This window comes from Alligator mississippiensis, chromosome 3, assembly GCF_030867095.1.
Source record: "Alligator mississippiensis isolate rAllMis1 chromosome 3, rAllMis1, whole genome shotgun sequence".
NCBI classification, from domain to species: domain Eukaryota; kingdom Metazoa; phylum Chordata; order Crocodylia; family Alligatoridae; genus Alligator; species Alligator mississippiensis.
The window spans coordinates 249,174,214-249,246,302 of record NC_081826.1 but is presented as its reverse complement, the minus strand read 5'-3'; the positions used below and the strand labels follow the sequence as shown (position 1 = coordinate 249,246,302).

Below are 72,089 nucleotides of genomic sequence, written 5' to 3'. Positions count from 1 at the left end.
AATAGTTGGAAAAAATTATTAAAGTTGGTCTAATAAAAGATATTAGATTCACTCAAAGAACCTTGTCCACCATTGCCTATAGAATTCTCATTGACACCATTACCTTCTCTTATCAATTCTCCACATTTCCTAACTTCCTATACTAAGTTTATTCACTGTACATTCATTTGTTATATTTATTTTCACTTCCCCACTTAATCTTGTTGGTTTTTAATTGCAGAGACCTTTTCTCAAGATTGTGGAATTCTTTAAAAAAAATCCTGATTATTGTTTACACTCTGGTGTTTCATTTCCCCACCATCCTATTCAGAGATTCGATGATTTGGCCATAGACACAGCTTTATATGGTTTTTTTCGTACGTACCTCAAGGTACCAGGTGCACCTCATGAACACTGAGATGGTGGGGTGGATGGGGATTGGGCTGAATTCGAATCCAAATCAAATACTGCCTGCTTCTCACACCCCTAATAATGATAGTATTTATTTAGTCCCACATAAGGACTTTTCATGCCATATCCTCTCTGAAGGTAGGAATCACTGGGAATTTTGCTGTTTTTTCCCTGCAATATGGGGAAGATCAAGTATTTGTTGGTTCATCTTTATGCTACTCTTGCTAACATAGGCAATTTTCAGGATTTATGATGATGATGATGAACCAATATAACAGAATTTTAAAGGATGGACTTTCTGCTTTTAATAGAGGACATCCTGTCCTTTACCCAATCAGATGAGTAACTATAAAAATGCTTTTTTTTTTTAACAAATGAATTTCATAGAATCATAGAAAATTAGGGTTGGAAAGGACCTCAGGAGGTCATCTAGTCCAACCCCCTGCTCAAAGCAGGACCTTCCCCAGCTAGATCAACTCAGCCAAGGATTTGTCTATCTGGGTCTTAAAAAATCTCCGAGGATGGAGACTTCACAACTCTGGGAAATCTGTTCCAGTGTTTTACTAATTTTCTTTCTTTTTTTGGTGATTCATATGGGTAAAAATCTTGGGTGCTGTGAGCCACTCTATTTTCTGTGTATTGTGTGTATTTCAACCTTACCTTTCTGAAAGGTTTCCACTATTGTGGCAGGTTTTTCTTTTTAAGTTCCATAAAAAAATAATTTGTCTTAGTGGAGCATATTACTGTACATATTTTAGTGATATTATTTTCTTTGTTCATCATCCAGCCCTTTACAATAATTTTCCAGCCTAGTCACAGCTGGATGATCTAAGACATTAGGAGCTGCATTTAGAACAACTTGGACCCACAAAAGAAACACCCTGGTGATAGCATAAAGTCCTGTATAGTTATCAGAGGTGCAATTGATTTGAAAACTTAGCAATCCAGTAAAGATCTTCATCATGTGTATATTTTTTTTTCTGTGTTGATTAGTCAAGATACTATAGCTAATTGCTGTATGACAGATTCTAGGCAACTGGTAGCAATACATAGGACCAGCTGCTGTGAAATCTTGTACTCTGTGTGAAAGCTGTTCATGATATTTTTTCAAACTTGAAAACCCTTTTATCAAAAACCCTGAGCTGTGTAAGGTTTTTCACATGGATATATAATGTGTAGCATGCTGGAACAGAGTGTCTTCGAGATGAGAGAAAGCTGTTCTTTTTCAAAATAGTCCAAGAAGGAAATGACAGATTTATCCACATTTTTTCACCACTAGCCATCTCTTCCAGTGGACCTATATTCCATCAATGGATACAATTACTTAGCTTTGATTAGTGATATAGCCCCAATCATATACATACTTTTGGGTAACATTCATACATTTCTTCCTGCTTTATGGCATGACCATCTAAATTTGAGAAAGGAGGAAGAACTAGGGCTTTGAAAAATGAAATGCAGAAAAATTATGTACTAAAAATATTGCTGATGAAATCTGGTTTCCTTTTCAACCCTGCTGTCAGACAAGAAACTTCAGTGTAGGATCTGTTAGTGGTCAAATTGATTAGATCTGAAAATCTGCAGCTTCATCAATACAGCTTGTTATTCCTTACTCCCATTTGAGAGTCTGGCAGGGCTCAAAAGGCTGTAGGAACATATACTTCCATGTCCCATACTCACAAAGCATATAGCTTTGACCTAGAGAGCAGTGTGTCACATGTTATACATTATAAGGAAAACAGCAATTAAATTTAAGTGAAGTTTCTGAACTCATGGACTGTAATCAAGTCCTTAAAATAAAAAAAAAGTAACTGAATTAAAATCATACATATTTTTGGTGTCTAGGATAAAAAATATTCTAGAAAAAATAATCTTTTTTTAGAACATCATCCTCACCTATTTGTGATTAGTATAATGAAGTGACATATTTGGATATATTAGGTTGATTTAAAGAAAAAGACTCTGTGCACATACTGTAGAGATAATAACATTAGTTTTCCCCTGTAATGTACCAAAATTGTTCTGTCATTGAAACAAACCTGAATGTTCTATTCAGTACTGATGTTAGCTGATCCATCCAGTTTATCTGCCATGCACTTTGAATAAGCCACTTCTTTTGCGTAATTTAAAGAGAAAGACAGCATCATAAAAATCGTGAAGATTTCTGAGTGACATTAGTGTCAGACTGTGTGAAACTCTAGCTTCATAAAGGTGGTGAGCATTGGTTTGAAAAGCTTCAGAAGTCAGAGAAATTAAGACCCCATGTTACAACACAGAAAAGAAAAGACCTGTTCAATCATAAACAAAGGAGGATTTAAAAAAGGGCTATGTACCTCTTCTAAAGTACCTCTCTTACCGTCACTCAGGAAAATCATAATGGCACCAGAAGTAACTGCATTTCTAATGTGCTTTTATTTAAAAGTTTTTAAACAATGCACAGAAAAAAATGCTACTTAGCTTGACCTTAACTCAATGGGTTAGCAGTACACATGGTAGGAGGCCTTTTTGGTAATGAGTACCAGCTGTTGCTGCCCTCAGCATATATTCTACAAAGCTTTTCAGTGGAAATGAATAATTATCTATCCCTTTTCTTACAAAACTTTTAGAACTAAACGGTGGGTTTTTAAGCATGCCAGAAGTAGCACCTCGTTTTCCATTGGATAAGGTCACAACTAAGCTATTGAAACCTGATCATCATTTTCTTTAGGAAACAAGAACCTCATGAAATATTTGGTGAAAGCAACCACACATAGATATTACCTATCTATCTGAAAAATACTCCATGTTTCAGAAGGAATAGCAATTTATACTTAATCTTTACCTGCCTCTCTGATCTCTTTTAAATAGTAGCAATCAATTTGCCACTCACGTAAGAATCTATGAAAGCACATCTGAATACTTGAGGAACTTTTCAAAACAAAATAAGAAATAGAGGAACAATACAAAATCATTTGCAAATTATGCTGCAGACTCCTTTTTTAGTGATAAGAGGATTTAGACGAAAAAAATCTGGTGTATTTTGGCCTTCGTGACTTCAAAGCTGTTGACATGTTCTTTCCTTTGACTTACATAGATCTTGGTGACAGAAGGATTATCAGAGCCACACATCTGACTGACATAACTGGTTTTGAACCTATACTCTCATGGGATCTGATTTTTTGCTGAAGCAAAATTGTAACAACCATTTACCTTGTTTTGACTAAACGATCTAGAGCAGGCTTGCTAAACACAAATGTATCCAAAATAATATAAACCAGCATAACAACCATGAATATCATTATGCGAAGACTAAACTATTTGTAGCTAAAACTACTGGCTCTAAATAATGCAACTCAATGGTCACTTCCATACGAGTGCAGATGTGTTTCCCCAGGGACAAGTAGCAGCGACACACCTCATGCTACTGCGAGTTGTCCACAGGGAACACCCATGCCAGCTGGGGCCAGGGGCTGGGGCCTGGAGGCTGGAGCCGAGAGGCTGGGGCCCGGGGGCCGGAGGCTGGGGGCTGGGGCCGGAGGCTGGAGCTGTGTAGCAGAAAGCCCCCTTTTCCTCTAATGTAGCAGAAAGGCCCCTTTTCCTCTTGCCTGCATTTGCTCTCCCCTCTTTGGATATGTTTCTCTTTTTCTACCTTTTCTTCCTTCCTCTCTCTTTCGCTTTAAGATAAGGAATTGTATTTTAAAAACTGTATGTGTGCATTTTGTATCTTCCCTTGTAGTTTGGTATTTTTATCTATTTGTGTGCCATGGCATTTGTAGCTTATACTTTATACTCCTCACCTTTCAACTTTCAACTAAATGTGTTTTAGTAAGTTATACATTGTAACATTGTTAACAAAGGCAGGAATCAAACTGTCCTTCCCTGTATCAGGCTGGCCTCTGAAAGAGTGAGTGAATCAGTGATTGAATGTGTAACATGGAAGCAGGCAGCAATTATCACCTGGAAGCTGAACTCAATAGAAGACAGTGTAACAACCGGGAAATCTCTATACCTCACTGATCAAGGGCTAGAAGCCCTGGCCTGACTTAATCAACACCAGAGACCAACTTTTAGGCTGAATATCTCCAGATCGACCACTCCCAGAGCCCTATTCTAAATTAATCAACGGACTCCCAAACCTGCACGTACATGCAGACGACCCCTGGGGCTGACAGATGCTGTCCAGTAGCCACCAAGGGGGGGGGGGAAGTCCCACGAGGGTCAATGACCCCTGGATTGGGCAAACCAGAAAACTGGGGAGTCACCAAAGTCTGCCAAGGACAGATAAAAGGCAGTGAAAAGTAACCCTCAGTGGCGCCCTCTTGATCTCCAACTCGACCAGACCTGTCCAGCCAGAAGGACCAGCCAGCGACCCCCTTCTGGAAGATAACACCACACTGAAAGAAGCCTCAACAACAGACTCCAGCGCTTGTAGGATAGGTATACCTGACTCTGTAGCCTGCTACTGTGTGTGTGTGTGTGTGTGTGTGTGTGTGGACCAGCCCCAAGGTTTATGATTACAGTGTTTCAATCTGCCTAATAAACTAGAATTTTAAGGATCCCGAGTTGGAAATTTGTAGCCAACATTATTTGGTGGAGAATGCGGGCATTATTCTAGGATTATTAGCGGATTGGTAATTGGGGAGACTGTGTCTCCAGATAGAACCCACGTCCATGGAGGTGGGTGGGCAATAGTTACCCAAGGGGGTGGATTAGGATTTAGACTCAGCCAAGGGGGTGGGCAGACTCAAGGAGGGTCTGGATTTAGTTGTCACCCAAAGGGGTGGATTAGGATTTAGACTCACCCAAGGGGGTGGGCAGACTCAAGGAGGGGTCTGGATTTAGTTGTCACCCAAGGGGGTGAGCATATCTCAAGGAAGGGATTTGGTTATAGAACTGTAGGGGCAGAGTCGGCTCTGGGGAAGTGCTCCACTCTCCTGCATCAGTGCCGGGGAGTGGAGCACTTCCCCAGAGCCAGCAGAGCCTGTGCCAGCCTCCATCTGTGCCTTGCCTCACCTCGGGGAGGAGCCACTACATGCCCCAGTGAGGATCCACCAGTTCTGGACACTGCTCCACTCCCCAGCCCTGATGCCATGTGCCTTCTCACTCCCCAAGCCCATGCAGGGGGACAGAGCAGTGTCCCAAAACTGGTGGAGCCTCACTCAGGTCAGGCAGCAGCTCCTCTCCGAGGTGAGCCAGGGCAGGGATGAAGGCTGGCGTGGGCTCTGCCAGCTCCAGGGAAGTACTCCACTCCCTGGCCCTTATGTGAGGGAGCAGAGCACTTCCCCGGAGCCAGCAGAGCTCACACCAGGCTCTCACCCCAACCTTGCCTAGGAGCTGACCTTCAGCTCCTTTCCTGGTGTGCAGCCTTGAAAAGGCTGTGCGCGACCACACTTTAAGTTGTGCGCAGCTGCGCATGTGCACACCTTAGAGGGAACCTTGGTTCTGGGGCCTTGAGGAGCTGTAGCCATGGCACTCCTTTAGCTGGGAGCCTGGTTGGCAGCCAGAGTGTGGCTCTGGCCAGCCAGGTTCTGGTTTTTGGCAGCGTGCACTGCTCCCACATGCCCTGCTTTTTTTGGTGTGGATTTTTTTGAACCTGGGATCTTCTGAGCTCAAAAAAATTCTCCCGTGCTGCAAGGTAGCAGCATGGGGAACTCCTGTATGTGTGGCATGTGGTGCTGCAGATAGGTCTATGGTGCCACATGCTGTATATCTGCGCTTATCTAGATGCAGCCAATATGACTACAAAACCGAATTGATGCTGAAATTTTGAACTTGTACACAAAAATGAAGGCCACAGCATGTCAATTCAGCATCTTTATATGATAAGTGGTTCTTTCCTACAAAAGTGATCCCTTTAGCATGAAGAGAGCAAGTGTAGCTGTGTCTGTTTCATTATTTGCATCTGGTGCATTGTTATTGCACCAGAACCATGTATAAAAAGGGTGTTTGTATGTACAAATGACTAATTAGAAATGTAAATGGTACATCAGCATAAATATAAATTGTGTAAATGAAGTGTGTAAACAAATGTGTAGATCTATTTCTCCAAATTCCTTCCTTCCTTCCTTCCTTCCTTCCTTCCGCTTTGGACGCTTCGGACCAGGCTCGCTTGGAGCTGCGTGGGGCGATCCCGAGCGTAAGACTCCCCGGCTTCCTATCTCTTTTCTTCCTTCACTCCCACCTCTCTAAAGGTCTCTAGCCTCTGTTTATTTCGCTTTCTGACTCTTTTCTTGCTTTTTTGCAGCTTTTACCCCCACTTTTCTCTCCTCTCTCTTCCCTCCCCCTCTGCTTCCGGTTTCTTTGTCTGTGAGACGCTTCTCGCAGCCTTCTCTTTTACTGTCTCTTTCCCTCTCTTTCTCTTTTTTCTGTCTGCTCGTTACGGGGAGTTACCTTTTCCATTAGCCTGCCTTCCAGAGGTGCTCTTAATTAACCCTCCATCCCCCCCTCACCCTTTAGTTTTCCTTTTCTTTTTTCTTTTTGCTGTTTTAACCCCCCCCCTCCTTCCCCTGCCGCTTTTTCCCCCCCCCACCCTCCTCCCCCTTTGTGGGGAGGTCTCTATTATCATTTGCCGCTTGAGGGGTGCTTTTTTCTCCTTCCCCCCCTCTTTTTTTGTTCTATCCACGCTTTTTTTTCTTCACCCCCCAAATCCCTCCCTCCCTTTCAGTGGCTTATCTTCACTTTCTGTTTTGGCCGCATTCCCGGGAGCTTGGCCTTGAGCTCCTGTGTTTAAGTTTTCTTTTCATTCCCTTAGTTTTTTTTTTGCTTTGCAGTTTAACCCTGTCCTAGTGAGGATGGCTGCTCCTACACCTGGCAGTTGGCATGAGGATGTCTCTCGGGACCTCCCGCTGACGCATGGCCTGAGGGTTCATGCCCCTCTCCATGTGGGGCTTGAGGTTTGCATGGAGGCTCTGGCTGCGCTCCTGGGATGGCGTACGATCCGCTATGCGGGTCGTGTGAACACGGTCCCGATGATTTATTTGAGCACGCCTGCCTTGGTTGACAGGGTGTGTGCTGAGGGCCTAGACATTGCGGGCATCCACTACCCTGTCACGCCCCTAGAGACTCAGGCAGTGAGGGTGGTGATCTCTAACATCCCACCACATGTTTCTGATCGGGAGCTGGCCAGGGGACTCGAGGCCTATGGAGTTCTTACGAGTCCTTTTCGCCGGCTGCCGATGGGAAGCAAGGACCCTCAGCGGAAGCACGTCCTGTCTTTTCGGAGGCAGGTCTTTATGCTCCTCAAGGAGGGCCCCCAGTCTCTACCTCGCTCCCTGAGCTTCACGCTCGAGGGTCGGAGGTATATTATCTATTTGTCTGTGGGAGAGACTACGTGTTTTAAGTGCGGCGGCTCCTCCCACCTGGCTGCTCAGTGCCCTCAGGGCAAGGCGGCCGGACCATCGCCACCTGCGGCAGAGCCGAGAGACGGCGTGTCGACTTCTGGGACACGCGGCAGGCCCAGGGAAGCAGGGAGCTCTTCCTCCCAGCCTCCTTCCACCCCTACTCCATCTCAGGGGACGGGGGGCTCTGGTGTGAAACCATCGTCCAGTGGAGAGGCTGGTGCTACTACCCAGGCCCCGCCGCCGCCTCCCCCGTCTGTGGCGCCCCCTGCCCTCAGTGCGGAGGCCCCGCCGGCTGGGGGGGCAGGGCAGTCTGGCCCGTCCCCAGCACAGGGGCAGCTGCCCACTACCACCAAGAAGAAGAAGAAGGAGGACAAAGAGAGGAAGATGAAGGGGGCCTCTCAGGATGCCCTGCCCTCCTCGGCCAGTGCCGAGGGACCCCCCACTAGAGAGCCTGGCCCCGCTCTGGCTGCCATACCACCCACCCCGTTGGATGTAGCTGTCGGCGGGGCAGACTTAGCGGAGGGGGAGGGGGCTTCAGGGGTCCCTCTCCCCTCGCCTGTCCCCCAGTCTCCGGAGTCGGGCGGCGGCGGGGATGGTGGCGAATGCCTCTCTTCTGGTGGCCTGGCCTCGGGGGTGGCGGGAGAGTCTGCTACCCCCTTGGTCATGCCCCAGCCTGGTGGATTAGATGGAGAAGTTGACGAAATGGAGGTCCAGCTCACTGAGTCTCGCAAGAGGCGTCGTGAGCGGGATGGCCTCTCCCCCCCCAGGAAGACAGGGAATGCCCTCGTGGAGCCGGTCCTTGACTCGGACGATGAGAGGCGGCTGATGTGTCTAGACATCGAGGGTGTCGATGCTGCGGTTGCAGACGAGCTCCCGCCGGGGGTGCGGACTCGCCGCTCTTCCTTAGGCAACATCCACCCCAAGCTGGCGGAGCCCCCCTGGGTCCCTCCAGACTATGGGGGACTCCTGTCCTTCTTGAAGTTAACTAAGGGGCAGAGGAACGTAGCAGGACGCATCACTCAGTGGTGCGCAGACCCCAAAGTGTTCGTAAAGGGTGCCAGGGCAGCTGCCAAACTCATGCAGCAGGATCTGGGCACACGCCAGATGGCTTACCGTTTGGAGAAGCTTGCCCAGAGGGTGAGAGTTGAGTGGGACTTGGGCGGGTCCCTCGACTAGAGTAGGGCACAGTAGGCCTTCCTTGACCTGTCTGTACTGCCTTGCTCTGCTCTTGGGTGCTCGTTCTTCCACCCGTACCTTGCTTTGCTCTTCCTCTCCCACACCCACATCCATGGCAGCCACAATCATTGGCACCTTCAACATCAACGGCTGTCGAGACTCGGTGAAGCGCGAAGCCGTCCTGGAGCTCCTGCGACAGAAGAGGCTGGCCGTCGCCTTCCTTCAAGAGACACACTCTGACAGATTCAACCAGGCGGCCTGGCGGGCTGCCTGGCGAGGACAGGTGTTCCTGAGCCATGGCACCAACCTTAGCGCTGGGGTCGCGACTCTCTTATCACCACAGCTGCAGCTTGACGCGGCGGTGCCGCGGGAGGTCATCCCCGGCCGCCTGCTGACCGTCCGCGTCACCCTCGCACAACACCGCCTGCTGCTCATCAACGTCTACGCGCCTTCCGATGGTCAGGAGAGGGTCGTTTTCTTCGAGACCTTGGCTGCCCTCCTGCGCGACGCTAGCGAGGATGATGACCTGCTCCTCCTCGGTGGGGATTTCAACTGCACCACTGCCCCGCGCCTCGACCGCACAGGGCCTGAACCCCACCTGCCCTCCGCTCGCAAGCTGCAATCTGCCTTGGAGGGGGCAGACCTCGTGGACATCTGGCGAGCCCTGCATCCTGATGCGCGCCAGTACACCTGGGCCAGGATGGGTGCCGGCGGTGTCACCATGGCTCGCCTCGACCGCCTTTATGTCACCAGGCACCACCTGCCACTCCTGCGCAGCAGCTGCATCGCTCCCTCGGGTCTGTCAGATCATGACCTAGCCTTCAGTGAACTGAGCCTGCCGGGGAGAGCCTGTGCACGGGCACCTTATTGGTGTCTCAACGTCAGCCTGCTTCAGGACTCCTATTTCCGGGACTGCTTTGCCCACTTCTGGAGGAGCTGGGAAGCTGCGAGATCGAGCCACTCCTCCTGGAAGCTGTGGTGGGACGTGGGCAAGGTACAGATCCGAGCCTTTTGCCAGCAGTACACCCAGCTGGCCGTGAACGAGACGCGCCGACGTATCCGGGAGTTGGAGGAGGACGTGGCGGAGCTCGAGGCTGCTCTGCTGGCTGCTGGCAGCGACGCGGCACTGAGCGAGAGCCTCCGGTTCCGCAGGAGATGTCTGCGCGACCTGGCGGAGAGCGCGGCCCGCGGCGCGAGGATCCGCGCCCGTTGCCAGGAACTGGCGGAAACTGACGCCCCGACCCGCTTCTTTTTCAACCTGGAGCGGCGGAGGGCAGCGAGCAAAGTCTTGGACCATCTCAAGACTCCTGAGGGCCGGGTCATTACAGAGCCCGGCGAAATACGCAAACATGCCGTCGCCTTCTATCGTGACCTGTTTGCGGCCGAGCCATCGTGCCCCGAGGCCACGCGGGAACTCCACGAGGGCCTACCACGTCTCGATGCCCTGGAGGCCGGAGAGCTTGAGCGGGACTTGTCCCTGGAAGAGCTGGCGGCCGCCACGGCCGGCCTCGCCTCCGGCAAAGCCCCGGGCCTCGATGGGTTGCCTGCTGAGTTTTACAAGACCTTCTGGCCTCTCCTCGGCCCCAGCCTCCTGCGCGTTTTCCAGGAGAGCCTCGCCGACAAGGTCTTGCCGATCAGCTGCCGCCGAGCGGTGCTGACCCTGCTGCCCAAGAAGGGAGACCTGGGCTACATGAAGAACTGGCGGCCGGTCTCCCTGCTGTGCGCGGACTATAAGATCCTGGCCAAAGCGTTGGCCACCCGCCTCCGCGCGGTCATGGCCTCTCTCACCGGGCCCGAGCAGAGCTACTGCGTGCCGGGCAGGACCATTCAAGACAACCTGTTCCTGCTGCGGGACCTACTCACGGCTAGCGAGCTCTTTGGCCTCGACATCGGCCTCATCTCTCTAGACCAGGAGAAGGCCTTTGACCGGGTGGGCCACGCCTATCTCTTCCGGACTCTGGAGGCCTTTGGTTTTGGGCCCCTCTTCACCGGGGCCCTCCGGGTCTTGTACCGAGACATTTCCAGCCTGCTCAAGGTGAACGGTGTGCTGTGTGCTCCGTTCCCCGCACGCAGGGGCATTCGTCAGGGGTGTCCGCTGTCGGGCATGCTCTACTCCCTGGCCATCGAGCCGCTGCTGCACACGCTGCGACGCCGCCTGAGTGGTGTGGCCCTGCCAGTGGCCACCGGCCCGTCCGCTAGGCCTCGTCTCCGGCTGTCGGCATATGCGGATGATGTCACCGTCTTCCTCAACACTCAGGAAGACGTGCGGGCCCTGGCGGATTGCCAGCGTGCCTATGAGCGCGCCTCCTCCGCCCGCATCAACTGGGCCAAGAGCGATACTTTGTTGCTTGGCGCATGGACTGGCACGCTCCCCCCGGACTTGCCGGGGGGGCTCACATGGCGCCGCGAGGGCCTCAAGATCTTGGGCGTGTTCCTGGGGCCACCGGCCTTCATGGCGCGTAACTGGGACGACCTCGAGGAGGGGGTGGAGGCCCGCCTGCAGCGGTGGCGCTGGCGCCTGCCCAGCCTTTCCTACCGGGGGCGCGTCCTTGTCATCAACAACCTGGCGGCAGCGACCTTGTGGCACCGGTGCGCCGTGCTCGACCCCCCACCGGATCTCCTGGAGAGACTCCAGCGCAACCTGGTGGACTTCTTCTGGGATGGGCGCCACTGGCTCCCACGAGCCGTCCTTCACCTGCCTGTTGCCGAGGGGGGCCAGGGTCTGGTTGACCTGGCCAGCAGGGTGGCGGCCTTCCGCCTGCAGGCCCTTCAGCGACTGCTTTACAGTGAGGAGCAGCTGCCATGGCAACAACTGGCGTGCCGGTTCCTACAGAGGGTCGGCGCCCTTGGCTTTGACCGGGAGCTCTTTTTGTTGACACCCACGCTCCTGAACTGGGCAGTGCTTCCGGCCTTTTATCGCAGTGTGATACGAGCCTGGCAGGTCGCCTTCCGCCTCCAGCCTCGAGCCCGGACACTGTGTTTCCCGCAGCTGCTGAGGGAGCCTCTGGTGCACAACTCAGCCCTGTGGGGCTCCGTGCCGAGCCTGGCCTCTGCCAGCCTCACGGCCACCCTCATCCAGGCGCGTGTCCTCCGCCTGCACCATCTCCTGGACCCCGCTCGGTCAGCCTGGCTCTCGCCCGAGGCGCTGGCCACACGGCTGGGCGTACGCTCCATCCGCACCATGGGTCATCTCCTGCGTGACATCCGCGCCGCCCTCCCGCCGGTGGCGGCGGCCGCCTTGGACGAACATCTCCGTGCGCGCCAGATCCCGCGGGCCGCGGATGCCGCGAGCGAGGCTTTCCCTTCGCTGCCGGTCACCCCGGCTGTGGCCGCGGAGTTGGCCGGTGGGCCGGGCACTCTGTTGCGGCTCCCCATGCCTCCCGATAGTGACACGGGTTGTCCCTTTGCTTCTCTATCGCGTAGAAGCTTGTATGCCTGGGTGGTCTGTGTCCGCCATGCTCAGGTGCTGGCGGGACGCCCCGATACACCGTGGCGACGGCGCCTGGGGCCACCGGCTTCCCCACCGGCCCACCCGGCGTGGCGCACATTGTATAAGCCGCCGACCGCCAAGAAGACTGGCGACCTGCAGTGGCGGTTGCTGCACGGCATCCTAGCCACTGGCACGTTTGCGTCCCACTTTGACCCAGCCGCTTCGACGGCCTGCCCCTTCTGCCCTGGGGGCGTGGAGGAGGATCTCTTTCACGCCTTCCTGGACTGTCCCCGCCTGCGGCCGCTCTTTGCCACCCTCGAGCGGCCGCTGCGGGCGCTGGGCAGGAGCCTCTCAGAGACCACCTACATATGCTCCTACCCGTACCGGGCGGCCGAGCGGGGCGCCATCTGCCTGGCCAACTTTTTGCTGGGCCAGGCCAAGATGGCCGTCCTCAAGAGCCGCCGTAACCGGCTTGCCGGCACCGGCTCAGACGATGCCCCGCGGCTCTTTGGCCTCCTAGTGCGGGCGCGCCTCTCGCTGGAGTTTGAGCACGCTGTGCTCCGGCGGGGGGTGCCCGCCTTCGAGGCACTCTGGGCCCTTGAGGGAGCGCTGTGCCACGTGGAGGACGGCCGTCTCAAATACGCGCTCTGATGTCGTGACCGGTCTGGGCGACCGGGCGGGCGCGGTGGCGGACTGTGGCTTCCGGCTTGTGCCGTGCCCTGGGCCCTCACCAGGCTGCTGTTGTTCATTTTCTCGGGGTGAGAAGAAGAAGGGTTTTGTACGTGTACTATGGGACAGGGAAGGGTGGAATTGTTCGTTTCTCGAGGGCGATATACATAAATAGCATGTTAGACACGATGTGTATTACTGCGAAGGTGTTTGTCACGGTGTGATGTTCTGAACGTCCGGGAATGGTTTCTCTTTGGTGTGGTTTGATGGTTTTTTTGCTTTCTGTACCTGATCTTTTGTGAAATAAAGTTGTCAAAAGTCAAAAGTCCTTCCTTCCTTCCTTCCTTCCTTCCTTCCTTCCTTCCTCCGTCCACATAGCTGTAGTTCCATATGTAAACAGAATGAAGTGAAAAGCTTGGGGTATGTGCACATGTGTTTGGGACCCAATTAATAATCATGCAGCTTGCTTTAGATCAGGTCTGTCATGTATAGGTGCTATAATGCCTCAGCCCGTATCTGGTTGATGTCTTTCCCATATGTGCCATTTGGTTAGGGAGGCATTGATGTTATCTTCCCCAACTGCTCTCCACTATTAGTTGTCTTGCCTGCCAAAATCTGCTTTGGTTGTCTTCAGGAGTTGGTTCCACTAGGAGATGGTTTCAGTCCAGGAAGGGAAATCTCCTCTACACCCCAGCCTTACTGCACCCTTAATGTTACTTTTTGCTGAATGTTTTCAGGGGACAGGCCCCCTTTTGGCCACTTCACCCTTTCAGTAGTGGCTGCAAGGATGAGTTTGTGCTTCAAAAGTCCCAAAACCAGGAACCCAAGTCAGTCCTAGGGACTGGGGCTCTGTATGGGCACTCTGCTTTGTTCCTTTAAATAAGAATTCTTTATTGACCCTGCCCTCATTTAGGCAATCCAATTAAATGTCACAGTCAGGACCAGGAAAAAGGAAGAAAAACAAAACAAAACAACAACAACAACAACAACAAAAATACTCCAGTCTCTATAGAGCCCCTCCTTTGGCTCCTCTGGAGATCAGCCCTCAGGAACCCCAACCCCTTTCCCAGCACCTATTTGGCAGTGGGTCCATTAGCTTCAGGCAAAGAATCCCCATACCTCAGTAGTGGTGCTTCCCTCAGTGGTCGTACTCCAAACACCAATACCAGTTACCTAGTGCTTCTGTACTGCAAAAAGTTGCAGACCAGTGCTGGCAGGAGAGTCTGGTGGTGTCTCTGCTCCCAGGATGATGTGGTATCTCTCAGGCTGCCCCTTTCTGGGGTCATAAGTACCCTTCTGTGTCTGCTGGCCACCAGTCCTAAGGGAGCATTTGCCTTGAACATGTGGTATGCTGCTCCATGCTCCCACAGAAAACCTTCCTGCTCCTGAGATAAGTACAGGGGTATTATTTCCCTCCTCAGTGTTCCCTCCAGCCCCAGAGCCTTCCTCCTTACAAGTTCTTACATGTGCCGATGTTCACTGGCGCTAGTATTTAAGTAAGTCAGGGTGGGGGGGCAGGATCAGGCAGGACAGCAGGTCCATGATGGGGGTTGACTTGTCTTGGGGAGGTTGTTGGGATCACTGGGGGCTGATGGGTCTGCAGGGGAAGTTGCTGGATTCATGGGGGTGGGGGGGCATGTTATTCATCAGGAGTGTAGAGGTCATCCATCAGGGGTGCTTCTGTACCCAGACCTGCATATTGGATTAGGGCCAAGAAAGGTCTGCAACTCAGGTGATCATACCCACTAAGGGATGATAGGGGCCGACGCTGAAGCCTCTAGGGCTGGGGCCCTTGCATCACTGAGAGGTGAACCTAACCAGGGTCCTTATCAGTTTGTTGTTTTGTTAAGGGAGGATGGACCCTGTGTGAAGAGGAAGAAACTCTACCGCCCTCTAGAACCAAGTATGTTGCAGTGGGAGAACTCCACCTGTAAGCTGCAAGGCCAAGAAGACTGAGAGACTTACCTGAGTTCCAAGTTGCCTGTTTTGTGTTACTTTTTAGTTCCTCTCACATGCACGATGCCCCGACAGGGTGACTGTTAGGGCCAAGGTGGCTCTCATACCTTGGAGACAGGCTCAAGGCAACCATGAGCGCACAAGTTCAAGGAAAAGAAAAACATCGCCCATTTAGACCCAAGGACAAAATTGACGCTGTAACATCTGGGTGGCACATGGACAGGGTGTACGGGAGGTTGGATCCACAAAAGAAGAACCAAGCCCAGCGCATCCAAGTCAATCTGCTGCGGAACTGACCACCTCCTGATAAAGTATCATTCAACATCAAGTCATGGCAGGCGAGAATCGGGTGACCTCTGTGGAGTGGCTAGATTGGGTGAGCCTGTGTCCCCATGACCGGGGCCCACAGCGTTATCCTGTACTGTGGCGATACTAACCTCCCTGTCAGTACACATTGATACTTGGATTGGCTTAATTATACTTAGGTTGATTGAAGTGTAACATCAGTATATATCCTTACCGTGTTGGATTTGAGTGAAATATGTCACTGAGGTTGCACAAAGCAGCTTGGGAGTTGGTGTATGATCTACTTTTCAATTCACAAGGGAGCAAGTCAGAGTGTGGCATGATGAAGGGCAATCAGATATGAGATTGTGTACTTCAGATATCTGGCAGAATGCAAACAGATTACACACCGAAGCTCCTTACTGCCAAATATGTAATTTACATGCCGTTTTTGAGATACATTTCAGGTAGTAAAATTGATATCATCAGTTGACTCCAGGAAACAGGCCTCCTACATAAACCAGGATAAGGGTTTTAAAAATATTTTTAATATAATTGAAAATTATTCTAGGAAAATCAATACAATCAACAATCATAATATAAAGGAGGAAGTCCCTTGGCCAGTAGCTTAATTAATAAAAGGCCAGATTTATTCCTGGCATAGAACTATTGATGTCATTAATGCACATTAATTCAATTATATCAGGAACGAATTTGTTATAAAATATTTACCTGAGCACAATTTTGGGAGTTAGGTTATACATAGACAGATTTTCCAAGGCAATGTACTGTCCCTACTGCCAATGAAAAACAATGTAGAATGAGGGTTCTGTATCTCTCTCTCCTACCAACTTGGTAATTTAGTCTTAAAATATTTGAAGTTTTGACCAAAACACCCGTGATTTTCATGGATAACATACTATTTTAATATGTACAAACCAAGAAAAACTTAAATCAAAAGGAATAAGGTGGAATTCTTCACAGTACTTCTGCTTTTGATAATATAAATGAGGATGGATTTGCAATTATGTTAGTGCAAGCACATATATAAAAATTACTGTATGTCATATTGAGATTGAGATTAATCAAGATTACCTTGTTTGCATGGCATAGTTTAAATGTCCACTGCACACAATGCAAATGAGCTTTTACTTCAGCATGTAAAATAATTGACACGTATTAGATAGTAGGAAGACTACTAGTAAAGGTAATCTGACTTCTGTGACAGTTAAATTGAATTTATTGTATCTGAAATGTACAGTGTATTTAAATTGAATTTTTTTATCGGTTATAATTAATGCAAGGTTATGGTGCATAAAGCTCTTTTTCCATAAGAGTTACCACAAAAATGTCTTGTATAACTGAATTCTAACCCTAAATACAATACAGTAAAATTGTTAAAGACAATATTAGAACAATATTTTCTATTTTATAATTATGAGAAAAATGAAAGTGCATGCCAGAGCTTTCTTGTTTTTTTTCTTGATGTTTATCAGGTTTTCTTCAAGGAATGCAGGATCAGGTTCTACTTGGATACAGGAACAGCTCAGATATATTTATATACAGGAGTTTCTATTTTCACATTTTTAAAATTTCTTAGCTAGTTACACAGAGTGAAGAAAAACCATGAGTTAGAATACAACTGGACAAGTTGTCACTTCCTATTTTGAACCACTGCAACTACTCTAACTTCAACATAGCTCCCCTAGATTTAAATCAATATAAATAGGAAAAATTAAGGCCTAATCCATTTTAGAAAATGCTAGCTGCACATACAGCTTTTACTGACCCCAAACTTTGTGTTATTTTCAGCAGGCTTTGGAGTTGACTGTGTTGTAACTTTGCAGTCATCTGTGATCTCCCACAGTTGAGGATGATCACTCCAACGGGTCCAGTAGAAGGTTGTAATTGAGTCTGTTGATGGCTAAGAAGGCTGATCCTATAGCCACAGACTATGGCAAATGCCACAGGTGGTGGTTAAAGGGAGGGCCAGACCATAATTTTCTCGGTCCTGTTTTCTTTTCTTCCATTTATGTTGTTTTTCTGTCTCCAGAGTGAGACAGATGTCCTCAAAGTAAGATGTACCTTCTCTCACAAGGCATCACCATGTAGCTCTGTCCCAGGGTAGTTTTTCCCAATTTGTGATGTCAGTGACACACCTAATGTTCACCCTGAAGCATTTCCTCTGGCCCCGATACGGCTTTGTCCTTGGCTGAGTTAGGAGTACAGCAGCTATTTTGGTAAATGTACATCAGACATGCACACACAGTTCCCTATCCACTGCAGCTGATGGTGTTAGCACTGGTGATGTCATTGGCATTTGTATGATGATCCTCCTACTTTATGCCAAGGATCTTCTGGAAGTAGCACTGGTAATGGTGTTCTAGGCTTTGCAGGTGGTCCCTGTAGTTCACCCAAGCTTCATAGGGAAGAGTTGGGCTTACCACAGCCTTATGTAACAGGAGCTTTGTTTGAGTCCTGATGTCATGATCATTGAACACACAATGATAGTCTTCCAAAGGCAGAGCTGGCACATTGGATTCTATTCTGAATCTCTTTGCCAATGTTGGCCTTCTTTGGGAGATGGCTGCTGAGATATGCAATGTGTTCAGCATTTTCCAGTTCCTGTCCATTGTTGGGGATATTTGCCAGTGGAGTTGATTGGCCTGGAGCAGGCTTGTGAAATACCTTTGTTTTTCTGATGTTAAGAGTTAGTCCCAGCACTGTACTATAGAGTACAGTAGGTCCAGATGTAGCATATGGAATAATAATTATTGCAAATGTCAGCTGCTTTATCACAGCATTATTATTCATATTAAATATTACTGGTAAATTAGTATTGAATTGCCATTATTAGTAGTATTAGTGAATTACTGTTAGTTCAATTGAAGATTGAATCATGTTCCATTTATATACAAATAATAATTAGAACATTATCCAAAGTTCTGATTTTCTTAGAGTTCTGTTGTGAGTTTCTAGGCAGTGGACACTGTTTATGTTTTCAGTCTGTGCAGCATCTCGTACTTTGGGAGTCTTGTAGCTGGTTCAGGTCTCATAAGAAGTATCTAGGTTGCACAACACAGTGCTGTGCAGAGTGCCCAAGCTAGTACTGTCTGAGCTAACTTGTATGCTTAAAGCAGCACAGCCCCCTAAGTACTCAAAACAAAAGGCAAAGTACTCAAAATGTTAGCTATATTAGCCACACTAATTCAGCTAATTGCTTTGGTGCCCAAACTAGGTTATTCAGAGCTAGCTTGGACATCTCTGCATGGCATGGCACTGCATTGTTCCATGAAGATTTCGTCAACGGGTCCTTAGTCACTAATGCAAGAGAAGTAATCATAATTATTATTATTTCTGGGTTTCCTCTGAACAGGTTATGGGGAATCCTGATTTTATTGCTCGGCCCAGCAATCTGAAAGCACAGAAAAGTATGAAGCATTGTCACTAGGGGTAAGTATGGACATTCGGAGGTGTTAAGGGGAGGTTAAATCAATTCAAAATGGCTGCGCAATGTCATGTAAATCAGGATGGAGGGGACTAGCAGGGAGGTTGGGGGCCCACTGGGGGATGGTGGGAGGTGTGACCCATGGGTGGGGTGAGGTCCCTCACAGTGAACCTACAACCCTATCCCTCCTGCCCCTTCCCCCACTGGGACTTACTTGCTTGGCTCCAGCAGTGGTGAATGCTGATAAAAGTGGCTGCACCCCAAGCGCTTATGGGATGGGGGTTGAGAGCAGGGTTGAGAGGGCTGGCTGGGGGCCTGGAGAGAGTAAGGGGCTGGGAGAGGCAAAAAATAGCCCAGTGTAGGGTGGGGGGTAAAAAGAGCAGCCCCAGGGCTGGGGCCAGTGGCTGGGATTTCTCAGTCCCAGGGCTGTACTTAGCTCAAAGAACGGGAGTACATATTTGAAGCTGTGAATAACTTGGTTCTGTGCTGGATGGTTGTGGTCTGCTTAGGGATGTGAAGAGAAGGAACCTCTCTTAATGGTTAATCATCAGTTATTTAAACTGAAATGCATGAACAGACAAAAGTCATAAGGATAACAGGTACAGTTTGATCCTTTTAGCTGTTATTAAGAGGGTGTATAACATTGATGCCAATGTAATTCGATGACTAAATGTGTGTGATCATGCCTTCCTCTAGTGCAAGGCTGTTCACATGCTAAATGGTAGGGGCCTGCACACCCTGTGGGCCACACCACTAGGTTCCAAACACTCTGGGCTGCATTGGCGTAGGCCATGGCTCCACAAGGCAACAGTGTATGCAGGCACCCTGGACTCTCCTGCACTGAATAGGTGCCCCAGGCCATGGACTCCCCCTAGTATCATGGGCTGTGCCAGGTCACCCTGCCCTCTGAGTCCAGGGCAGGAAGTGGAAGCCAGAAGAGGCAAAGGGAGCCCAGAGACAACAGCTGTTGCTGCAGCCAGAGCAGTGGGGGTAGGGGCAGCCAAGTGAAAGTATGAGAGCTGGAAATTAACCCCTCACAGGCCACATGCAGCCTGTGGACTGCCAGTTGCATAGCCCTGCTTTAGTAGTTTTAGTGAAGAAAAAAGCCTACTACTTACTGTTAGTCAACAGAAGCACTCCTTTAATTTAAGTGATAGTGGTTTGTGGTTTTAGTGCCAAAATCTCATTACACAGAAGGCTGTGGTAAATGTGTTAAGTATAAAACTGATTTTGTCAATACATGAAACTTATTTGAAATTACTAAGGAATGTTTGCTTCAACCACAGTTTTGTAGTGTCCATGCTGTCTTCAAGATGGGTGTAGTAGACAACATAAAATTAATTGTTCTGGAATTGGCTTCTCAGTGACAAGGACTTCTACATCCCCAGGAGAAAAGATTGATTAATACAGTTCTGGGTTTGATTTGTATTCACCAGTGGAAGGCTTGTTTATAGAATAAGAGTGTCTTCTAAGAATTTTCAAATAACATGAGAAATCTTACCTTGGGTTTTAATATCTTACATTACGTTCATGATTAAAAGAAATTTGGAAGGAAAATTATTGTTTTATATGAATATTTCACATCTTATTTTTTCAGGGAAAACAGGGTGCAGTTAATGCTTGATAAGATTTTTATTAGTGTGCTCTGTGTTAATGACTATTGAAGAAAATTTCTGTGCACTCAAGGAGGAGAGAACAGTATTTTGTTTACTGAGGGTCCTGCCTTCTAGTCTTGGTGTTACATACATAATATTCAGGGATGTTTACCATAGTGACTACTGGCCATAAGCAACTGCAATTTGTTTTGGAGGCTGCTGAGCAATTAGGTAAATTAATCTATTTGTCACTAGTGTGTGGTATTCAGTTTAAGGGCCCGATTTTGCAACCACCCTGAATAGTTCCATTGATTTGTTTTCACTCAGTCTAATGAAAGTTCTACTTTCATACAATTGTTTTTGCAGTGAACAGGACTTAGAGGCTGAACAGGGAAGTGAAATAGTATTCAAGGATATTATGCCCTGGGTAACATGTACTATGTGTATTCTGTTTTCCTTGTGAATTTTCAAAGAACTGCTGTACTTTCTAACCAGCATTTGTGCCTTTTTAAATTTCCAATATTTTAAATTTTAATTTGGATATTTGACTGACAGTAAAGGCTGGTGATACGAGTTACAAGTCCCTAGCATGCAATTTCTCTTTTTTCAGGTATAAAACATATGAATGTTTAATTAACAGCGCCTTTCAAGCTGGAAAAATAAACATTTAAATGAGATCCTTTCCCCACAGGCTACCACAACCGTAAGTTACAGACAAATGAAAACTTGATGAAGGATCTATGACAGTACCCATTCCACTCCCCTCCACTGACCTCCATCTATCATGAATGCAACTGGTCTGTATCATGGCAAGCAACCTCTGTGACTGCCAGTATTGTTAATAAATCACATAGTCCTAAAGGTATGAACTCCCTACAAATGCTGTTGTAATTCTTGACGTTCAAGTAGTCTCTCACTTCAGACTTGCAGTAGATTTGAACAAAGTTCACTCATGGTGGCGGTAGGTTCTTAAATCAAGAAGAAATGTGTGCCTTTAGAGAGGAAAAAATCAGGAGCAAATGTATTGTTTCTTTATTCTCAGGGCAAAATGCCTCCTTTGTACTGCTGTCTGTAATAAGTGGAGAAACCCACTACTGTCATGAAAAGCATATGACAGATATCTCTCATGCATATAGGAACAGAAGGATTTCTGAAAAGGGCATTACTTCTGGTTTCTGTGAAGTAGTTAACTCATGTAAATAATTAGTAGTAGATACTACTACTGTGCGAAGTCTGCTTTGAGGTCTGTTTTTGCACAGATGACTAGGTCTGTGAGGGAGTATGGCTAAGGCATTATTCCCTGAGGATATTTTATGTTGGTTCTGCCTCTTTCATGTTATCTACCATACAGTTTACACAGAGACAATATTCAGTAATGCCCAGCTTTTCTTTCCCACTGTGTAGCAGCTGTATGTCTGTGTAGTGTTTCCACTGGTGAGATATACCACAGCATTTGCTTCTTTGCTGCTAGTTGGTTAACATCAATGAACAATGAGATCAGCCTCTGGTCCAAACTAGCTGTGGTCCAATATAAGTACTAATCCTATGCAGTACTTTTGATAGGCAGAACTGAGGGTCTACACAGCAGAATACAATGATCCTCATTGATCATGGCTTATTCAGAGCTAAGTTCAGGTACACTACAGTATACCATATAGACATACCTAAAAAAATTAGCATAAAGAACCGTGAGTTTAATAACTCAATCCATTTCTAATGACAAGCTCATTTAATGTTCTGAAGAGGCTTCCCATATGAAATGGGAGCTACTTTTGCACCGAGAATGATTGCAGAGTTGCTTGTGACAGTACCTGGTACCTTTTGAGGCTAAGTACAGACATTCAAAAAGCCCGAGCCTGAATTGATTCAATCTTTGCAGGTTAGTCTAACCTGTGTAGATTGAATCAATTTGCAAGTGAATAAACATTCACTTTTGATTCCAGAAATGCAGGCACATGCCTGCAGTGGTTCAAGCCAGAAGCCAGGGGGTGCTAGACTGAGCCCTGCCTTCCCTTCTGTAGTGGCTAGGGAAGATGAGCTGCGGGGGCAGTGGGGTGCATGGCCAGGCTCTGGCAGGCCTGAGTCTGATAGGGGAGGGGTTTAAAACCCCACCCCGGCCTGCAGGGACCCCAGCCCATGTGTGCCTGGAGGAGGAGGGGGGAAGCAGCCCTTGCCAGGCTTTATGGATAGGGAGGGGAGAGGGAGTGTAGCCAGACCATGGCTCCCAGCTGGCACCAAGCAGTGACAGCAGGGAAATATCCAGACCTGACCTCTGCTGGTGGCAGGGGAGGTGGAGGAAGGGGAGAGCCATGCCTACTGCAGTGGCTCCCTAACATTCCAGCCCAGCCTGGGAGTGGGGAGCTGGGAGCACAGGTTTACCTTCCTACCTCACAGCGGGGCCCAGTGCTGTGCCCCCCCAGCCCTGAGCCCCGAGGCAGTGCTGCACAAAGCCATAGGCAACAAAAGGCCAGGGCTAACGGAGCTTAGCTGCCCCCAAACTGAGCCAGCAACAGCGGCTCCAGCACCACTGTTGTTGCAGCACCACACCCAGTGCCCCTGCCACGTGCTCCTCTGCTGCCATGCACACAGCACCAGTGTGTGCCTGCACTGGAATGACTCTGGGGGAGGGAGGGCTGGGGTCAGGCAGGTCTGCTCCACACCACCCAGACCCCCCAAATAATATTTTCTATTGCTGCTTATGCACAGAGCTTCCCCCCTCTCCGGCCCCATGGCAGGGGAGTAGAAGGAGGGGAAGAGCCCTGCCCACCTCAGCAGCTCCCTGACAGCCTGGGCCAGCCTGGGTGTGGGGAACTGGGAGCAATCTGGGTACAGAGCTCCTGTGGCCCCAGCCCGAGCTGCATCTGACTGGGAAGGGCCCAGCCCCTCCGCACCCACCCTCAGCAGTGCCCATAGGCTGGCCCGGTTCAGCCCCAGTCCCAGCCCCAGCTTCCCCAGCCCAGGTGAGGCAGATGGATGGTGGGGCTGGGCCAGGCCATAGCAGCTGGACCCTTCCCACAACTGCGGCTCAGGCTGGGGCTATGGGAACTGTCTATCGGGATTGCTTCTGGCTCCCTGCACCCAGGCCAGGCCAGGACAGGCTGTCATAGAACCACAGCCAGCTGGGAAGGGCCCTGCCCCCATGGTCTGGGCTGGCTCCTCCACATTTTCCCTCAGCATCTCCTGCAGCCAGGCCTACTCAGCCCCAGCCAAGGCAGGTGGATAGCAGGACCAGCCCACTGCCCAGCTGGCTGAAGCTGCATGACAGCCCAGTCCAGTGTGTACAAGCAGTGGCTGGCTGGGCAGTGGTGTGGAGGCAACAGTGTTGCAGGTGCGGGTGGGCATCTTGGCAGCTGGACTGACCATGTAGGATGTGTTAATCATGCCCATGGCTGCCTGGTCTGACTCAGAAGTGCTAGCGGCCCTTGAGCCTGGAAGTCACCCACTGCAGGGTCTTGTGTGTCCACAGCCACTGCCACCAACATGCCCCCTGCATGATGCCAATGAGCAAGTACCATGCAGGGGATGCGGCAGCAGTGGCTGCAGACACACAAGTCCCCGTGGTAGGCAGATGCTGGGCTCCGGGCCTGCTGGTACCACTGAACTGACACAGGTAGCTGTGGGCATGATTAAGACAGTCCATGTGGCCAGTCTAACTGCCAAGGTACCTGTCTGCAGCTGCAGCTGTAGCGGCATTGCCTCCATGTTGCTGCCTGGCCAGCTGCCGCCTGTGCGCACTGGGTTGGACTGTCACAGAGCTGCAGCCAGATGGGAAGGGTCCTGTCCCTGTGGCCCAGCCTGGGCTCACCCCACCGTCCACCTGCCTTGGCTAGGGCTGAGCAGGGCCAGTTGTGGACATGGCCCAGGCTGCAGGGGCAGGGCTCTTCCCAGCTGGCTGCATCTCCATGACAGCCTGGCCTGACCTGGGCATAGGGAACCAGGAGCAATCTGGGTACACAGCTCCCATGGCCCCAGCTGGAGCTGCAGCCACCTGAGAAGAACTGTGCCCCCATGGTCCAGCCTGGGCCAGCCCCTCCATGCCTATCTTCAGCACTGCCTGTGGGCTGGCCCAACTCAGTCTCCCAGCCCCAGCCTCAGCCCTGGGTGAGGCAGGTGGATAGCAGGGCTATGCTGGCTAGCTGGCTCTGACCATGCCATCACCCTTGCCCCTGCTGCTGTAGCAGTGAGGAGGGAGGTTACCCTGACAGGGGCTGCTCCGCCCGGGCCAGTCAGACCCCTGGCTTTGGTCCCTGGGGAGAAGGGGAGGGAGGGGGTGAATATACCCTGCCCCCTTAGCTTCAGGAGGCCATGCGGGGCTGGCATCTGCCCTCTCTCTCCTCCCTGACACTTCAGCAAGAGAGCAGAGGGGTGGGGCTAGACCAGCTGTCTGTTGCAGGCAGCACAACCCAGCCCAGGGCTGAAAAGCATGCTGGGATGCTGGGGGACTCTGGTAAACCAGGAAGAGGTCTTGGACAGAAGTTCCATAAATTGGTTTGACCCAAATCAGTTAAGTCTAATACTACATTCAACTAAGTTTATCTTAAACCAGTGTCAGTCATTTTGAAACTGGTTTATATGCACTGAACTTATGTTCTTTTACAGGTTTAAACCAGTTTCTGATTGCTTAAACTGTTTTATGTGTAACTTCTGTCCCGAGCCTGACTTTTTGATCCTCTTTCATTTATGTTGTTACACTTCAAGGGCACTGCTGTAGAGAAAGACAGCAGCCTTTTCAATGCCCTTGTCCTATCAGCACAGACTGTCACTTCCATATTTCTTTGCCTCTTTGAAAATGACAGATACCTTCCCTCTCAGAATACTAGCAAGCTAAGCCCTAAAACCAATCAACCAATCAATCAATCAATCAATCACATGCAATTTAGCCAATTTAATACAATAGATATTTATTGGCATTTAACAAAACAGAGAAGATGGAGGAAATGTATTAAAAAAGAGGATATTCTCAAAGGCAGGTAAGGCACCTGAATTCTATTTACTGTCAATGGAATTCAGGGCTATCTGTGCTTTTTAAATCCTGCTCAAGTGCATCATTATAGAAACTAATAAAACGTCCCTAATGCAGACCTAGGAGAAGATCCCAATCCATTGCAGTCAATAGGATATTTCAATAGAAGAACATATTTTTTTCAAAGCAATATTACTTGTCAGTCTCTAAACAGAAAGCTGTTTCTTCAATGTGTCTTGTCCTTGAACATTGCCACGAATGTATAACCACTTAAAAAACTAATCAAGTTCAAGGACTGAATGCCAAGATGATGAACTAATGTTGAGTTCAAACTTCTCTGCTTTTTAAAGCCAAATATCTATTTTCACATTCATACCTATTCACATTGATTAGCCATAATGCCTTTCTAGATTTGCAATTCTAAATCTTTTAACACATGCATGCCTAAATTTATGCAGTTGACTAAACCAGTTGTCAATGGAACTAATTATGTACAGTAAGTTAAAATGCGTGTAAAATGTATGGAATTAGGGCCTCTATATTTAGTCCTTTGTAAAATTGCCAAAATTACTTTGCCAACTGTTCCTCCTGTTCCTAATATCAGCCCTGTCAGCATTGGCAGCAGTGGGAGTCCTAGTGGAGACGAGACTCAGCAGGCTGCTATGATTTTTAATAGCGTCATTAAGTTTCTGGGTGGAGTTAGATCATAGTGTTAAAAAATACCAGTGGCTTTGCAGGGCCCTATTGACACTAATGTTCCAGCTGTAGTAACCACTAGTGAAACTTTGCCAGTGATATCAGCAGTAGGAAATGTTGGTCCCAAAATGCAACTGCAGAAAAGTCCTTTGTATAGCTCAGAGTTACACCTCCTCTTCTCCTAGTACAGCTGGATAAACAGAGTTAATTCTAATGTCTCGTTACCCAAATCCCATTCCATATGTCCTAATTAACCCTGTCTTATTTCTGTTAACACCTTCCTTTTAGTATTTCTGGCATGCTGAATAAACAGTATTCATGCATAAAGTTCTATTAACATGTAAATGACTAAGTTACACTTTTTTGTTGTACTTCATTAGTATGTAAAAGATGCAGTTCTCTATGGGAGGTCACTTATACAAATCTTAGTACAATTGCACATTTTTTGGTGACAGCTTAATAACATAGATGAATACCACAAAACTTCCATTTGACTAGAACAATGAATTTGCTTTGAATGTGTTTGCATCCCTTTGTGCAAATGTTCTAGTGCACACATTTATTGGCAGGGATATTTGCCAAAATGATTAGTTTTAAATCAGTTCTCAAGAACATGTACGTAAGATGTAGTTGGAATTTATAAACATAAGTATTGCCCCTGAAACCTGATTTTAGAAGTTATGCTTTATCCAGTCATAGAATAGAAATAATATCACATGAGGTGAGCGTCCTAGGAAATTAACTTAAAGCAAATTTTTATTTTCTAATTTTGATAGCAAATTGCTTGCAGACAGTCTTCAGACAAATAGTATTTGGTTAGGTGAATAGTTATATATTGCATAATGGCATAGATTAAAAAATACTGATGGCTCCTAATTAATGAATGTTAATTGAAGCTACTCTGCTTTACCTTCTTCCCAACTTCAGATTAATGTGGCTAACTACCTCGTTCTGGTCAAATTATGAAATGTTGCCTTATCTGGTAGAGAATATCAATGTGAAGAATATGAAATCCTAAGCCATCAGGCAACACTAAAGATAGCTTAATTTTAACCTGTCACACTGACAGTATCTCATGTAAAAATGATGAAACAAGCCCCAGTAGTAGTCCCATGTAATTTTAAATTAGGAATATGCATAAGTATTGTGCTGATTTGGAGCCAGTCTTTAGCTTTAGGAGTAAAGATGCAGAAAAGTGAAATACTTAAACTCCATCCATTTTATATGGGAAAATAATATTTGCTACTGTGCTTCTGCATTGTATGTGAATGGATTGTTCATGCTGAAAACAAGGACCCAAGAGTCGCTGTGGGTTTAGTTGAGAGCCACCTTGCGCGTTGTGCAGAGGCATAAGGAGATAACTCTCTGGGTTACCTATGTGTATGGTGGAGTGGTTAGAGAAGAAAGATCCCTTCCATCTTCTAAATGTCATATTTTTGAAAAATGATGTCTCCCAATTCAGGACAAAGATTAACAAATGCTAGTGTTTTAGATACTTTAGAAGGTGACTTTTTAACAGGAAGGAATTTGTAGAAAAATTCCGTTTCAGGACAACCAATTTTTTTGGTAGTTCTCTGCCTTAAATGTGTCATTAATTAAGTGTTAACAGGAGTTGCCCAGATCTCCATAGCCTGGCTGTCTTTCTAACAACTGAGCAGAGGGGGAAGCAGAGGCTGAAAACGCAGGTGGCTCAGCTTTGATGGAATGGCCCAAGGCAGAACGTGACCAGGACATCCTGCTTGGGTAGCTGTTAAGCTATCACTTTTGTTTTTCTTGGGGGTAGCGGGCACGGACAGACAGATGACACTTTTTGAAAAAAAAATGAGGGTTTCCCGCAGAAAATGTTGATTTTGTGCAGAGGTCATTCTGTCAGAGTCAGAGATCCATCAGAAAAACAATTTAACAGAAAATTCTTGACCAGCTCAGGTTCTAATCTGCTTTGGGGAATGAGCATCTGTCATGTGGATACTGTTCCCTCTTTTACACAGATAGTGTGGGAGTAGGCAGACAGGAACAGATGTGAATGCTGCCAAGACTTTACCTGCAATGTCCTGGATAGTTTATAAGGTGCAGATCTACCCTGCCTTCTGCCAAACTAACATGGCTAACTACCTCTTTTAGCAAAGCCGTGTCAGTGTTTTACAGGGCATGTAAACTGTGAAGAATGGGGCTGGAATAGCTTACTTCCCTTTCCAAATCCAGGGATAAGCAGAACCAATTGTGATCTGGAGTCTGTTCTGACTTGCTTTGGATGTTGGCCAGGCATCTGGATGATCCCAAGACCAAAGAAGTATCCAAGACAGTTTACACTTGACATTGTATCCACCCCTTCCCTGAATTATGAAGAACACAGTTTGGCTGAATCAGAGAATCTAAACTGGAGAATGCTAAATAGTATGTCTATCTGGATTAAATTAATTTTGGTCTTGTTTTTATTGTTAACCCTTGAGGGACGGTTGCTAAATGAGACAAAGTGCAGTGTGAGAATGTTGGAATTCAATATTTAAGGCTTCTAAACTTTGACAATTATCAGTTCAGGTTATTTAGAGAGTAGGCTATAGATTTCTATTAGCTCAGCAGCTGAGCACAGCAATAAAGGAAATGCTTGCAATGCTAGTGAAGGTTACAAACAACATCTTAACAATGGGCAACTTTTTGCAGGATAGCCTCACACACAAGTTGACATGCAATAATGATAATAACTATGTAGAAAGGTCAAGTTTATTTTTAAACATTGGACTTCCTGCGTTAAATAAGACCAGCAACTACTAGAGGCACATCTTCAGCTGCAGCATTTACAGATTAGGGCTTCAACAGAGCTAGGGACAAGACCTTACAGCACAGCAGCTGCTCCATGATGGTAACTGATCATGTGCATCAATGGGTAATGCAGCCAAGATGCTCTTGAGGGGCAAGCTATGGAAGCTTAGCTTTCATCCACCATGTGGTAGTAGCATACACATAGCCAGTTACTGAGACACATCTGACGTTGTAAGTCCCTCACCCCTCTTAGTAAATATATGACTTCGTACATGGTACATGACTTACCCTTAGACCATGCCCTTGGATCAATCCATGCCCTTAGACCAGTCTCCTGTCTCAGAACGTGGCTACTATCAGATGCTTCAGAAGAATGTGCAAGAATCCTTTAAGAGAACATTATAGAGTCATCTATCCATGGGAGATGTTTTTCCTTCTAATTAAAAAAATTAATGGCTGGATTATGTTCTCATGCTAGATAATAGCAACATTTTTTCTTTATTTGCAAGCTTTCAGGCACACTCACCCTTCTTTGAGTGTAGGACAATGCAAAGATTGTAACATTTCTACTAGGTGAAAATGAAAATTCATATTTCACAGGAAAGCTGAAGGTACTGTAAGATCTCATGGTTGGAAACATTCATTTTGTACAAATTAGCCTCAGATAAAAGTTGGAGAAGAATGTGTACAAGAATATTTTTAAGATTTTAGTTTGTTGTCATTCAATTTCATTGTTCCCTTGCTTTTATGTTAGTATGAGAAAAAGTCAATGAGACTGACTTTCTCAGTCATTATTCACTCTCTTCTGCCATGTCTATCATGTCACTTATTTCCTCCCTAAACTAAATAAGTCTCCTCTTTCATTTTCTTCTCTTATGAAAGTCTCTCCATGATGCTAATCATCTGTCATCCAGGTGAGACGCCATTTATGCCATATTTCTCTTGTACTGAACATTGTAGGTGAGAATAAACCATTAATTTATCTAACGGCATTATACCATTTAGGTATTGTCTTGCACTGGTTTCTGTTAGAAGCCTTATATGTTTGAGCTGAGCTCTCCACAATATGACTTTTCCTGACCATTTTTTTTGAATAGCACAGTTAATTAGAAGCGTAATAATTTCTTCCAAATATTGCATTTGTTAACCATTTTGCTGCATAGCTTCCTAGTTTTTTGAAGTCCCTCCAACTTTCCTAACAGTATTTTTGTCTTTACCTACTTAGGGTATATGCAGAGGTTACATTTAGATTGACCTAACTAGGGTTAGGTTGATCAAAATACCCAGCTGTACAGATGTTCAGGGGCTTTAAATTGGGCCAAAAATGGCAGGCCCAATTTAAGGTAGTTGACCTGAGTAGGTGAACTAACTTAGATTGGGAACATGTTAATGTGATCTATCAAATGTTTGAACATGTTTGGAGTGCAGCCCTGGGGCTAGAAAGCCCAGCTGCTTGCCCCAGTCCTGGGTTCCTACCCCTCTGACCTGTACCAGGCTATTTTTAGACCCACCCCACTCCCTTCCCACCTCTGGACTACCAACCTCTCCCATATCCTCTGTGGACCTATTCACCCTTCCCCTGCAGATCTGTCAACCCCCACTACACTGGGGGGAGGGTTGGGCACTCCTCCAGTTCTGCCCAACCCTCCCCCCACCCTGAGTTATTTACACTGGGTTCCCAGTGCAGTCCTCAGCACAAGTGAATGTTTGCACACACTGCTCCTCATCTATGATCACATGGCTTAAAGTCACACGATCATTGACTGGTTGCATGTACCCTTAAATATTTTTGTTATATCCCAGTATCACCTCACTGATTATCCTCTTCTCCTTGCAAAAAAATGTAATTAGACTGTATCACTGCATCAACAGGAGTGTTAGGTATAAGACACACAAGGTGATAGTCCTTTCTATCTGCTGCTGGTTAGGCCTCATCTAGAGTGTTGTGTGCAATTCTGGGCTCCACATTTTTCAAAGGATGTGGAGAAGCTGGAGAGGGTCCAGAGACAGATGACAAAAATGATAAAGTAGTTAAAAGGCAAGCCATATGAGAAAAGGCTGAGAGAGCTAGGTAAGTTTAGCTTGGGGAAAAGGAGATTAAGGGAAGACTTGATAGCAATTTTTGAAAGATTTGAGTGTCTCCAGAGTTTAGGCTATGAAGTAATGATTTTAAATTGCACCAACCCAACTGAGATTATATCTCAGGAAAAACTTATATTATAGCTCTCATTTTTGTTAGAACAGTAAAGCAGTAGAATAGACTGCCCAGGGACCAAATTAAGAGCCATGTGGTGCATGAAAGTGCATATTCGTGTTCCACAAGGTGGGAAATGAGAAGTACTCTGAATTCTACATTAGTCTTCATCATTTCCTCAGTCAATCTTTAAGATAGTCCATAAAGGTCCACTTCATAACTTTGTGTAGAGGTAAAATTCCATCTTCATCCCAGCAAATCTGTACATTGATCCTATTTTTTTGATTTGTTGGTTCTCAGGATACCACTAATTGGATCTGTGGAAATGTTATTAACCCACTGTGTCATAGGGACAGAAGGGATTACCTTCTGGCAGAGCATATCTGATATTGGCAATAGTACAGAATCCTTTCCAATCATCTGAGCCTGAAAACAAAAGAAAGCAGGGGATAAAACAGGGTTACCCAATTAAATACATACGTTAGAAAAAGAATGAAACAATGATGGTAGAATGTTCCAGATTAAATATGAATTATAATGGAACACATGAATTATGAAATTACTCATATTTTTATACAGGTTTATTTTAATATAAATGTTCAGTGATTGGTAACATTTCTAATTTACTACTTCTCACACTTCAACTGGTCAATATACTACAACAGAGAAGTGGTACCAGAATCATAACCTTTTGCACATCTGCTCCCTTCTCCTCACTGAGCTCAAGCCATCTTGAGATTTAGGTATATTCTACTAATTTTATTAGTTTCTTAATTTATAAAATGTATCCCCCAAATTCCTAATCTCATTTTCACATTTTTTCTATGACTATCAGTCCATGTCAATTGACTTGTTTCTGGTTTATTCTGTTAGGCTAGGGACAGACATTCAAAAAACCCAAGCCTGAATTGATTAAATCTTTGCAGGTTAGTCTAACCTGCAGAGATTGAACCTATTTGCAAGTGGATAGACATTCACTTTTGATTTAGGAAATGTAGGCACATGCCTGAAGTGGCTAAGGCTAGAAGCCGGGGGGAAGGGGGGGGTGCTAGAGTTGAACCTAGTGCAGGAGACATGCTCGGGCAGGATGGGCTACATCTCTCCCCAAAAGGTAAGGGTATTTTCTCTTCCAGGTTGGCTGATCTTGTACGGCGAGCTTTAAACTAGGTTTCTCGGGGGAAGGCGATGCAGAGGTGCAGGAGGACACTTCAACATGAAGCCAGGTGATGCAAGCAGGAACAACCCAGGTAAGTGACAAGGGCCTGGGCAAGCTTGGGAACAAGAGGGAAGCATGAACACCCATAAAAGGTCTCAATTGCCTCTACACAAATGCTAGAAGTATGGGGGATAAGCAGGAGGAACTCACCCTCCTGCTAGCTAGCAAAAACCCAGACCTGGTTGGGCTTGCAGAAACCTGGTGGGATTCTACCCATGACTGGGCAGTAGACATCGAGGGCTATAGGTTGTATAGATGGAATAGAGTAGGGAAAAAAGGGCAGGGGGTGTAGCACTCTAAGTTAATGATCAGTACACATCCTCAATTATCAGGGTGGGTTTAGAAGAGGGGCAAACTGAGGTGCTCTGGATTAGAATGCAAGGGGGTCATGGGGAAAGGGACTTGATAGTGGGCATCTACTACAGACCGCCTCACCAGGGGGATGAGCTGGATCTAGAATTTTCAGGTCAGCTCACAGAGGCTGTAAGGACAAGGGATGTGGTTGTAATGGGTGATCTAAACTACCCAGACATCTGCTGGGAGGATCAGTCAGCCAGGTTTGAATGCTCACGTAGGTTTTTAGCTTGCATACAGGACCTCCACCTAGTCCAGGAGGTACAGTTCCCACCAGAGGAAATGTCTTGCTGGACTTGGTCCTTGCCACAGACGATGACCTGGTGAGGGATCTGAGGGTGCTTGACTACCTAGGCATTAGTGACCATTATCTGCTGGAATTTACTATCTGGTGCAGGGTGGTGAAAGCAAGCAGTAAGGCAAAAGTCCTTGATTTCAGGACGGCCAACTTCAGTGAGCTAAGGAGATTAATAAGAGAGACACTGGGGACTTGGAGCCTCAATGAGATGGGAGTCTAGGATGGGTGGTTGTTCCTTAAGGAGACAATCCTCCAAGCTCAGAGGGATTCAGTCCCAATGTGAGCCAAAGGGGGCAAGAGTGCTAACAAGCCCCCTTGGCTCAGTAAAGGCATCCAGGAGGGCCTGAGGACAATAAGGTGGAAGGACTATTATCAAGGAGGATTACACCTCCGTTGCTTGTGATTGCAGGGAGGCAGTTGGGAAAGCCAAGGCAGAGACAGAACTAGGGCTGGTGACCAGAATTCAGGATAACAAAAAGTCCTTTTTCAAATATATAGGGAATAAGAAGGCACCAGGTAATGTGGGGCCACTACAGGACAGGCTTGGCAATCTGGTGATTGCAGCAAAGGAAAAAGCTGATTTCTTCAACGAGTTCTTTGCCTCCACATTTCTGAGCAGGGACTGGGACAACTTCCCCACTAGTATTACGGACAGGATCAGGGGACACGATGCCATGCCTAGGGTCAGGGACAATCTAGTTAGGGAACTTCTGGAGGGGCTGGATGTATTTAAATCAGCAGGCCCAAATGCTCTTCAATCAAGGGTACTGAGGGAATTGGTGGAGGTCATAGCAGGGCCCCTGGCATGGCTTATGGTGCTCTGGTCAGGTCCCAGAGGACTGGAAAAGGGCCAATGTGGTCCCCATTTACAATAAGGGGGAGAAAGGAGGACCCAGGTAACTATAGGCCAGTTAGTCTCATCTCGGTCCTTGGGAAGACCTTTGAGAAAATTATCAAAGAGCACATTTGCAGGGGCCCAGCATGGGAGGTAATGCTCAGGGGCAACCAACACGGGGGGTTCATTGCAGGCAGATCCTGCCTGACTAACCTTGTTTCCTTTTATGACCAGGTCACAAAGTCCTTAGATGCGTTTGTTGAGGTGGATGTCATCTACCTGGACTTCAAGAAGGTCTTTGACACTGTTTCTCACCCCATGCTCATAAAATAACTAGGCAACTGTGGCATTGATGCCTACACAGTCAGATGGGTGGCAAATTGGCTTGATGGTCACACCCAGAGAGTGGTGGTGGACAGGTCATTTTCGACATGGAGGGATGTGCACAGTGGAGTTCCCCAGGGCTCGGTCCTTGGGCCTGTGCTATTCAACATCTTTATCAGCGGGTTGGAGGTGGGCATGGAAAGCATGCTGTCCAAATTCGCTGATGACACAAAGATGTGGGGAGAAGTGGGCACACTGGAGGGGAGGGACAGAATCCAACTAGGTCTAGACAGGTTACAGAGGTGGGTGGATGAGAATGGAATGGAATTCAATGCAAACAAGTGCATTGTGTTGCATCTAGGGAGAAGGAACCTGCAACATACCTATTAGGGCTGTGCGAGGCTTTGGACAGAGCTTTGGATTCAGAGAAGCTTTGGATGCTTCTGGGTCCAAAGCACCACATCCAGGTCAAAGTGCTGGCCTCGTTGGGCTTCCCAAAGCAGTTCGGAGCTTCTGAAGAGCTTTGTAGCCGCCTCGCAGATCCGGCCACAGGGTAGAATGGGGAAACAATAAAATATCTATAACTTTGTTTTTTGTCAGATTTGGACGAAAATTTCAGAGGTGGTAGACTCTGCAGAGAGGATGAAGTCTGCAAAGTTTCAAGAAGATTGGTGCAGGGGCTTGGAGGAAACAGTGCCCCAAATTCTTGAAAGCAGAACTCATGTCACGCCTAGTTGTTACAACATAGCAGGGTGAAATCTGCAGGGTTGGTAGCTCTTACTGAGGCACCAAGCCTGCCAAGTTTCTAGAAGAATGGTGCAGGGGTTTTGGGCCAACTGTACCCCAAATTCTTGAAAGCAAAACTCCTGTCACGTCTATGTATGACAACACGGGGGGGGGTCAAAACTGCAGGAATAGTAGCTCTTACTTAGGCCACAAAGCCTGCCAAGTTTCAAGAAGATCGGTGCAGGGGGTTGGGGGGAACTGCCCCTCAAGCTGTGGACAAGCAAAACTGGTGCCATGGGTGTTTGTGGGATGGACTGTGTCTGTCTTGGGGTGGGGAGGGGAGACACTACTGTAGGCCTGGCTGCTAAGCTGCTGTGTTCCCAGTTACCAATCAATCATGGTTCACTCAGGGACCAGGGACTCGGGGACCAGCTCAATACACAGGACCCAGCTACTACATAACGACTTAACGAGCATCAGTTAGCACCTACAAAACCAGGCTAAGGAGAGGAAAGAATCAATACAGACAATCAACTGCCCCAAGACAGAGACAGTCTTGGCATGAGTTTTGCCTGTCAGCAGCTAGGGGTGCAGGGCCCCAGAACCCCCCTGCACTGATCTCCTAGACAGTTGGCAGGTGCCACAGCAGGGGCCGCCATCCCTGCAGCTGTCACCCCACTGCACCTTAACACACACACTGTCACTCATGGCACGAGTTTTGCTTGTCCACAGCTTGAGGTGCATTTATCCCCAAACCCCTGCACTGATCTTGAAACTTGGCAAGCTTTGTGGCCTCAGTAAGAGCTACCATCCCTGCAGTTTTGACCCCCCTGTGGTGTAACACACAGCCGTGACAGGAGTTTGGCTTTCAAGAATTTGGGGTACAATTTCCCCAAAACCTCTGCACCAATCTTCCTGAAACTTGGCATGTTTCATGCTCTCAGCAGAGGCTACCATTCCTGCAAGCTTAGTCCAAATTGGACAAAAAATAATGAAGTTATAGATATTTCATTGATTCCCCATTATACTCTATGGCCAGATCTCCAAGGAGGCTCCAAAGCTTCGGAGCCACTTTGGCTGGATCGAGGCGGAAACCCGGTCTGGAGTTCCAGATTGGATCATGGGCATCCGAAGTGGCTGGATTCAAAGCCGGATCAGATTGCTGCCAACTTGCACAGGCCTAATACTTGTAGGCTGGGGAACACCCTTTTCAACAACACAGTGGCTGAAAGGGATCTTGGAGTCATTTCTCACACTGCTCTCTGTCCCTTGTTGAACACTGACAGATTTCAGGCTTTGAAGCAAGCCAGCAGCCAACAGCCAGCAGGGAACTTATCAGAACACAAAGCTTATCAGCCCATCAAGAAAACAAAGCCTCTCTCTCATTAGTTCAAGCTGTTCTTAAACAGCTTTTTGCAAAGCATTTTTAAGGAAGAATGGAGGGACATTACCAAATGACCTGTTGACTAGCTCAAAAAAGCCCTAAGCAGACACTGTTTTGTCTGGCTTTGTTCCAGTGAAATTGGAGACACACACATGGACACATCTCAGCATTACCTAGCATGGCAGTAGCATAACTGTGACCAGATGCTGGCTTGGTCTGTGCTGTGGGAGAGGGGGGATCCCTGCTTGAGCAGCAAGGGGGTTGGGGGTGGGGACTGGGGAAGCCAGGCAAATGCTGATGTCTCCTGGCTGCAGTCTCTATCTCCTTCTCAGACAGCTGGAGCTCTGGCTAGGGAGGAGAGGAGTGGGGCCAGCCCTGCTCTCTGGAGCAGACAGTCCAGCCCAGCCCAGGGCTGAAAAACATGCTGGGATGTTGGGGGACCAATGTCCCAATGTCTTGGGACCAATGTCCCAGGGCCAGCACTGGTGGGGCCTAAAGCGGGGCACAGGTTGGCAGGGGCCTGTGGAGCTGGGCTGGGCTGCACCAACAGGGAGAGGGGGGAGCTGGCCTGGCTCCATAGAGCCCCTGCTGGCTGGGACCCTGTGCTCCTGCCACCCTGCTCTGGGCCCTGCTGGCACTGGCCCCAGGACACCGGTGTGGGCCCTGTGTTCCCGCTGGCTCTTGTGCCTACTCACACCCAGTGCCCCCCAGCCCCGCAGTACAGGCGGGGGGCCAGCACACAGCCCTGATCCCCTGCTCACTGGCAGGGAAGAAGCTGGTGCTGAGCATGGGGAAAAGTGGCCCCTTGTTCACCCTGTGGCCAGTGCTCCCTGCTGAAGGTGCTCACAGCCCACACAGGGATGTCTGGAGCAGGCACAGGAAGCCCCACATGGGCTTCCAGGGGCTACAGTGTGGGGCACTGGCCATAGGGTGAGCGAGGGGCCACTCTTCCCCATGCTCAGCACCAGCTTGTAACCCAGGCTGCTGCCAGCCTGGGCTCCAAGCCAGCTCTATACTCGCCCATTGGCGGCAGCAGCTGCAGCTCCCCCACTTGCCATGCCGGGCAATGTTGGCTGCTACTGCCCACCTGGAGCTCGCGCACTGGGCAGCCTAGAGGCGACAGTGGCAAACACTTCCCGGCACAGCAAGTGGCGGAGGGGCGTAGCTGCTGCTGTTGCTATGTGCAGCACCAATGGCGGGGGAAAGCGGTCCCTCACCTACCCTGTGTCCAGCACCCCATGCTGCAGCCACTTGCAGTTTGCCTGGGGCTGCCTGTGCCTGCTCTGGACAGCCCTGCGTGGGCTGTGAGTGGCTGCAGCATAGGGCGCTGGCCACGGGGCGGAAGAGGGACCGCTTTCTTCTGCATTGGGAAGGAGCCTGGGGAAAAGATAAGCACAGGGGAAAGTGGCCCCTCCCCTGCCCCATCACCGGTGCTCCCTGCTGCAGCTGCTTGCAGCCTGTGGGGCTGTCTGGAGCAGGCACAGGGAGCCCCATGTGGGCTTCAAGCGGCTACAGTGCGGGGCACCAGGCATGGGGTGGGTGAGGGGCCGCTTTCTCCCCACCTGCACTCAGCTTTTCCCCGGGCCACTTTTCCCCGTGCTCCTTCCTTGCCAGGGGTCCTCCCCTGCCCTTCCCCCCACCCTTCCCCCTTACCTGAGGTTCTGGTGCCACTGGGGCAGCCACATGCTCCCAGGCCAGAAGCCGCTGTTGGGCCTTCCGGCTGTGGGGGTGGGGCTGGGTGGGCCTTGCTGTTGTGGGAGCCTGCTGGGCTTCCCCTGGGTCCTACTGCCCTTGGTTCCTGTCATTTTTTACAGGAACCAAGGGCAGATAAATATTAATTTTCTAATTTTTTTAGGGAACCCACAGGCTGGATAGAATGGCCTTGTGGGCTGGATGTGGCCCACAGGGCCGTATTTTGCCTACCCCTGCCCTACATCAAGATACAACAGAAGCACGCAGGCTGACAAGAACCATTAAGAAACAAGGAGACAGCATTGGTCAGCTTTACAGGCAAATACTCAGAGCATATCCACAGCTCGTTTTCAAGATTTCTTTAGGTACCATGGTAAATAGAACTTTAAGGGGGAAATTGCATATGCTTTCAAGGAATTCCTCCCAAAAAAGGGTCCTATGTACAAGGATATGTTTTAGAAAATCTAAGTGGACAATGGAGATTAGTGTCATTGACTGATGGGAGGCAGAAGTGACCTCTCAAAACTGAGTGAGAGATGACTTGAAGAGTGGGGATGGGCAGTGAAGAGTTTTGAAAGTGAAGACAAGGAGATTATTTTTGATGGGATAGAAAAGGGGAGCCAATGGAGGGATACACTGACATGGATGATATGGTCAAAAGGGCATTTTTACATGTTGAAGTACTGCAATGCTTGCAGTTGTATAAGCAGTGAAATGCATGTCAATGCTGAGAAAGTGGTGGCAGTGTGCTTTTGAACTAAAACACCTGTGAGGTGCTTAGTTCAAAACCATACCACCACCATTTTCTGCACGCTGACACACATTTCACCACTTATACAACTGCATGCGGCGCAGTGCAGTTTGAGTCAGCTGATGTGCAGAGTAGACTTAATTAATCAAGCCTGCTTGGAGGCAGTGGATCTCCAGCACCTCGCTGAAAGAAAAAGTATGTGCATAAATGCCCAAAGTGAGAGGCTAGATAGTTTTCAACAGTTGCATTTGTCAAGCTGAAGTAAAGGCTGTTTCAGTAGCTGAGATACAGGATGAGATTATGGGTGAAAACTTTAGCTGTGTGGGTGAGTAGCATAGGGCTCACAGATGCCATGCAAAAAAGAATATGCAAAATTTACAGAGAACCCGAATGAGAGAACTTAGAGACAGGTGAAATTTGAAAATGATCCCTGGATTATGGGCCTGAATGAAAGGCAGGATAGTTATGTTGTCCACAATGATCAAAGGAGGAGCTAACAGGAGGGTCTAACATGATGAGCTTTGTTTTAGTCATATTGAGGCTCAGGTGATGAATAGTTTTCCTTGAGGAGCCATCAGAGAGAAGGGCTGCAATTTTCATTTGGATAGAAAATCTGGAATAAAGAAATAGATCTGAGTTGTCAGGACAGGGATGGTAGCTGAATTTGTTTTCCACAGAGATGGTACAGAAAGAGAAGAAACCAAATATACAGTGTGGGGAAACTCTCAGAAAACTGATGGAAGAATGAGGAGGAACCTCCCAGAGACACGATGAGGGACTGATTAGAGGTGTAGGAGGAGAGCAGAGAGAGGACAAATGATTAGAACCCAAGGGAAGACATTAAAGCCAGCTGACAGATCAAGGAGAACGAGGATAGAGAACTGGGTCTTTAAGATTTATCTTCAAAAAAGTTAATTATAATCTTTCAAAATAACCATTTCAGTGTAGTGCAAGGAGCAGAAGTAGGATTACAGAGGTCTAGAATGAAATTGGAAGACAGGCACTCCAGACAGTGATTGTAAAGAGTTTGTTCTATATTCTTAGAGATGAAAGAGAGAAGAGAGATGCAGTGGTAGCTGAAGGGCCAAGGATGGCTTGCTTAAGATAGAAGACTAAAACTTGTTTGTATTTTCTTAGGGGAAAGAGTCACAGAAGAGTTAGAATTTAAGGAAAAGGGTAAGTGCAGGGGTATGTGGGCACAAGAGAGATCAGGAGGTAGGATGAGGTCACCAGTGTACGTATAGCAAAGTTCTTTCTTGCTTTGACTAGGGACTGCTGTGTGCGCATACTACAGCAGCACAGAGGGTGGTAATATCCTCATACATACTGTTGTCTCACTAGCCTGTTCATGAGACAAAAGGGTCACGGCTCTGCTTTTTCCTCACTGAGTGGCTCAGAGGGAACTAGCTAGTGCTTTACAACACCTTACACCCATGCACCCAAAGCCACAGTTGAAGGAATCCATACAGTGTTCTTAATAGGGGTGGGGAACTTTATTGACTGTTATGCCTCTTCATGGCCTTGCAACCTAAGCTCTCAATTTGTCCCTTACCATTCATTTAACTGTCACCTACTTTGGCTGAGTAGATCAGACCTCTTTGAATGAGTAGCAGGTTTTAGCTGAATACATGAAAAAAAATTCTTTAATGACTTTTGATTTACCATATTAGATTAAAATGCCAAATATTTCTTAAGGGAAAAATTTAACTAAGTAAAATCCTCATCTTTTTTGCCCCCTTACCAGCAATAGTACAGATGCAATACAAGCATTGACTGTCACTGCTTTTTTGTTTGCCTATGTGTAAGTATTATTATGTGAGTCCATTGAGATTCTGTATTATTATGATTATTATGTGAGTTCACTGAAATTCTGTATTTCATGGTAGCTAAGATTTATATGGGATGATACTGGACAAGTCTTTATTAAGGATGGGAAATTGCAAGTCAGCAACTTTGGAACAAGCTTTGGATTAGCTTCTCAAAAGAGAATGAGGGTTTTGTTTCTTTTCCCTCCCCAGAAAATTTTGGATTTTCTGAGGAAATATAACCCACCCACCCTCTGAAAAATATCAGCCAGAAGAATTTTAGCTGACTACTGAAATAAATGGGAAAATACCACTATGCAGAGCCAAGTGAGTTTTTGTTCGAGTGCCTCAGGCCCCCATTCCCCTCTTAGTACTTGGCTTCCTGCCTGGACTCCATCCCTCAGGATGTTCTAGGATATGTTCCCCTCTTGATGCATCATGTAATCGCTGGTCAGTAGGCTTGCTCCACCTGACTAAAACTCTCAGGAAACTCTGCAGTAGAATTTCTGAATTGAAAATGTATGGCTTTTCTCAAAATGTTTTTGCTTTCAGCTGAAAAAAAAAAATTCAGTTCTGGTGAGCTTGGATTTTTTTGAAGACAGATTTTTATTTGTGTTGAAAAGTTACTTTTTGTGAAAAATATAGTGAATCAAACATACATTTTTTACATTGAAAAACATTTATAGTAGACATTTTTTTTTTTTTTATCAGCTATTGGCTACTTGGGGTTGGATCAAGCTACCAAGAGACAGACCAGAATAATGAAGTCAGAGCCTGAAGGCAGATCTAACTTATCTTGGGATCTGTTTTTCATTTACACTAAGGCCCTTTATACCTCCCCTGCAGCGTAATGGGACCTTAAAAGTAGGTGCAAATGGATTTACACACACTTCGCTTATATCTACTTGTAGGCTTCTTTGCACTGCCAGAAAGATATAAAGAAGCTTTAGTGTAAATAGGAATTAGGCCTTCAGAGTTTGAGTGGCCTGTTTCTCAACAGTTTCTGATTAACTGAAATCAGATTTCTAACCTTGAAATGTATCTATTTTAATTAGTGAAATACCTGTCATCCCTTGTCTACATTGCTTAGAATCTGTTCGGTCATATCAGGGTTTGGGAGTAGAGTTTAGTTACGTGTCTGTATTTTTAAATAGATTCCAGACATAGGGAACATTAGTTCTATGGTAGACTCTTAGTGTATTTAAAATAGAAAAATACATTCCAGTGACTTTCAAAGCCCATTTTACCTGATTTAAAAAAAAAAAATCGAATCTAATTTTTACACTTCTAATGATACAGTTAACATTAATATTAATAATTAATATTAATAACATTTTATTATTAATAGTTATAAATATAATTACTAATAAATCACATAACATAAATATAGAATGCTTTTGTGTACGGTAAATATCTGAGTTTTGAAGTAAGTAAATTAAGTAGTATATGTTATATTCTGTAAACTATTATTTTAAGTACTAATATAAAGCATTACATATCTCTTGGCAGAAATATTAGCCTGTCTGGAATCTGTCATTTTGACTTATGGACGAGTCTCTTAATTTATTAGTTTTCTTCTGTTTTTAAAAAGATTATTTTGCCAAGTAGTTTTGTTTTCTCATTAAATATTACTTGCGAGGAAATATTATTCCCAGAAACTTTACCAATGGTATATTAAAATCTTTAATGGATTTCATTTAATTCTATGATATGGGATTTGGTACCAATTTCATGTAGCTTAAACTAGAAGAGTGACAAAACTTTTAGAAGATTGTGTCATTTAATAATAAATTCAATAAAAAAGTGTCTGACATGCACTGGTATGAAAACACTCCAAAGTGCTGTTGTGCTTGAAATATGAACCTCACATTGATATCAATTACTAACCATGTAAATCTGGGATAAATTCAAGCAATTATGATTTCAGAAGACTAGAGAGTCATACATAGTTGAAATCAGAATCTGGCCCTCAGTGTTGTCCATAATTCTCTAGTATTACAGACATATAGCAATGCAGCTAAACCGTACTCCACTTCAGCAATTCAACTTTTCTAAGTGGCCCCATACAATTTTGGTAGTGATTTGAGAGGGATCGGCTACAGCCATTAATAAGTCTGTATATGTCTAAAACTGGTACATGTGACATATGACTACTGAAAAATCATTTAAGGCTCAGGTCTGCTCAGAAGGTCTGTATGAATAACTCAACCAAACAAAAGCCTAATTAAAAAAATGTAGAGGCCTGAAATTAATTGTTTTCAGTTTCTTGGATAAAACAATAACTTATTTACTTGATTTTACAATGGGGTGTGTCCCCCCGTGTAACATGGGGGAAAAAGCCCCTTGTCTTAGAACTGAGTATGGGTGGGGAAGGGGCAGGTGGCTGCTGAGGCTCAGGCTCCAGCCCCTTCAGGTCCATAGCTGTAGTTGCTGCCTTCCCCATGGCTACCTCTGCATCCTGCCATCTCCCCCACTTCCTCTCCCAATCTCCCCCTCACACAGTCTTTGCTCCCCCACCTGCCTCTCTTCTGGCGTCCCCACCCCCTCTCTTATCTTTTCTCTCTGTGCTGACAGGCTCCATGCATGCTGCATCCTGGGGCACTGAGCATGGCCCCAGCCTGGCCCTGTAGTCTGCACAGGTCCTGTGGGCGCTGGGCTGGGTTGGGGCTGTGCTCCATGCCCCAGGCTACAATGGGAACAGAGCCTGCTGTCACTGAGCAAGGGTGAGGGCAGAGGAGTGGAGGATGGAGGGTGGCAGGGAGCAGAGGCTGAAGTGAAGCAGGCAGGAGGCAGAGGTGGCAGAGGGGGGCAGGCACAAACAGGGGGCAAGCTGCTTAACTTAATCACACCACCTGCACTTCCCTCCTGAAGTGGTGGGAGGGATGAATTAAAGATGACCCACCAAGAATTATATTCTATACATGGAAAATTATAACATATTTATACATTTTCCATGTATAGAATCTAATTATTGGATTGTTGTCTTAAATTTAGGGCCATCTTAGATTTCATAGTTTCATAGTTGGTAGGGTCAGAAGGGACCTGAGGAGATCATCTAGTTCGACCCCCTGCCGTGGCAGGAAAGACTACTTTGGTCAAACGACCCCATCCAGACATTCGTCCAGACTTTTTTTAAAGACCCCCAGGGTAGGAGCCAGCACCACTTCTTTTGGAAGTTGGTTCCAGATCCTAGCCGCCCTGACAGTGAAATAGCGCCTCCTAATGTCTAGTCTGAAACTACCCTCTGCTAGCTTGTGTCCATTGTTTCTTGTAACTCCCGGTAGTGCTCGGGGGAACAGGGACTCTCCCAGTGCCTGCTGGTCTCCCTTGACTAGTTTGTAGACTGCCACTAGATCCCCCATAAGCCTTCTCTTTTGGAGGCTGAACAGGTTCAGGTCCCTCAGCCTCTCCTCGTAGGGCCTACCCTGCTGATCCCTGATCATGCAGGTGGCCCTCCTTTGGACCCTCTCCATATTGGCCACATCCCTCCTGAAGTGTGGCGCCCAGAACTGGACGCAGTACTCCAACTGTGGCTTGATCAGTGCCACATAGAGGGGGAGGATCACCTCCTTGGACCTGCTTGAGATGCATCTGTGGATGCACGACAAGGTATGGTTGGCCTTCCTGACCGTGTCCCCACTTTGTTGGCCCATGTTCATTGTGGCATCAATGACAACTCCAAAATCCTTTTCTGTCTTGACACTGGTGAGAAGGGAGTTCCCCAGACTGTAGGTGTGCCGCTGATTCTTCCTCCCCAGGTGCGTTACCCTGCACTTGTCAGTGTTGAACCCTGTCCTGTTCTCAATGGCCCACCCCTGTAACCTGTCTAGATCAGCTTGCAGCCTGTTCCTTCCTACTAGCATACCCACTTCCCCCCACATCTTAGTGTCATCTGCGAATTTGAACAGAGTTCTTTCTACCCCCTCGCCTAAGTCACTGATCAGTGATTTGAGTAAATATGGGCTGGAGAAATGTTTTGGTGGAACAAAAGATTTTGTTTTGTCATCTCATTAAAAAAAAACAAACAACTTTTTAATTGCACTGAAGTAAATTTAGACTTGATACTTGATTTTGGTACTTCATTTTGAAATGCAGACTTGGACTGTCCCATTAAAAAATCAGAAACATTTTGCCGTTTTTGGTTTTTAAAATTTTGTTTCATCAAAAATAATTGAAACATTTGACATTAATTCACACACAATTTTGTTTGAATTTGCAGTTTTTGGCCAATAAAATATTTAACCATAAAATTGAATCCTGTCCTATCGCTGAGTCTTTATGCACATACACAATTTTAGAGCACTTGGGAGAAAAATGTAATGCAAGAGCATTACAACGCTCCTCACTGCAAGAGCATTGCAAGTTCCCGTGCTCTGGGGAGCATCAGCGCTTTATCCCCTTTTCCCAATGCTAGCCTGTTGAGATATGTACCAAAATGCACTCTTTCTGTGTGCACTGGGGAGCTTTGTGAGGTGGTGTGTTTCCATGAGGTAACACAACTCCCGTTGTTGTGGTGCAGCTGTGCACATCATCAACTCATGTTGATGCCTAAATGGCCCTAATATGGTTATTTGCCGCTGCCCAGTTATTTCCCTTTTAGATTTCAGTAAGCTATGCTTGCTCAGGATTTTTCTCTTATTCAGGAGGGGAGGGGATGAATGACATTGTGAATGTGATTCTAATTATGGTGGAAAAGTGTTATTGTATGTGAAGGTCTTGCAACATTTCTTATATATGATTAGGTTTGGGATTCATTTGATTTGCTCTGAAAGTTCAATCCTCAGTCAGATCCCTACTCCCTAGGAAGACTGACGCTGAAGCCTTAAATGGTCAATTTATGAGACAGCACCATTAGAAGAACTGAATGTATCTAGGTATGATTTCCTAAGCATTGCAATACATGGCCTTTTGTGCTGATTAGTGCCTTTGTATTATTTTCACAATGTTTTCATATATAGCAAATTACTCTAGAACTGACAGATGCATCGGACCCACTGGGCGTGTCCAGATGAGTGTGATCATGCAGTGCCACATACTGCACAGTTTAGTGTTCTTCATGCTGCAAGGGCACACTGTCTGTATGTGCGCTGCACCAGGTTTTTTTTTCACATTTTTTTTTTTGACTCCTGGACATCCATGGGTAAAAAAAAAAAACAACCCCCCCCAACCCCCCCCAAAACCCTGGAGCAACGCATGCTCAGCCAGCGTGCACTCCTGAAAAGCTCCGCATGGCAGAATCGCTGTGGCTGCAGCCCTGGGAGACCCTCAGGACTCTAGGTAAGGCTACTGGGGGCAGCACAGTGGTGGCCCCAGCCTCCCCTACCCCTCCCAGGGTAACTTGGCACACACCACAGCGTGTGTGGCATGGGCATACCCTGGGGGCAGGAAGCAGTGGTGCAAGGTACGCTGCTGCTACTTGTCCCTGGGGAGCCAAACATCCATGCACTTCTGGATGTGCCCACTGTGGCCAAATACTGTTTCCCTATGTCATGACCCAAGGGTATGATTTTGTGTGTGCTTCGGCACTGCAGAATTATTTCCCGCCATGAGGAGCTTTCTTTGCACAGTGCAATTCTCAGTTGCAAAGAGAAAACCCCGGTGCAAAGGAGTTCCCGCCACCCGCATGCAAATTTGTTTCCCACTATTGGCTGTTTCTAAATTATTCCCATGTGGCGGCTAGTGATTGGCTTGCTAGCTGTATAAGAGGCTTGAGCAGTTTCTGCCCAAGTTGGAGATCTCCAGAGAGGACCTCATTTAGGAGGACTCCACATCCATCTTGTGGAGAACTCTAAGTGCTGTGGAGCTTAACAAACCCTGCGTGTGCCTTAGAGAAGGATATAGGGGCCTGATCAACCTGTAGCCTCTCCCCGTCACCGCCTGATCCCTCGACGTACCCTTCGCTGCACACTCAGTCCACGGATCCTAGCAAACTTCGTGTGTGTGTGTATCCAGAGCTCTTTCCGGGTTTAAGAGGCTCGAGTTTTCTACGGGTCTTGTTCGAGCGAGTTTTGTAACTGCAATTTAAGTGAAGCTTTTCCCTGCCTGCACTGCGACCATCTACAGTGCAAGTAAAATAATCTTTAATCAACCGCTACGCGTCTGTGCCTAATTCTAGTCTGCTGTCCTGCATTCCCCGACCCATATGCCAGGGCTGCCGCGTGCCCCCGAAAGCCTCAGACCGCTCCCGGCCGGCACACCCTACATAAGGACAGTTTCCCAACCAAGCCATCAACAGTGCTGTAATAGCCTTAATTTAACCATCAGTAAAATGGGTGCAATACATAATTCTTTCCTGCTATATCTTAGAAGGGTGTTGCAAGGCTTCTTTACTATTTATATAGTGCATTGAGATGATTGTTTGAAATATGCTACATAAATTCAAAGTTCCACATGACTGAAGAGAATGGAAGAAACAGCTAATGATATCTGTCTCCTGGATACATAATAAATGAAACGCAGCAAAATACTGATAGCTTAAGCAGAACTGCTAAACAAACTGCTTTTAATTACAAGCTGATCCCCATGGTTATGAAAGTCAATATGACCCCAGATGATCCCATTGTCCTAGAGGGAGCAGCTTCGAATAATGCTGAGTAATTTATGTACTAGGCAGCATCTTTCCCAAGGGAAGGACTATATCTTTGATATACCTCAGAAGCTAACTGCAGCATGGAAGGCTAACCCTAGCAGCATCAGCCATGAATCATTAGTAGCAGTGTAATAAGCATGCTCCTTATTCAGTCAGAAGAATGGAATAACAGAAAATCATCTCAAGGGAAGTGAAGAAGATTTCAATGAGCTGCCTGCAATGAAAATTAGAGTACAGAGTTCAGAAAAAATAGAGAATTTTGAAATCTTGGATTGAGCACAACTAACATCCTTAGCCATGTTCTGAGAATGCCAGATATCAGGCTCCTCAGACAAATCCTTTTTTCACAATCACAAGGAAAAATAACCCAGACGAACCCTTCACAGCAACCTTATTGATAAACAATCTGAACACATTTAAGGAGCTGGTTTGGGAGAGAAGTTGTTGGTGGCAACTGGCTTTTGTGTTCTGCACCTGACTAAGAAGTGGATTAAAACTGGAGAAAAGGAATACCTGCAACAAGAGTGGATCAAATTATTTAAGTTTGAATATTATTATCTGAAGATGTAGCTTGTTATCTCTGTGCATGAATTGTTCATGGACACACCTAATTTCTGCAAGTGTATTTTTTGGGTAAGTTTTCCACTTTGGCAGTAGTGTACCCTGAGTGTGCCTTTCTCCCATGCTCCCACAGGTATGCTCCAAACCTGGAAATACATTAGTAAAACTGCTCTGTGGTGTTCCTCTGTGGCTGCTCTTGATGTTTGGCATGCCTGAGAGCAGCTACTACAGATGACCCACTAAGGGTGGCTGCTAATCACCCTCTCTAGCATATTTCTAGATTTGGAGCCTGCATATAGTAGTAGGTGGACAGAGTCAACTCAGGACATTCTTGTCTGGGATCGCCTTTGCTGCAGTGTAGATATACTCTTGATTTACATGCAATGGCCAGACTATTTGGACCAGTAATGATCATCCTGTGTAATGTTGGTGTCACAGGGAGAGACAAACAGGGGGGACCCTAAAGGCTAAGAGGGAGACCCTGGGACTGGGAGCCAGAGGAAGAACAAACAAAGCAAAATTTAAAAAAGAGCACTCACCTGCAGCGAGACCCACGGTGAAGCAGGAGCACTGGAAGGAACCCGCACGAGCCATCAGCTGTGCTTTCGTACAGTTGCAGCCAGCCGGTGACATCAGCAGCAATTACCAGCCAGCATGGATGAAGAGGATGGCCCACAAAGAGGTGGATGCCCCAGCCAGTGGGGAACACAGGAGGCTTGGAGCAGAACAAGCAGGACAGGAGATGGCAGTTCCCACTGGAGGAGGATCCAACGCCTCACGCAGTGAAGGCGGAGTGGCCGACGGCGGTAAAGGTAAACCTGTGCTCGGGGCCGGAGCTCCTGTGCGAAGAAGGGAAGACCAGGAAGACCAAGGCTGGGGAGACCCCGAGCCCAGCAGCCACCGCGGAGGAGGAGGCGGCACTGATCTTCCCTCCAGTCTCCAACCAGGTGGGACAGTGGAGGGATTTGGGGAACCTGAAGGGATTCCTCAGGGAGAGGGCAACGTTACCAAGGAAGCCCAGAGAGAGGGCAACGTTACCAAGGAAGCCTAGAGAGAGGGCAGCGTTACCAAGAAGACCCAGAGAGAGGGCGGCAGTATTGACAAGACCCAGAGAGAGGGCTACATTCCTAGGAGCCCAGGGGACAAAGGCAAGAGAGATTAGGGATAACCCTGAGGTCTCATGACCACAGGTAGAACTGTAGACAGCTTCAAGGGAAAAAAGGGGTGCTGGGAGGATAGAAGTGGGCCCTAGGGGCTGAGTGTGACTACTGAGAGATACTTCGGGAGAAGTAGGGACACGTGGTGCTGGTGGAGGTTTTTTTTTTCTCCTTTTTTTGTAAAGTATTTTTGTGTTTCCCCATGTCTGGAGGGGTTGGGTAGAGAGGTGAACCAGAGAGAGCTGAGCCTCAGGATTGCGAGGTGTCAACCGAGAACACCAGAGGCCTGAAAGCCCGGGGAACAGTGTACATCCATCATGCGAGAGAGTGGCCGCAGGACCAACAGTGGCCCGCCAGGCTGGGTATAGGGTGAGGTAGAGGGGAGGTGGAGCCTCGCAGAAAACCACAGGAGAAGTAAGTGGCCCCAAGGGAGCTGTAGCAATACCGGAGCTCCTCCCCCCACTGTAGCAAGATTCAAAGTCATGGCAGGCGAGATAGGGAAGGACTGCATCACGCGTAAACACCTCCTTGAAGGGCCACCTGCGATGCCAAGGCGGACATCAGGGTACACCCGTAGCAAAGACGCTCGGGACAGGATGTTCGAGGCCCGGCGGGCACAGTTGGTAAAATGTTCTCTTTGATTATTTGTTGGAGGATACTGGTAATATGTAATTAGTCACCACATCACCATAAATTGCTTTTGTCCCTAACTGATGACCACATTTTTTTAAGCAGGTGAATAATGCATGATGAACAGCAAACGATGGAGGGTGGCATCTTGATATGACCAGGACAACACAAGATGATGGAAAGATTTCTTTGATCAGTAGTTAAAATAATTGAAGCAAGGTTTCAGGAAATGGCCACGATAGGTATGCAGTTTGGATTCATCTCAGGAAGACCCATAATGGATGAACTTTTTATAGTAAGACAGCTTCAAGAAAAGTGCCTGGAACACAGTAGGAAACTATGTTTGCAGATCTGGAAAAGGCATGTGATCATGGGCCAAGGGAGACTCTGTACTGATCCCTGCAGGGGAAAGGTGTGCCTGATAAAACTCATCTAAGTAACATACAGGGAACATTAGTAGGAATAGATTACATTATGGATCAGACGTAATGCAATAATAGGTGTCACGGGCCAACCTGTAAGACAGATGGAAAAGTTTGAGTACCCAGGCACTATCATAACCAAAGCAGGAAGCTGTGAAGAGGTTATCAGAACAAATAAGACTGGTATGGAAATTATGAAGAGAAATATCTGGCGTAATCTGTGATTACAAGATACTAATCAGACTAACTAGGTCATTTTGTAGAAGATAATGATAAAACTGGGATGATATGTAGGGTGGAATCTGGACTATAAAAACAAAGGAAAATATACTACAAAAGAACAGAGATGACAAAGTTGAAACAGATTCTGGGAATCAGCTTGAAAGATGAGGTGAAAAATGATTACACCAAGGACACCCTTTGGGAGTATCAAAACAAAAAAAAAAACATGAAAAAAGCCAGAGAAGTTAGCTTGAAATAATGTGGCCCATACAATAAGGCAGGACAGATATAGACCACTGTTCAAACAATCTATGAAATGATCCCAACTGGCAGTAGGCCAAGAGAATGGCTTAGACTGAAGAAGAAAGACAAGCTGTGAAGAAAGATAGGTGAGATCTGAGCATCCAACCAAAAGATTCATAGACTGCGGCAAGGGGAGAGGTATGATGCAAGTGGCTGACCTCACCCATAGATGGAAACCAGAAGAAGAAAAAACAATGGATAATCAATAAGCCATTAGTTATATTAAATTATTGAAGCTTTCTTGATTTACATGTATCTGTATTATGGTCATGTGACAACTCAGGGCTAATGTGTATGATAAAACTCAGTGACAGTAAACTTGGACCATTTATTTATGAATATATCAGCATATCATTGTCTTCACTATTGAACCAGCTGTCCGCAGAAGTGTTCAGGCATTTCCACTTTTAAAGTAACATGGGTTTTTGACCATGCTGTCTTATCACAGACAGCAGCACAGCAAAAACATTACATTGCTTTAAAATGCATCACCTTCTGTTCAAGATTGTGCACTAAAGAAATATGCCTCAAGTTCTTCAGAGCAGTAAGAAGCTTAATATATGGCTAACTGTTGTTTTGGGTTAATTATTCTAGTGTTTCTTAACATTTTTAGTTAGTTGGACGAATGAGAGAGTAAGGAAGACAGTTACAAGTTTTCACTTTTATTGTGCTCAGTAGGCCTATATTCAGCGTTACATGCTCTAAGCTGTTTCTCACAGACTCTCATCCAAATGTCTGCCTAGGGACAATTAGGCCAGTATTCATTCTGAGTATACATCATGAGGCAATTAAATATTAGTTGTTCTCCTTAGAGAGGAGACAGAGTGAGATCTGGGACATTAATAACTGGGATGTCATGAGAAACTATAGTGATATGAGTCATCTGGTTCCAACTTGAACTTGTAGCCAAACTGGAAACTCTCTGCAGTGTAATGCGGTCAGTGTAGGTTCGGTGATAGCTTGTTGCTGTGTGTGTGTGTGTGTGTGTGTGTGTGTGTGTGTGTGTGTGTATGAGAGAAGAGAATGTGCTTTAAACTTATTGAATATCTTTTGAGCAGAAATGGCTGCTATTCATGAGTAACTTAGGCAGTCCTTTTTACTACTTAAAAAAAATGTAAGTGCTGCTCAAACTTTCTCTTGCCTTCAGTCTCATTGTTTGTGGAGAATCTGTTTCACCATTGGCCATAACAGTGCTGTTAATAGGCAGGCTGCATATTCTAAGATTTCTTGCACAGAAATGAGAGGAATGTTAAAAAGATTGGACCAGACTTGATGAATCTGTAGTAAATCTATGGTAATTCTACTCTGGAGTTACGCTGGGTTTACCTCCATGTAGAGCAAACTTCAGCTCAGATGCCTATATTCTCTGAATGGATCTTTTACAATTTTTGATTGCAGCTCTGTTGTCGCAATGCTAGACTTCCAAAGAAGCACATTAGACATGAGTGCTATTTCTACTGAGTGCTATTTCTACTCTATTTGAGTGCTATTTCTACTGAGCCTGGAAGGACTGGCTACTGCTGTGGAACTTAGACATTACTTTTTTCTTACAATTCATGATCTTAGCTAAAAGGCCAAAAAAACAGTAATAAATCATTGATTTCCCAAGACCTCCAAACTAATCTAAGTTCCAGTTTTAAATAATACATTTTAGAACTGTAGCTAACTGAAAATTCATCTGTCTGATACAGCTTAATAAATTAGGTTGAATTGCCAGAATTTGGGATGGGAAGCAGTCAGAAAGAAAGCATAAAACTATGTAATTTTATTTTTTATGATTTTGAAGACAATTCCATATTTTTTGCGGTCTAATTCATGATCTCTGAATGCTTGGGATTAGTAACAATGCATGAATTCAGTAGATCTGATAGATGAGGTGGAAACAAATCCTGAAGCACTGTTAAAAGCTCATATATGATGGAGTGGAGGAAAGGGAAATAGTGGAGGGCTGCAAGAGGGATAATGTAGTTGAAGAGTCAAGTCATAAAAGTGACTGTAGATGCAACATTTGGAACAGACTTGTGGGGCAGGACAGTCTAAGAAATGACAAGGCCAGAGAAGAGGATATAACAGCATTCAAAGCATGAATGAGATGAAGATTTGAATAAGAGTTGTAGTAGGTTGGCCAGGCAAGAAAAATTGAATCTTAGCAATATCATAAGGATAGAAGTATCAGGACTAAGTTATTGGTCTAAAGGGACCTGTATATCGGTATAAAGAGAGAGATGTATTGAAGATGATGCCTAGATGATGGGTCTGAGTGGCAGAGAAGGGGAGGTACTGGTGACGGAGAAATCAAGTAGTTGGGAATGTTTGAGGGGAAGATGTTGTTGAACATATGTAGCCAGCTAGACCACTACTGGCAGATGCCACTAAAGGCACAAGTAGGGAACAACCAGACGAGAGGCACCAAAGGTTATGGAGGACCTTAATAAATAGGGCATAAGTGTGTCAAAGGCTACTGAGAGATCAAGGAGGATTAGAATAGAAGTTCTGGGATTTGATAGGTGTCAGAACTTAGTAGTTAAGTGCCTCGGCACAGTGGAATTTTCTAGAACAGTGAAGCTTTTCGGCACGGTGAAATTTCCGCTGCGGTGGAGAACCCCGATGCAGAAAAGCTCCCGCCATCCCTATGTAAATATGCACACCATTATTGGCCGGTTCTAAATTATTCCTACGTGGCGACTAGCAATTGGTTCGCTAGCCGTATAAAAGTTAGACCAGTTTCCGCCCACGTTGGAGAACTCCACGCCCATCTCGGAGTGAACGTGGTGGCCTGATCAATCACCAATGACTCCCCGTCATCGACTTTCCCGACGTACCCCATACCCTGCATGCTCGTTGAATTGTTGTACTCCGTGTTCTGCATGCTCGTTGAATTATCACGGACAGTTCATCTTGGTTTAAAGAGCTCTCGTCTGGTTGCAACTGAAGTTAACTTTCTGCCTACACTGTATTCATTGACGGTGTAAGTAAAGCAATCTCTTTGTTTAACCGATACGCTTCCATGCCTAATTCTACTCCATAGGTCAAAAGTACCCGCCTGCTGTTTCAGGGCTACTGGCCACAGCCCGGCCTACCACTCGACCGCCACATGGTGTCACGAACAGGATCTGGGGAAGACGCGATGGAGTTAGAATTAGTTAGAAACCTCCCCTGGAGCAGTGAAAGGCACCACATGATGCACGCTGTGGAACTAGGGGCACACATCGCCTATCACCAAGCGGGTGGAATGGGTGAAAGGCTCGTCAGCGGTTACCTTTCGCTGAAGGGGGAAGAGGGAGCTTCGAAAGACTGGGAAGCGCATCTTCACCCCGGAGCATTCGGATGTGTGATGGGTAGTGAGCTGGTTCTATTTAGGCCCCGCGAGGAAGTAAGCACCACGTCCTTCACCAGAGTCAAACTGGGGGGCACAGTAGACCCGACTTTGAGCCAAGAGTATGCTAGCTGTATGCGACTCGTGCAGGAGAGTGGAGAACCGACGCCGATCGACCGGTTCAGTCCCCCTGCCCTGGCGTCTGGACTGAGGGGCCGCGAGCTTCTTTCTGAGCTCCGTAAAAATCTAGAGGTGGAGGGACGCGCCACAACTGAGAGGGCAGGCCTGAAGTGCGACAAGGGGAGAATGTTAAATGTGATGTTCCGCACCATAACAACTTTGCTGCGGGAGAATGCGAATTTGGAAGCCCAACTGCTCACAGCCGTTCAGGCGGCTAAAGACGCGGCCGTAAAAGAAAGCCTCGAGTCGACGCCATTCCAATATGGCACTGAGGAAGGAGTGAGCCGCCCGGAGAACCTGGAAAAGAAGGGCGGAGCTTCAGAGGAACCGGCGGGAATCTGCCCAGCGATCCAGCCCACTGAGGTGACGTCACTCCCGGTGGCTCCACCTCCTTACCACGGGGAAGGGGCATCGAGCGGAGGAGTGCATCCGCCCCTCCCACCAGATACAGCAACAGCTTCGACAGCAGCTCATCCTGTAGCGATAGTCAACCGAGCAATCAATGCGCAGGATGTAGTTCGCACCATCACCTATCGTGCTTGTACTTGGACTGAGTTACAAGAGTTATGCAAAGAATCAAAAATAAAGTCTGAAGAAACTCTGGCCATGTGGCTGGGACGTCTAGTGTGGGGTTTGGATCCGACTTGTTGGACTTGGAAGAGGCTAGCTTCCTAACTCGTCAAGCCTCATGGAGTGGGGGGCACGCCACCGACATAGACATAGTAACGTGCAACGTTCATTGGCCCATCCCACTTCCAGCACTTGTTGCGGGCCAAGTCGGCCAGAAATCCCATGCATGGCACGACGGCCGCCCATCGAAGGCTAGTGCAGAACAAATTCTACTGGCAATAATAGGAATCTTGTACTGTTCCTGGAACTCCAGAGCGCACGCACTGGGACTGACACCGCCCCAGCAGAGAGGACCGTGGCCTCACCGCTACCTGCGAAACCCTGGAATCATTCCGGTGACTCTCAACGGTGTAGAAGCCTGCGTTGAAGTTTATGGAGGAAAAAATGCCGTCATCCTTCGTATTCTTCTCAACCCACTGGCTGGCCAACCCGCGTGTAATCTTTTACGTCAACTCCCACGATTACAGGCCCTTATGAAGACGGACACGGGCACCTCTGGTGACTTAGAGCATCGATCTGCTGCATGCCCGATCAAGGTTCAGAGCGCAAGACATCGCAAATCTGACCTTCAATGAACATTGCAGCCGTTGCTGCAAAGAACGCCAGAGGAAACGATCATGTTTGGATTCCTCCTACACCATTCAAGGCTCACTAAATGACAACTATGAATCCTGGGAGATGTGGACCAATGGCAACTGGCATATGAACTAGGCTTCCAATATCTGGGGGAGCCAAACGACGAGTCATCTTACTGAGCACGGACAAAAAACCACGTGGCACCTAAGTTCATGCCAAATGAACTTGCGTGGATCGTCATCCCATTTCTGCATTGGTCACATCCGTGAGCATGAAAGAGAGAATTGTCCGGAGTGGAGCCGTGCCCGAGCACCTGTATCGTGTGCTTTGGGGAGGGCGGAAAAGAGTGGAGAATTTAATTGGCTGTCCCGTCGCGCGCGCGGTTCCATACAAACACTGTAGTATAAGTTTGTGGGGGTCGAGGGGGATCCGGGAAAGGGTCGGCTGGGTTGTGGCTACAAACCCGGCATGTACAGATGGGTACTTTCAACCGCTGGAGTAGAATTAGGCACAAATGCGTACTGGTTCAAACAAAGATGGCTTTAATTACACTGTCGAGATGTACAGCGTAGGAAGAAAGTTATCTTCAAACTTCAGTTACAGTTTAACCGAGGAGCTCTGATAAGACGAGATATCTTTCTAAACACGAGCATGCAGGACACGGGGGTATGTCAGGGTTGGTTGGCGATGGGGAGTCGTCAGCGGTTGATCAGTCCGTCACGTTCACTCCGAGATGGGCGCGGAGTTCTCCAACTTGGGCGGAAACTGCTCCAACCTTTTATACGGCTAGCGAGCCAATTGCTAGTGGCAACGTAGGAATAATTTAGAACTGGCCAATAATAATGTGTGAATTTGCATATGAGTGGTGGGAACCTTTCCACGCCGGGGTTCTCCACCGTGCCGAGAAATTCCCTCATACAAAATCTCACCATGCCTTGTGCTAGAAAGTTCCACTGTGCCGAGGCACTCAACCACTAAGCTCTGCTCTGAAAAAATTAATTAACTGTTCTAAGAAATTTTTCTTTACAGTTTTTGCCTGAGGCCCAGGGAGTGTGGTGGAGCAAAACCCCCAAGAGAAGAGAGAGAGAGAAGAAAAGTACTGGAGACGCGGGGGCCTGACGTGTGACTTCGTCATGACACCTACTGAAGTCCTCATAACTGAACTTTTTGTAACCAATATACTTATGTGTATTTGTGTTTGTATTGGTTATTATTTGATTCGATCTGTTGAGGACGATCTTTTTTCATTGTATGCTTTTGTGTATACCCGGTTACCATATGACGAGAGAGATGATGACGATTTAAACGACGTGCATGTCCTCCAATTCCAGCTGTGCCATCGGCAAGGGGGCATGTCAGAACTTAGTAGTTAAGTGCCTCGGCACAGTGAAATTTTCTAGCACAGTGAAGCTTTTCGGCACGGTGAAATTTCTGCTGCGGGGGACAACCCCGATGCAGAAAAGTTCCCGCCATCCCTATGTAAATACGCACACCATTATTGGCTGGTTCTAAATTATCCCTACGTGGCAACTAACAATTGGTTCGCTAGCCGTATAAAAGTTAGACCAGTTTCCGCCCACGTTGGAGAATTCCGCGCCCATCTCGGAGTGAACGTGGTGGCCCGATCAACCACCAATAACTCCCCGTCATCGACTTTCCCGATGTACCCCGTGCCCTGCATGCTCATTGAATTGTTGTACTCCGTGTTCTGCATGCTCGTTGAATTATCACGGACAGTTCATCTTGGTTTAAAGAGCTCTCGTCTGGTTGCAACTGAAGTTAACTTTCTGCCTACGCTGTATTCATCGACGGTGTAAGTAAAGCAATCTCTTTGTTTAACTGATACGCTTCCGTGCCTAATTCTACTCCATCGGTCAAAAGTACCCGCCTGCCGTTTCGGGGCTACTGGCCGCAGCCCGGCCTACCACTCGACCGCCACAATAGGAAGTTATTATGATGAGAGAGCACCTTCAGTGGTGTGGAGAGAAAGGAAGGTGGATTGGATGAGGTCAAAGAAGGAGTATGTTTAGCTTTTAAGCATTTTAGATGATTATTTATGATAGTTAATTTGCTGTTCCTTTACTTTAACCTTTTCTGTACCATTGGAACATTTGAACAGGCCAAAATGTCCAGACTGGCTTTTCCTGGTGTGAGTCATCTTGAGGGAAATGTAGTCCTGTTCTGTTTGTTTTGTCATTGAAACAGGAGTGCTGTTTATTCACTGTAAATTATTGTTAACACATAGATACTGTAAGAAAACTGACTGCAGCTCAGGTTTAAATCAGAATGTTTAATGATCTGACAATGTTAGCAGAGCAAGCATGTATTACAGGAAGAACTGAATCTTGCTCTTTTAAAATGTCTGGCAACGATTTTCTCTAAAACCAGCAGAGCGGCAGAAGAATGAATACTTTTAACAGGTCCTTTACGAAACTGCATTCCCTTAGGGGAGAAAATATGAATGCATTAGGGCTGAGCAGATTTGTTCTAATTGCTGGGTAGAAAGTGAGATCTGTTACTTGCATTTGGTCTGGTTGCAGAGAGAGTAGCCTTGGTAAAAAGGAAACTGTAGATTTAAAATGCAGCTTTCCTATGTTAAAGCCTTTGCTGACTTGTTCCTCGTGCAATCCCAGGATAGCCAATGGCCAAGTTCCAGAGTCCAGCTGAGCTGTTCTTCCAACCACCTTTATGCTTCTCTGGGACCAGTCAGAGACAGGCTAGTCTTTGATGTAAGTTCAAGCATCCTCAGAGTTATTCTTGCTTGTGTCAAACTGCCCACTACTCCATGGAACTGTCATGGTGTAGCAAAACCCCCAGTTTTTCTTTTTATTTTGAAATACATTCCCTCCCTTCCCCAACTATTTCTGACTTTTTCTCTTTCTCTGTATTCCCTATAGATAAGTATGAGTGAGCTAAGACATGGAATAAGCTTTAGCATTTTTGTAGCAAGCTTTTTTTTTTCCTTCTCTCTCCTTTGATCCACTGTTTTATATTGTATAATTATTATATTTATATTGATTTTTACTGTGTGATTACTGTTTTACTAATTTTTACTGTTTTTTTTCTATTGATACTATATGATTTAGGCCTACATGTGTAAATTAGCATAAGTCATGTCAAGTTATGTCAAGTTTCCATTTTGTATGTCAAGCCTCCATCTTGTGTCCTTTGCCCGGGTGTAACCTATGCCTCATGTCTAACCAGTCTCATGTAAATTGGTTCCTGAATGAATGGGGATGAATGAGGGTTCTTGAGATACAATAGCAGCAGGTCTCTACTGAATAATTAACTCAACAGCTGGACCATCAGCTCAACGACCCAACCATCACCCTGCATTGACCATCCCTGGCTCAAGATTTGGAAGACAAAGACTGCTGCAGAAACCAGCTAACCCACCATTACAGACACTGAAACTGCATGTCCTAGCCTAGAGTGCATATGCTCAGTACACCAGGGGCTCACCCTTGCCTGGGCATGCCGTTGCCACTAGGGTCATAGAAGGTCTGCCCCTATAATAGGGGGCCGTGAAGACAGACCCGGTGGGATGTCCTCTCCATCTGGACCAGCACCATGCCACATCACTTATCCACCCAGAGGCCCTGCCCGTGGCCCCCCTCTGGACAACACCTTGCTGGAGAAGACCCCAACTAGCCATCAAGGATCAACTCATAGCCTGGGATAGGTAGCTATCACCCACCTTCCTTTCCCAAGCAAAGGACCTGGACTCTGTCCCTATACACCTTGACTTCAATCCCTCCACCAAACCTTTTTCTCTCCTGCTACCATTGTGTGTGTGTGTGTGTGTGTGTGTGTGTGTGTGTGTGTAGGAACCAATAACTTCATGGGGCTGTGTAGTGTGTTGTCTGTTTAATAAACCTGTTATTTTGAAACACCGAGTTGGGTTTTTGTCTTATTGACCTCCCAACCCTCCTCCTTGATCTTCCAGCTTTCTGCCTCTCTTTTTCCTGGTTGTCTCCTCCTTGCCACCAGGCTTTTCCCTTTGCTTCCACCCTAGCACCAGTAACCTTGAGTAATCCCATGGCTACTTGACCTTAAGTAATCCTGGCCCCCCTGCAGTCTGCCGGTTCTAATCCCAGCAATTTTCACAATCTTATTTTTCCCTCTGTCATCTTAACCCCCATCCATCTCCATCCTTTCCCTCCTTCTGGGAATCTTTGACCCTTGATTCCTCCTCCCATAGTCACCAAGCACCCTTGGTATCCCAAGTACCCTAAGCACACACACACACCACCCAAGTTAGGAACTCACCTGTGTGTATGTGTAGGTGTGTGGTGTATAATATATATCATCGTATGCGAATTAGTAATCTGTGTATGTGTAGTGGGCGTGTGGGTATTGACAACTGATTTTGTCTATTTTTTGGTGTGTATAGTGTGTATGTGTTTGAACTGGTGATAGGTGTGCATGTGCTTAGACTGGTAATCTTGGATGTGTATGTGCCTGAGTTGGTAGTGTGTGTGTATGCACCTAATTGATTTCTGTGTGTGTATATGTGCAATTCTGTCACTCCCTCCCATCTAACAGCGCAATTTTGAGATCCTGAGAGTTGGCTTGGTCTTTCAGGACAACAATGGCAGATGGATGTGATAAGGTATAGTGATGATTTGTTCTGTCACTTTCTTTTGGCTATATTTTGCTAGGATTCTCTGTGTGTTTGTATGGCAGAAGAACCACCCCATGCTTACAAGCTATCCCTCTGGCAAGGTGTTATTCTCAAGTGGCTGGAACCACTTGGGTAGCACAGCAGAACTAGAAATGGACCAAAATGGGGCTAGTATCTAGATAAAGGGGAAGTTGGCTGGAAGACTCAGAGACTGAAGGTAGAGGACTGGGTATTGTGGAGCTGTGCTAGCTGATCCTGGAATGAAGAACAACTTTCTGAATTACTCACCTGTTCTGACTGAAGCATTAGTTGCAGAAAGCTACCTGCAGAGGAGTCTTCCCCAGTGTACTTGAAAACAATTTTGCAAATTAACAACTGAGCTTTCACACTTGTTAGGTTTGGGATGAGAAGCAAAGAATCCCAAAAGCTGACAAATATTTGTACTTAGCAATTTGGTGGTTTTAGATCAGCATGAGACCAGGGAGGGATAGGGAATGGTTTGGAAACACAGAATAAAACCACATTTCAAAAACTGGTATTTTGCTCTTCCCTGAAGATTTCTTATAGCAATTTAATTAAAATCATACATGAATCCCAGCTCTAACACGTCTGAGATTTAGTGATGTTAATATCTGGATCAAAACTTCACTGTTGGCCCCACTTATCTAATGAAACTGAACCAAAATCCTGGATTTCAACCCTTCAAACCCCATGAAGTTTCAATCTGGATCCAGTCTCTATGGGTCACACTAATCCACATGTATCTTTCTTATTAAATTCTAGGAGAAGTTGTGGGATAGGTTTTAAATCACACTGTTTAGAGAACCACACAAAATCCAGTCAGTGAACAAGCTGTCTTCAAACCAAGTGCTAAACTATCCTTCAATCTGACAAGTTCCTGAGTTAATTACATTCTCTCTATGATTGCAAATGGGAATTCTTTTAAAGGGCTTGCTATTTGCTAAGTAGATTTGCTGAGCTGAAGCACTGTGTCACAGGTAAATATTGTGCATATCAACAGAAACACCTGTAAAAAGTGGTAAACCAGGTGTAGGTTCACCAACAATGGAAAGACACAAAGAGCTACAGCCAGAGGTTAAAAGAATAGATTCAGTTTGGGTTCCTGAATATAATAACATGTTCCTTGGCAAGGACTGAGTGCCAGGGTGGATTCAGTGCCTGTACCAATCAGATGTGACATCTCCTGTACCTTTGAGTGGCGTCATAAAGTTGGTAGCACCAGCTGGAAGGAGATATGGAGGGGATATGTTGAATTAGGGTTACCATATGTCTGGGTTTTCCCGGACATGTCCTCTTTTTGGGTCCTCCAATCTCCATCTGGGCAGTTTTTTTTTGAATTATGAAGAAATGTCTGGGATTTTGTTGGTAGAACTGCATTTTCTGACTTGCCCTAGTGGCGTGGATTCTTACCAGGGATCTGGTTTTCTGTTTGCTGTGGAAAAACATGGATTTCCCTCTTTAAAGGAGAAAACTATAGGTTTTATCTTGCAAGCTGGCAGACTTCTAGCCTGGAAAGAGCTGCTTGGGATGACTGGAAGCAGAGGATGCCACATGAGTCAATGCATGCACATGCATACAGCCAGACAGGATGATGGGTGCAGCCCTGGCAGCTGGATGCAGATAAGTCTATGGGGGGTTGGGGGTGAAGGGCCAGGGCCTGGGGACTGTTCAGGGGGCTGTGTGTGAGTGGCAGCGCATGGGGGAGATACCTGCCCCTCCGGTGGGGAAAGGGGGCAGAGGACCCCTTTGAGGGCAGCAGGAAGCTGCTCAGCAGGGCCGGTGGCACTGGGGCTGGTGCCCATGCTTGCAGGGGTGGAGTGGCTGGAAGACACTGTTGGGGAGGAGAGGTGGCTGTGGCCAGGCCACTTGGCATTGGCCGGGAGCCCCAGCCCAGGTTGGGGGGTATCACAGGCCTCACCTCCTTCTCCCTTTGGCCTGTGCCGAAGTTGGACTTGCTCCACTGCTGCCCATATGAGCCAGAGCCACTGCAGTCACTGTGCTCCAGCTTGGCTGGGACAGGGGCATGTGGGGGCCCCCTCCAGCAGGACTGGGGGGGGAAGGGGGTTGTGGGTCAGGAGTGAGGGGCACTGGCAGGGCTGGGGGGTGCTGTAGCTTGGGAATGAGGGACACTGGGGGCAGGTGACTAGGGGTTAGGAGTCCGGGGCATTGGCAGCAGCAGGAGGCAACTGGTTGGGAGTGAGAGCACCAGCAGGGTTGTGCGGGGGATGAGAAAATATGGGTTGGGAGTGAGGGGCACTGGCAGGGTCTGCAGGTCAGGAGTGAGGGACAGCAGTAGGGACAGGGAGCTGTGTGTCAGGAGTGTGGGGTATTGGCAGGGCTGGAGCGGGGGGGGTTGTGACTTTATTTTTGTTTTACATTTTATTTCTGAGGCAATAATACTTGTTATTTACTGTAACAGTTAGAAACTGCCCCCCACAACCATATACCCCTCTGCCCCTTAACAAGCGTCCTCTTTTTTGGAAATGGAATTATGGTAACCCATAAGTCCTTTTAACACTCCCTACTGGAAAGGACAGCTATGCTTTCTCACTAGTAGCTCAGAGTAAAGGCCAGTGGGAATAGTACTGCCTGCTATTCCACTGGGAAACATTAGGGCATTAGTTTGTGCTTGGTTGGGTGACTGGTTCATCATGTCTCCACATTTCCAGTCCATTGGAACCACTCCCAATGCCTAACTCTGAGAAATGTCTCAGCTCTTCCATATTATTTTGATTATTACTTTTTGCTAAATACAATTAAATCTGTCAGCAATATTAAGCTGAAAGCACATATACTTACTGTTCAAAAGCTTAATCAGAATGTTTCTCGCCATATTTGCTAGTTGCCAAAGGAAATGATTTTTAAACAAGCAGGGGTTCACTTGCAGTCCATCTTTTCATCTGACAGCATATGTATGAGTAATAGAGACTAGTTTATCTCTTGGACTCCTGACAGATGTTGATTTTGTAGTGCTACAAAGCATGGGTGAATCCAGGATCATGGTGACCAGGGTGCATCCAGACCTCCTTCGGGGCTGTGACCTATGTACAGTGAAGAGAGCTCCTGGTGTGTGTACCACGCTGCTGAAGGGGGTATGGCCTCAGCCTCTCACTGTGATCTTGGCTACCAGTTCTCAGAGGTTACCGGCATGTCAGTGCAGCCCTGCATGTGCTGTGAACTCTATGAGCTCACCAGCTGGTCTGTCCAGAATCGCTTCTTTCAAGCAGTTCTGCAGCCTGCTGCTGTTTGCTCTTCCTCTCCTTTGTCCTTCCCTCCCTGCCGCCACAGTTCAACAGCAGAGGAAAGAAGGGGGGTGAAGGGTGGTGTGCATCCCCTGGGTTGCATGAAAGCAGGGGCTGAGCGTCACTGCTGCTGTTGCTCATCCCCTCTCAAAATGTGTAGCACTACAAAAAATAAAGCACAATGGCTAGAATGGGAAAAAGTGGCATGCTTTCCAGCTAGAAGGTGATAGGAAGCTGCTCCCTGGCATCCCCCAGCCCTACTATGGCAACAGGTGATTGGGCTTGGAGACATCAGTGTTGCTGCTCTCAGGCTGCCCAGGATCCATTTAAAGTTCTGGGCTCTCAGGCTGCCCAAGAGCAAAGAGCACTGCTGTCATGGTATTTCCTGCTCTTGGGAAGCTGGGATGCCCTGACTGGACAGCCACTGTTACTGACATTGCAGTCCTGTCCCCATTGCCACCTGTCAGCCACTCTTGGGGTGGCAAGCACAAACCAAGCCATCTCCACTGCCTTTTCAGACATTGCTCATGCCACAGACCCAGTTCCTGCTGCTGCTGCATTGAGAACTTTCAACTTCTCAATGGCAACAAGGTGACTGCAGAGTTTTCTCACACTTTTCTCCCTAAAGCTGTGAAGGAGCCATCCAGTGTCCCTCCCTCCCCCTTGAAGGGAGGGGAAGGATCATGGAGGACTGTGGGGGGGGGGGTCTGAGTAACTGGCCAGACATTAAAATTGTTCCAGGATAGTTTTGCATCATGACGATGTTGCTGGTTGCTGCAGAATTATCCTGCGATAAAGAAGTTACTATGTCAAATTTGTAATTTTTTTTTAGCAGATTCATCGTTTTTATCTCAGCATAAGATGCTTCAATGTCTGTAATGATATCATTTGCTGCATGCAACTCGCATATAGCCTGCAACAAATTTAACATCTGGTGCAAGCCTCGGAGATAGTCACAGCTGTCATTGACTTGAAAAGGAGACTGATTTCTGCTGGCATTTCTCCCCTGTTTCAGAGGGATGATCTGATCCCATGGCATGCAATTATCTTTTGTTCCATCCCAGTCAGTTACAAAGCAATACACTGTGACACCATGAAAACAGAACTTAGTCTTAGTTGGAGAATCAGATTACATGAAAAATTGGATTTAGGAATATACTGGAAATTTATGTTGCATGATATGCCTATGATATATAGAAATGTCAAGTATGGCTGTATGAAAATTCTGAACTCAATACATTATCTTTCTAAATTTTTAAAAAAGAGATGCCTGCGTACCTTTCCAAAAGTGCAAGTGTTATTTTTTTTTTGGGGGGGGGGGGGGGGGGGTTGAAATTTGAGACATCCTTAAAAGTACCTGATTATTTTTTAGAAGACAGGCAGTACTGCACTTTCAGATGTTTGAATCAGAGCAATCAAAACCTGATGCAGCCAAACTATGTAACACTGAAAACAACATTGAAAATGAAGGCTGTAAAGAGGACATATGGATGGAGCTTCTGGACGCTCACCTAAAGAAGGTCCTTGGCCGATAATTTATAAGGCATAACTGAGTCCTGAAATGAGCCATTAGAAGAATGCAGAGAAAAATATTTTCTCTCTGATATCTTTTATCTGGCTTCCTAGATCTGGTCATATAGTAAAGGAAAACCAGGCCTAATACTGTCTCTTGTAACTAGATTCTATATAGTTCAAACTCAGGTATTTGATGACATGGAATTTGTTCAACTATACTTCTCCTCTAAGCTTCTAGCAACATCATCTTATAGGGCATTTATACACATACTTTTCTGTCCCACAACACGCTGGAGATCTGCTGCTTTGGAACAGACACGATTAATTGAGTCTGCCCTGCACGCAGGCTGAGGTGAACTGCGCTACACCACGTGCAGTTGTATAAGTGGTGAAATGCGCGTTAGCGCTGAGAAAACGGCAGCAGTTTGCTTTTGAACTAAAGCACCTCTGATGTGTTTTAGTTCATATGTGCCCTGCCGCCATTTTTTCAGCACTGATGTGCATTTTGCTGCTTGTACAATGTACAAGTGCATTTCACCGCACATTTTGCACAGCGAATATACACATATTTCACTGCTTGTTTCTTTTTATGACCAGGTCACAAAATGCTTAGACCCAGGAATCAAGGTGTCATCTACTTGGATTTTAAGAAGGCCTTCGATACAGTATCTAATTCTATTCTCACAGAGTGGCTGTGATGTAGATGATTACATGGTCAGGTGGGTGGCAAATTGGCTTATGGGTTGCAGCCAGAGTGCTGGTGGATAGGTTGGTATTGACCTGGAAAGATGTGGGTAGTGGAGTGCCACATGGCTCGGTCCTTGGACTGGTGCTGTTCAATGTCTTCACCAGTGACTTGGATAAGGGTGTGGAGAGCACTCTGTCCAAATTCGCAGATGATACCAAATAATGTATAAATGAAAAATATACATATTTCTTCAATGTTCCTAATAATTTTGACTAAAAAAATGTTTTTTTCATCAAAGCCTATCTCCCTCCGCCCCCCCCACACACACACTTTTGAGGTAAAAACTTCTTTGTCCAGGTTCAGTAAAAGTCTGTTGTTTCAAGTCTTGCTTCCATTTGGAAGTCTTATTCTCTCTAGATGCAGAAACCAATTATCCTGATATCAATCATCAGAATAAATATGGAAAAGATATCACATGACAGTGATCCCTGATAATAAACTTATTAGAGATATCCTACCAAGAGTGGCAAATGTGGTATCACCCTGCTAAAGATTAGTGGTACAGGGCAATCTGATGAAGTGCATATACCATGAATCCAGAGCAGAATCTGAATAATAAGAATCTGGAACTAGCTAATCCCGTATAGAAAACTGTAAAAAGCATTGACCAGGACAAAGAAACGAGAGAAAAAAAGTGGCACTAGACAGACCAATGATTTGGTAACACAAAAATGTTGCACCATCTGAGCCTTCTGGCTAATCTTATTTGAAGGGTCCCATACATAGTTACAATAAAACAAACAAACAAACAAAGATAAAGAAAAAAAGAATGAGAGCATTTCAGGAATCTTGTAACCAAGCACAAAATTCCTCATGCAAAGGAAAATGTGAATTGCAAACAGCATAAGTCTGTAGGGACACAAATTACTGGACAACTACTGAGCCACTTAGGCAACTGGTGTGAACATTACCCTAACACAGAACCAACCAAAACTACTAACATCCTCCCAGGAAAAATACAAGGCCTGAAGAAATGCATTCATTGACAGTCATATAAAACGCCTTTCTGTTTTAAATCCAAACTTAATTTGGTCCTAACATCATCTTACAGTTCTTTGTGGATGTAACAGGAAACTTTTATTTCATGAATGTTGTGCTCTGCAGGATATGGTTCTCTCAGCTAAAGTTTCTATTAGCTTTCACCATCTACAGCAGTATTATGGGTTGGGTTTAAACTTTGCTGAAGCTTGTAGGACAGTGATGCTCAACCTTCTTAGACTCAGGGCACCCCTCCACAATTTCACAGCACCACATTAAAAAAATAATAGAAATATATGATGAATGTTATAATATAGATATAAAGAAACAATTCGCTATTAATTGATCATGAATTGATTAGAGCTTTACAATTTTATTGTACCCATCCCACTGCCACTGCAGCTGCAGCCAGGTGGATCTGCAATTTCATGCCTCCTATAGAGGAGAAACCCTTCCCAGTCCAACCCTGCACGGTGTCCCCTGGAGGTAAGGCCTCTGTTTTCAGGTGGCTGAATGAAGAAACAGCTACAGCAGAAAGGCATGCTGCCTGCATTACATTATGCAAACAGATGTGTTGTTTCTGCTTCTTGGTAGAAAAAAATCATAGGCAGTACACCTGCCTGTACAATGTAATACATTCAGATGCACCACCTCTTCTCTTTTCCTTCTGAAAATGAAGGTACACACAGGCAACTTCACTCCCTGGTGGGGTCAGCGTCAGCATCACCGTCGGTCAGCATTGTGGTACCCCAGCAGGTTCTTACAGCACACCAGTTGAGAACAACCATAAGCGGTGGGGGAAGTTGTTATTTGGAGGGGCTGAGTCCTGCTTGCCCCTCCCTCCCACAGGGCCATTGTGGGGTTGGAGTGTGCTGGTGCCGTATGTGGTGGTGGAGGAGTGGCTGCATGCCGAGCAGCGCTGGGCACTACAGGACTGTGGCACCGTGGTGCTGCTGCTGTCACCAGCTGCGCAAAAGGTTTGGGGGGGCTAGGGCCCATTAGCCCTGGCCTTCCACCACCTATAAAAACAATTGCTATAAATAGGGACCTCCTAACTCATGGTTTTACAGATTTCATGGAAACTGAAATCTGGGATTGTCCGTAAAATCTGCAAAATCAACAACAGAAAATGCTGGCTCCCCAGTGGAAGCCAGTAGTCTTTACTGTTGGGAGGCCTCTGGAGTGGCACGAAGGGCAGCAAAAAAATGGTAGCTGCCCCCTCATTACTTCTCCCCCTTTTGGGGTCCCTCTGCCAATCAGCACCAAGGGGTAGAGTGGCATGAAGGGCAACCAGTAATCATGAACTGTGTGTGCCCCTGGCGGCTGGGGGGTCATGGCTGTGCTGGCAGTGGGTGGGAGTGTGGCGGCGGTGGTGGGAGCCTGGTGGTGTTAAGTGGGGGAGCTCCTGCAGACGCTGCTGGCACTGTTGATGGTGGGGGCGGGGGATGGCAAGCGCCGACCAGGGGTCGGCAACCACTCACAGGTGCTGCCAGCAGCGTCAGTGGCAATCGTGGACTGCCCGCATATGCCACTATATATCAGCAGCGGGGTGGTGAGTGGTGGCCACCTGCAGGCACTGCTGACAGTGTCGGTGGCACCTTTTTGCAGGGGGTGCACCGCCATGCTCAGGGGATGCATGTGTACCCGTGTGCACCCGCTATGCATTGCCCCTGCCAGTAATAGTTTCATATAGTCATAGACATTAGGGCTGGAAGGTACCTCAGAAGATTGAGTCCAGCCCCCTACCTGAAGGCAGGAAGTCAGCTGGGGTTGCAGGATCCCAGCAAGATAAGTATCCAATTTTTTCTTGAAGGTGTTCAATGTAGGTGCTTGAACCACCTCCGGTGGCAGGCTATTCCAGACCTTGGGGCTTGGATAGTAAAGAAATTCTTCCTTATGTCCAGCCTGAAACGGTCTTGCAGTAGTTTATAATCGTTCGACCTCGTCATCCCTTGGGGCGCTCTGGTGAACAAACATTCCCCCAGATGCTGATGGTCACCCCGATAAACTTATAGGTGGCCATCAGATCACCCCGAGCCTATGCTTTCCAAGCTAAAGAGCCTCATAGATCTCAGCCTGTCGTCGTAAGGTCTGTTTTTCTGACCTCTGATCATGCGCGTGGCTCTTCTCTGGACTCTCTCAAGCTTCTCCACATCCTTTTTGAATTGTGGGGCCCAAAACTGGATGCAGTACTCCAGCTGCAGCCTCACCAAGGCTGAGTACAAGGGGAGAATGACGTCTCGGGATTTGCTTGAGAAGCATCTATGGATGCAAGCTACCGGTTTGGTCGCTTTACTAGCCGCAGCATTGCATTGAAGGCTCACGTTCATTTTGTGGTCAATGATGACCCCCAAGTCTCTTTCTTCCATAGTGCTAGCCAGTGTAGCACTGCCGAGCCTATAAGGATGCTGCAGGTTTTTGCTCCCAAGGTGGAGAACCTTGCATTTTTCAGTGTCAAACACCATCAGGATCTTGTCCGCCATTTGCTGAGCCTGTCCAGGTCAGCCTGGATTGTCCTCCTGTCTTCAGGTGTGGATGCTTTGCCCCAAAGTTTGGTGTCATCAGTGAACTTGGCCAGTCCGCTTCTGACTCCAATGTCAAGATGATGGCTGCCCCCTCATCCCTCCTATTCTTCTTCCCCCTGCCCCCAAAGGGCCCCTGCACCAATTAGCACTGAGGGGCAAGACTGCTGCGAAATGCCTGAAAAATTGCAGTTAAGTAGGACATTAGCTATAAGGTTATACCTTGCCCTTCCTTCTACCTGGGAAAGTGCCAGTCAAAACTATTTGATTTTTCACAGCTGCTTTTCTGTGGGAAATTTAAAAAAATCTAGTTTACATGATATCTCCGAAAAAACCTTTTTCAAAATATTGGCATTTGCCGCACAACAGAAATTCCAATTTTATCAGCTTCATTAGACTGACAAAGGCTTAGGTACAAACCCTCCCCCCCCCCCCCCCATTCTATTGTTTGATTTTCACTATATTAAAAAAAATCAAGGCATTGAACTTTTTTTTGGTAAATAAACAGGATCACATCAAATAAAATGTTGCCATCATCAATTTTTTCTCTTGATGAAAAGAACTCACAGGCGCCTGGATTTTGGCTGACTTCCTGAGACAAAAACTGTATTTTTGTATCTATCTGCAGTATCTACAGATTGGAAAATACCCAGATATTATTGAGTCATTTTTTGTACCTTTCTGAGTCATTTTCAATAAAATCCTACTGTTTTTATTTATTTGCTTAGGAGACCAAGTCTCAGATCAGGACTCCACTGTATAAAATAAAAAGATCTCTGATCCAAAGAGTTTTCAATCCAAATGTTAGACAAGAGATAACAGATGGACACACATTGTATGATCGGGAAGTACAAGGACATACTGAAACAATATCAGTCAGCGCAATAGTGATCTCAGCACATCAGCAAATTAACTGCAACTTTCTTTTCACTCTTTCAGGAGTATGGAGTAACTAGGAAGTACTGGTTATTTTCCTCAGAGCCTTTCTTCAGAGCCTTTTCCCTATTAGTCAACATGTCCTGCCATTTCTCTTTACCTATATTCTGTGGCTTGTACTGAACAGAACAACACTGCTGCATGCATAATTGTGGGTTATTTTGAAGGCTAGAAAACATTTTTTTCTTTTTAAATGAGAAATTCCTGGGAAAATAATGCTAGGGAGAAAAATAGAAGAAGATTTATGCCTTGTGTACTGAACTAGGGACATCCTTTGAATTCTAAACACTAACTCCTAGTCAGTCTAATTTTCAGTTTTGCTATTTTCATTCGAGAAAGGAAATCACACTACTCTCGATACAGAAGATATATATACACTTTTACTCCCTTATACTGATTTACAACAATAGATTGCCCATTAAAAAGGCATAAGACATCTCACCACAACTGGAAAGTGCCCCTAGTAGTTGAAGATAGATGTATCCCATCCAAAGCAGCTGTTGAAGAATGAATATGATTAACAACATGGCAAAAAAAATCTACAGATCAGAGTACACAAAACACATATTTCACTACTCCAAAGGGGTCTTAACAAAAAGATAATTTACATAAATCTGTATGTACGTATGTGTGTATATGTATATGTGCGTATATATGTTTATGTGTGTGTGTGTGCATAGAATGTAATGCATGTAATGTATATATTTATGCATTACAATAAAATACAGAAAGGCCTTTACTTATGTTTGAGATAACGTTTATCAAAGTATTTTCTGTTTAGCTGCTTCTAAATAGCATAGTCCAGAGAATCAATACACCATTAATAGGCCATTGTTAGCCTATACACTTTTTGCTTCGGGCTGGAGTATTGACTTTCCCATGAAGGTCAGTTTTAGGTAGTTAAAGTGATTACCCAGTGGAAACATAAATTGGGCTGCCCATATCAAGTGACAGAAGCCCTTACTCAGTCAGCTTGTGGAAATAATCATTAACTGTACTATGCATATAACATGAGGAGTCTTGAGTCATCTCCCCATCTCATTCAACAATGGACTAATACAGCTATTTCTTGGCACAGAAAAGCAAACCTTCATATTAGAAAATGCTACTGTAGTTCACATGAATGATGCATGCCTCTGGAGGCTGGTGGGGCATAGCAACTGCTCACAGGCAGTGGCGGTGGTGGTAGCGATGAGGCCATGGTGAGGGCATGGTGATAGTGAGTTAGGAGCTCCCACAGGCGGCCATGGCGGTGTCAGTGGCAAAGGGGGATGGTAGTGAGCACTGACTGGTGGTTGGTGACCATCTGCAGATGCTACTGGCTGCATAAGCAGCAGCCAGCGGCGATCGGTGACTGCCCGCAGACACTGCCGGCAGTGTCGGCAGCGAGGGGGTGGGGGGCAAGCAAGCAGCAACTGCCCACAGGCACCACCAACAGCATTGGTAGTGCTTCTCTCTGGGGGTGCACCACCAATTTCAGGGGATGCACGTGCACCCATGTGCACCCCCTATGTGTTGCCAATAATAGTTCAAGGAGTTCTCTTTCTTCTGTTGTGCACAGCCTGCACATTTCAAACTGAGAAAATAACAGAAGTTCCCCACCTGCTTCTACAAGTTTGAATGAAATGAGGGCAGGGAAGGGAAAATTAAGCAATATCTTGCTTTAGTTTTTCAGAAAAAAGCAAGGTAAAGTTGCTGATGCTACTATTGAGCCCTCATGGGCAAACCAGTAATTGCTCCATGAGCTCTTTTTCTGTATGTTGTGGAAAAGTTCTTTAATAACCTAGATGGCTTTGGATTTACCTGAGAGGCTCTTTACTCCTTGTGCCACACCCCAGAGTTCGAAAAAGTCTCTGAGGTTGAACACTGCTGGTATAACCAAAAAGGGGCTGTTGGGTGGGCCTTTTCAGGGAGGGCACAACTACTTTGGATTTTGTTTCTATCCTTGTTCAGAAACAGCTTGAATCCAGTGACCCGCTCAGTTCATGGTAAAGCTCATCTTTTTCTTTCAGATAGTTGCAAAAGGCAGGTGGTACAAACAGACTGTTATTGTTGAAGGATTGGGGATCTGTGTTTGGTATCTGAAATTGCTGCATTTGTATTATAAGCTAAGTAAAAGGGGTCTAGAGTATGCAAACAGGCACCTTTTTTTAGAGCACATCTATAAATACAAAATACATCTCCCCACAATAAACTATACACTCTAATACTCTTATCTCTTCCCCTTCAACTGCAATGTTTACCTGGGCACCTAGTTATCTGCCTTGCATTATAAAATTGAAGTCTTTTCAAACAAGAAACAGGAACTAATCTCATTTTTCAAATACAATTATAATTTGGCTGAGTGTTATCAACCAACCAGAATTATAACTTGATTAAAAACCCTTATTTTAACTAAGTTATCTAAAATGGCCAATTATACTATTGCAAACAAAAATAATTTGAAAACAGCTTCTCATGCATTTGTTGATTAAAATATCTTTTAAAAATAATTCACCTAGTTCTACTCCCGATATTCAACTAGTTCTAATCCCTCTACTTTGCAACATAAACAAATTGGTTATTTTCCTGCTCCCTGAAATGCTTAATGAGTTAAGATAAATCTACTGTATAGCTAGTAGGATTATTGCAAAAACACTTTAAGGACTATA

The 72,089-nt window shown here is 46.3% G+C and overlaps 1 long non-coding RNA gene across 1 annotated transcript; it reads left to right on the top strand.

Annotated features, from left to right (window-relative positions):
• The first annotated feature begins 32,018 nt into the window (after window positions 1-32,018).
• Window positions 32,019-58,742, top strand: LOC132249596 (uncharacterized). Its single transcript, XR_009461102.1, has 2 exons — window positions 32,019-32,128; window positions 55,882-58,742. It is a non-coding gene; the product is annotated as an uncharacterized LOC132249596 (long non-coding RNA).
• The last annotated feature ends 13,347 nt before the right edge of the window (window positions 58,743-72,089 follow it).